At 37.3% G+C, this 72089-nt stretch overlaps 1 protein-coding gene across 1 annotated transcript; it reads left to right on the top strand.

Moving 5' to 3' along the window:
* The first annotated feature begins 16833 nt into the window (after positions 1-16833).
* Positions 16834-61500, top strand: LOC150089795 (uncharacterized). The gene is made up of 6 exons (XM_090368819.1): positions 16834-16934; positions 27382-27440; positions 43425-43550; positions 50762-50848; positions 60932-61016; positions 61423-61500. Exons 1-5 carry the CDS (start codon positions 16883-16885, stop codon positions 61013-61015), a joined length of 408 nt encoding a protein of 135 aa, XP_090224945.1. The 5' UTR covers positions 16834-16882; the 3' UTR covers position 61016; positions 61423-61500.
* The last annotated feature ends 10589 nt before the right edge of the window (positions 61501-72089 follow it).

The following is a 72089-nucleotide window of genomic DNA, read 5'->3' as shown; positions in this document are numbered from 1 at the left end:
AACCAAGTTCTTTTGTACTGCTTCGATTTTGTCACATTATGTTTCCGGATACAGGTTCCAGACAGGAGGATTTGAAGTACCGTTGTTTTGTAGAGTAGAGTTGCATTTCTGCAATCTTTAAACATGGATGTGTTTCTCTTGATAAGTGTAAGAATGTATTTGGTAATAACTTGTTACACAATATATTAGATTGAACCGAGAATACGGTGTTCAGTTATGGAAATCATCACTGAAAAATATATCACGCATCTGAAAAAGGATCCGAGAGGGCAAATGCGCCTGGAAAAAGGGCACCCTTACTACGAGAAAATTTAAATGTGTAGGTAATAGTGCATAGCAACTAAGCACCTTAGAAGGGATCAAATTGAATCGTATTAGGTTGTGTGATGATAAAATGAAAGAAGATGAAATTTTCGCATTATCAATTGATAAAAGAAAATTCAGTCGAAAGAGCCATAGATTAGATGGTAGAAAGCGATCCTTTTTCAGCCGTTGAATATTTAATCCTTGAAATAAGTTTGCACTAGTTCTCTTTTTATTTAGTCAATTTTTTTTTTTTTGAAAAACACACACATATTTTAAATTACATATATTGTATACACTATATCTTATTATTTTTTTTTTCTTTCTAGCAAATGTATTTAATTCTAACTTTGCCAGTACTCCTCCTTTGTGTAAGTAACTTCACCTCCTTTCGCTCAATGCTGCCAATAAACTCATTGTACGATGTACTGGACTATATGATAAATGTGGCATCCTCAGTTTATTAAATTCCAGTTCACAATAAGCTAAAACCAGCCCATGCATTCCTATGAAAAGGCATATAATCTTTAAATGTTTAATAACTGTTCATCCAGTTCCATTCTGTAGTTTGCCTACAACAAAATATTGGACCTAGATGCTTTCTGAAAGGAGAATGGTGTCATTTCATAGGTAAAAAATTGGAATAAATTTACATTTTCTTTGATTGAAGAAGTCCTATAAATATCTGCTATTTTTTCGCTTTTGGTTGAGAGTTTTGGAATGAGTTCTCTAACTGCTCCTTCATGAATTTCGTCAGGATCAAGACTTCTGGTGTTAGCAAGACCTTCCGTTATCCTGGAGAGAGCTGTTTTAATTTTTTTTTTTAATTAGTTTGCCTCTCAGGATGTGGGGCACTCAAATTTCCTGACTAGATTGCATCAGCTCTTAGGCCACCTGCGTAGCCATCCTATTTAATTTTTGGAATTACAATAGATATATCTGTGTACGACACCCGATAAAATCTATGCCATGAGTGTACCACCGCTTATTACCTGGCACATTTTTCTCTACGAAGCGCGATCACCGCACCCTTTACTCTCAGAAAAACTGCCTACCCTCCCCTACACTTTACCAGCCAAAAATCTTGTATTTAACCTATCAGAATCTTTTATCTCGTTTTTTTTTTTTTTTTTTTTTTCACAACTCAACTTAGGTAACAATAATCCTACCGTGAAGAAAATCTTGGGTTTGGTCGCATTTGCTGGCTTTCAGCGCTTTTTGTTGCTATTTTTCTTTGATCGCGAATTGGTGATGATTCAGCCACGTACAGCACTTCTTTCAAGGTGTCTCGTCTTTCAAGGTACAGTAAGTTGTTCGAGGTGAGTGTTTCAAGCTTCTGACATCAGAGCTGTTTTCTCACGGTCACTCCCAATCTACATAATAACCGGTCCTTATTTATTATTTCTATAATACATAAATTTTAATTTATACTGTTTTACTATGCACATTATTATCTAATTATTCATTATAAAGTTTTATTTATTCTATATTATTATAAAGCTGTGTAAATATTATTATAAAGCTGTGTCAGTACCTCTATATATATTGAAATCGAGAGCTCAAACAAGAGGAGAGACCCAAGCGGTAGTGATTTTTTTTTGCTAATCGAGAAACTTTTGCCTTCCTAGCACCGTATTGTCAATGCTTTATTAATATTATTACTATCAGACTTGTAAACAGCATGAGAGCTCTTTGTCAAAGTTCCTTCTCTGTCAGGAGTAATAATATTTTCTCATCAATGCCTGAATTTTGAAAGAGTTTTATTCTACAAAAGTTTTGTATAGAATTATGCGGTTGTAACTTGTCTTTGTTGCAATACCCGCGAATAATAATATGATTTAAATTACAATATTTGAATTTGTTCAAATTTAATTTGTTAAATCAAATATTTGAATTTGTGAAATTAAAGGCTAGAATTTGTTATTTAGAATATGTTCTCTGATATCATAAATTCAAAATTTGATCATTCTAGATTCTCTACAGAAGCAACATAAAACCGAATCGAACCATTTTTTTTTTATTTCCATTGCAGTTTTAACAGAAGACCAGCTTATAAACTATCTTCATTGCTTTAATGAAAAGTTCTACAATTATTTACTTAAAATATAATGTTAGAATACCCATTTTTTTTTGGATTAATCCTGCCTAAAATTTATAATATCTACATCGATCAACATACTTAACTTCCTACAGAAATTTGGATCTATGGTTAAGGCCCGAAAAGTTTCCAAATTTCAGTATCGGATGATACCAGTATCCATGGTAATATTTTTGAAACGAATATTGTATTGAATTCAGGCAGAAATGAAGGTTACTTCTACCGTCCAGATCCAATTACTGATAATCATTGAGCAACACGCCTTATAACCCATTCAGATACCTTAATTAATTTATAAATTCATTGATAAAAATCATAAAATTTATGACTGTAGCTACATGAATTCTCAAAATCTTGGGAACAAACAACAACAACAAACAACAAAATTTTAAAATACAAATAAAAATTAAACGAACTGCTCGTAATGAATAATTAATGTGGATCAGTGACCTGTACCATTATTTGGAGTTTGAAACACCTGAAATTCGATTGCAACAACCAACGTGGCCTCTTTGTAATAATAAATGTAGATAAAGTTTCGAAACACGCACTTTGTGAGTGTACTTGTTTATACTCCGTTGAGAAACAACCTTTGAAAGGTGAAAAATCTGCTCCAGAATTAGAATAATCATTATTATTATTATTATTATTATTATTATTATTATTATTATTATTATTATTATCTGTTTATTTCTCTTCCGAGACACCCATAGACAGCACGTGGCTAGAGGGTGTGGTTACATTATATCAGTATTTACAAGCATATTTACATGAACTTATTTACAATATTTGGAGATGAAAACACACAGAGTATGTGGTTAATGGATTAATTGCGAATGGTTGTTAAATGCTAAATATTATTATATAAATTAGTATTCTTATTATATTTGTACCTGCCGGTACACATTACCAAATATTTCTGTCCTATACATTTTGTCTGTACATAGTTTCTCTGGATGTATATTTAAATTATTAAAATAATTCACAGTATTTGCTGGAAAAAATCTCCCCAGAGAGTCCAATTGGGTCAGTTGGCACTTGACACTTGGTTCTTCTCTGTTTATTCTCAGTCGTATCATCCGAGGGCGAGTGATCACGTTTCCCACTTTCGACGCATCTGTTCTCTCCGTTAGTAGCTTTGCTAGAGTTAAGATGTTTCTGGTTGTGATGATATACGTCCAGGGTGTGATGTCCAGATTCGGCAGACAAGACCGCTCTTGAGATGGTAAACGGTTTCCCGGCGATTGTGGGGGTGGGGGTGTCTTCTTATATATATTATTTATTTTTATTTATTGCTTATATTATTACTATAGTGTATTTATTATTATTCATATTTATTTATATTCTTAAAATTCCCCACTTTGCATCTGACTTGTTATCTCACAGAAGAATTCCGGTTCTGAGGGAGTTCCTATATTAGATCACTCCTCCTATGGATTTTTTTTTTGCTGTGTGTTCAGAAATGACCAAACACTATTTGCATTAAGTGAAATACAATCAGTTTATTATACATATTTACAAATAAAAGATAAGACAAATCATTACACATTATTCACTTCATATATAGGTACAGGGCATGGATCACGTTCCTGGTCATTAGGCTCTCCCATCCATCATCCTCTTCTTACTATAGGCCCACTAACATCTCGTACAATCAGTTTAATTTAACCCTTTCTTAATTAAAATTGACATTTATTATTTATTTATTTATATCTTCCTTTTTCATACCTATCTAGCACAATCCTACATTCTTCTTCATGGTTGAAACAATTCTTCTTCTGGAATTATGTCCACTTTACAAACTATTCTATTCTATTCTCTCCCCAGCACTTTAAAGTTACATGTTAATGAAATATACATGGGATTATTTATTTCTTCATTCCCTCAGGTAAACTTCAGCATATAGCGACTAATTTCTCTACTTCAGTAACGTTATATAAATAACATATAACTGTACCTGCTCTGTAGGCTAACCCGTCCAAAATTATTACTTTTACTCCATTAATTGATCGGTAAATAGACCACAACTGTAAACCATCCTTCATTAAACTATTTCTATGATATTTCCTTACTTATCTATACAACATGCATTTAATTAACTGTATGTTTCCCTAAGTCTCACTTAATATTTATCTATCTTCCCTGCAGTCCTTTGCAATTACATAGAGGTAAATTCGTTGTTTAACCACTTACTTCTGGGGATTTGGATCTTACCGCTAATACAACGTGTAGCCTGTGACTTTCTGCTCTGCATCGGGTCCTCCATTGGTTTGGGAACGTTCATCTGGAATGCTAAACTTTGCCAGGGACACTTTTCGCTTTGCCGATCATCCTGGTGTCGCATCCTTCTTTGCTGTGCCAGATCATTCAGTAGGAGTTGCTTCCCATCACTTTATTTCTACAGGACGGTACGGTGTTCTTCTGTTAGTATTATCTCGCTGCCCTCCTTTCAATTATATTTCTCGGTGGACGCTTTAGGACTTCTATGTTCCATCTCGAGAAAGTTTCCCTTCCCATAACTTATCTACACTTTGTTAAAGCTATCAGAATTTAGTGAACTCACCATAACTGGTTCTACTGGTGGATCGCTTCCGGGGACTGTTTCCTGGGTCTATCTTTCCAAAAAATATCACCCTCGAAGAAAACTTTATCATCTTCCGAAAAAAGCTTTATCACATTCCGAAAAACTTTATCATCTCCGAAAAAACTTTATCACATATCTAAAACATCACTTTATCGCTCCCCTAAAACATCACTCCTAACTCGCGCGCTCTTGCCTTTTTATTTCCCAAATTTTTGTAACGCCCCTTCCTTTCTCCGAACAATCATTTCTATCTGACCATCATCGTCTCCATTCTCATTTGCCTATGACCCATGACACGATGGTCGAGTGCCTTCCGGTGTAGAAAGAACTTCCGTTTCTAGAGAATTCTCGATCCTTCTAGAAATGACCAGAAATTTCTGGAGCTCGGGACCCATCCGGAAAACATCTGCGTCCATTTTCTTGATTCGTCTCGCCTTATTATAAAATGACCACACCTGTCTGTTTGCAGTAAACAAAAACACTTACACCTGTTACCCTATTGTAATCTCTGGAGCACTCCGTCCCTTTTGCCATGCCATGCCATCAATTAACCCCCCACTGTTCCATCTCGGAATCTTCACTTGCTGCTTCAGGTAGTGGGCGCTGATCGTATATCTGTTTCTAATGTTTATCTTCAAGGTATATTTGCTTGTACATTAAATTTAACCTTCTCTTAAATTAATTCCATTAGCGCGAGACCCATTATCTTAGACAATATTCGTGATTTTAAGTGTTTTCTTGTAAGGTCTATAGTATCGCTCTATCTAGTGTTCTATTATAAATTATATAGACATTTAATTTAATTTGTAAGACTTTGTGTCTTACACGATCTTGTTTAGCCATCTCAGGAGGCATCAGATAATGTGGTGATATGCCATTGCCTACCACATGGCCGATTTTGAAAGGGGCCAGCTTTAAATTGCTCTTACTCTGATGCTGATCCTCAAATCTTATTGAAGGCTGCATGGATTGAACAGGAAAATATTAAGTAAAATATATTTTTTTGGCGCCTCCGTAGCCAGGTGGGAAGGAGCAGCAGTGCGTAGCACACGCTTCTTGATTAGACCGGGGTTCGAGCCCGTCACCACCAAATAGGGAGGATGCGGAAAGGTCAGGGAATGACCACCGCATATCCCGGAGCAATATGGCCTTAGTTGCTAATGCTCCTAAAAACCAAATAACAACAACAACAACAACCATCTCAGGAGCCAGTATTCTAGTCCTAAGAAGGCCTTGCGTACAACGGAATCAATGCGTACAACGGAATTGGTGTAACGCATTTAAGGATGTATTGAATTATGAGATGAGGGCTTCGGAGACCGGCGAGTTCTTGTCTAGTGCTCCAGATCTGAACATATTAGGAAAAAGACATGCGCAGCTCCAGAGTGCTGCGCATTTTTTTTTTCCTAATATGTTCGAAGTGAGGTGTGAAGTTTAATCCTTCATCCCACTTAAGGCCAAGATCAGCATGTGCGGGGGATTTTTGGACTCTGGTATTATTCACTAGAATCGTAATTTCATTTTTCTTATTTTTGTTGGTGAAGGTCATTTAGGCAGTTTTCTTTTCATTAAGTTTCAGGCCAATGTAGTGCAGATATTCTTTTAGTTTCCTGATTGCCTCGTTTGCTTCCTCTGATAGATGGGGTGCAGTTTCTTGTTCTTTAGACATTACAAAAAATTTCAAATCGTCAGCATATGTAATAAATTGTTCAGAGTTTTCAGCTAAAAATGGGGCTAGTGCTATTGCGAAGAAGGTGGCGGACAATACGCCCCCTTGAGGTACTCCCCTGGAGATACAGTAAGTTGCTGTTTGTTTCCCATTTATTGCGATAATTTGTCTTTCTTGAAGGGTGTTAGACAGAATGCTTAAAGTGCTTCCTGAAATGAGGAAATACTCCTTGAAGATTACTGTTATAGCTGGGATTGAGATGTTGTCGACGGCTGCTGCTACATCCAGGAAAACGATGTCCAACTGTTGTTTATTATTTAAAGCTAGCTGTATTCGTAGTAGAGTCTCCATTAAATTTGTAATAGTCGACCTTCGAGGAAGCACAGAATGTAAGTATTCTGGCCTGTCCCCAAAGCAGTGCTGATTGACGGTGTTCAGGATTGCTTTCTCAAATATTTTTTGCAGAGAGCATCCGATTGCGATGGGCCTGAAATCTTTACTGGTTTTAGGATTGTTTATTTTTGGAACTGGTTTTACGTAATATCTCTTCCATTTTTCCGGGATAACCCCCTCACTTAGTATTTGCTGGAAGAGGTGGTGGAGCAGGTCGATTATGTAAGCACTACATATTTTTATCATGAATAGCGGGAACTGGTCCGGCCCGATCGTTGCTTTATTGGGGAGAGAGTTAATATCTTCCTTTAAGTTTTCCCTGCTGATATTAATTTCACGTAATATGTTTCTAGCTCTAGTTCGGCTAGTGCCAGTGGCATCCATCAGTTTTTCAATCATTTTCTGCATCTCGCGGATGTTTTCCTCACAATTTTTCTGCTTTTCATTTAAAGGCTTTCCGAATGTGACTTCTGTCCACTCTCTAAACAGCTGGTTTTTCATTTCTTTTTTGTTGTTTTTCTTGCTAACTATTCTCTTTCCTTTTTTTAATTTTTCCTTCATAACCTCAAAGAATTCTTGTCTTTTCAGTCGAATGAACTTTGCCCTTTTGCATTTATACGTTGTCCGATCAGTCGGGTGCCCAGTTCTTTTCCTCTTTCGGCAGAGCTTTTGCTTCTTTTTAAACATAACTTTAACTTCTGGTGTAAACCAACAGTTCACTCTGTCTGAGATTTTTAATACTTTCGCTGCTCCTAGACGGGCGATATGCAAGAGTAACCGCGAAATCTCGTCTATGGTTTCTTCAGTGGACATCTTATGTAGACTTTGAAAGTTGTATCGCGCTAAGCATTTCAAGATGACCTCGCATTTAATATATTTTGTGGAAAATATGAACTTCGATTCATTACCCTGATGTGTGCCGCAGTTCTGATCGGCAGTCTGTCTTCGAAGAGCACCCTCCATTGAAGGCGCAGAGTGGTCGGAGGAAAACTGTAAGGAGTTGTCTATTAAGTTAACATCTTGCGCGTTAAAATAAATTAAATCCAAGCGCTGTAATCCTCTTGTCGCAGGTGTTGTTAATTGTTTCATTCCGAGTGCTTCTACTGTGGCGTCTAGCTCTGCTTTTGCGTCTTTATTCCTCGGTAACGGTAAGACTCTGCAAGGTGTGGAGTTTATTGGATATGCTGCGAACATTTTGTAGAAAAAGGGAGACTTTTGTATCCCCTTTGAAGTCTGGCGAGGTGTTCGTTAATTGCTATTGTTTTGCTAGGGTGTTCACTGCACTAGTAGTGGGCCTTGTCGATTGTTCTCTGTATCTTTTAATTTGTCTTTCAATTATTCTTTAATATAACGATAATTTACTTTGTCGGTCTTACAAACGCTGCACGTCAGTTCCGTTGAATCCGGTGGTTGTTTTTCCATGCTGAAGTGTAAACTGTATGAGTCTGTAACAGTCAACTGAATTCTTTAATCCTCCAGGGAGGGTTAGCTGTTGTAGGAAAGCTCTTTCTGACAGTAGCTCTAGGCGATAGTGCCTAATTCTTTAGCGCAGCAGGGTGTGTGACCTTGAGGGATACTTGCAGGGGAACGAAGATGGAATAGCAAGTGATAAACATGCAGAAAATCATTAATAAAACTTTACCTGAGCATTAATTTCTTCTTCTGTTGAAATATTCAGATGGAGGGAGTCCTATGCTTTCTATCAGTATTAATCATATCTAGTAAATGACTAATAGGTAAGTAAAAATAGACAAATAGACGGAGCACAAATATTACACTGCTGTCATCTCCGCCACCTAGCGGATCAAAATTATTTGTAGCTGAAACACGACAAATTTGATTGCAACAACCAACGTGGCCTGTTCGTAATAATAAATGAAGATTTATTAATTTGAAACACGCACTCCATGAGGGAACCTGTTTATGCTCCGTTGAGAAACATCCTTTGAAAGGTGAAAAATCTGCTCCAGAATTAGAATAACTTTACACACACTCAGGCAAGTTCGATGCAGTCACCCAACTTGGCGTACAGTGACAAAAAGACAGGTGAGCTTATGACTCATAAAATGTGTATGGAGATCGAGATGTGACCGAGAAAGTAAATTATCGTTTTATTAAAGAGTTATTCATTTCGTGCTGATTTTTGAACAAGGCTGTGCTTATTCCCACCTAAATAGTGCCATCATACGTACGAGATATTCTGTTAAATTTAATTTACAATCATTTTTCGTTTATATGCCTTCACTACAGTAAACGTCGATAGCTGCAAAGTATTACCTAAATTGAATATAAAATGGGAATGTGCCAGTCACCAATACGGACTACAGCAACAAATGAAGGAAGGGGAGGGGAGGGGAAATATTGAGATAAAGAGTGATGCAGAATGAATGTGCTCGCTTCTAAATTAATTTAGAAAATGCCCTTAATTCAAATTTAACAGCGCCCCCTTGATGACACTTTTCTAAAAATTTCCTTATTCGAACCTTTCCTTTCTCCTTACAAGCTCAAGCTCACCCTAATATTTTCTCATAATTCTTCAGTTTAAATACAGCACAGTTAATTTTAACATTACTGTTATTTTTTTTATAATATGCCTTGTGTACATGAATGATCTTAAACTGAAATGGATTACTCTCTCTATTTATCAAAAAAATAACTAAATAAACCACTTTACTTATTTTGACTTGTTGCTTTTTACTTGAATCACTTTAATCAACCTTTTTAAAAAGGATTTCACAAATGTAAGGATTTATAGTAACAGAGTGGTAAATTTAAAAACTAAATAAAAAGTGTTAATATTTCGAGCTTTTACCAACGCAAATTGATAAAGTTTGGGATTCATTACTTAGTAAAAGACAAAAATTCAGAGCATATCCGTTCTCTACGTATCGTAATTTTTTAAATGATTAAACTGTATTCCCCAATATGTTTTATGATATTATATTATTTATATAAACTAGATGCAACTAGACATAATATTTTAAGAGTTTAGGATTCTATATCTATGTAATATCGGTGCAGATACACCACAGACAATTATTTGTCTGTGGTGTATTTTCAAATAAACATTCTCAAATAAAAACTCGACAGTAATCTGAAAGGCGTTATTTCATCTCTGTCTCATATTGTGCTCATCCTTCACAACGAGTTACCATGCATTGCACTAATAGTGAAGCGTTAGTAGTATTGGGAGTAGGTTTGAACCGAATGCTTTTCAGTACACGCGTTTGATTTGATCATAGACTGATGGGGGTTAGGAACAAAGTTGGTTTACAATTTCCCGTGTTAGTTTGTTTTGTAATTTCAGACTATGTTTTTTTTGTTTTAAGGTAGGGCACCTGCCATGGATGTCAAGTTGGCGAGTAAACACGTTTCCTCGTGAATCTGCGGGTTCCCCATTAGCTCCGATTTAGATCATTGCCACCATAATATTACTATTATAACTAACCCTTGCCACCGTAATATAACTATTACGTTGGCAAGGGTTAGATGCAGTCTTTGAATGTATCGATTGTGACGTCATAATGAATTTTTGTGAATAATTTTAACGTTAATTTTGTAGTGTTGCATTGTGGGTCTCAATTCGGAAAGTCAATTTGGGAGTGGTTATGTTCCTGGTGGGAGGTGGTCGTCTTAAAAGTCAGAATTAATTCACTTATTGTCTGTAGCTTAATTCTAAATAAACAACATTGAAACCGGCCAATGGGCGCAATCGAATTCAATTTAACCTCTATATAGGTATTCGATAAAACTATGCTATTGTAAATTTTATGTTTCTGGGTTTTATTTTATTTTATTTTATTTTTTTTAAGGAAAAGAAGCGTTGACAGAATAAAACTTTAACTGCTAAAGAAGATAAACTTGACTGTTTAAAGAGATTAGTCTGATTTGTAAAACTTTGGAAATTTTAAATATCAGAAAACACTGGGACAAAATGAACTTATATTCTGTCGACTGCTCTCGCGTGCAAACTTTGCATGCTTACTGCTCGCATGTAATTTCAAGCACAATCCGCACCATTGAAATCATAGAAAAAAGGACAAAATTGTTCTTACTACGAAAGAAATTCTTTGTGACATTACTAAATCTCATTACGATTAAAACACAAAAGTGGACAGTTCGACCCATCTGGTTCTTTCTCTCTCTCTCTCTCTCTCTCTCTCTCTCTCATTTTGCGATTTTATTTGTTAACAGAAGACGCTAAAGTGAAAATTACCAGTGTTATGTTAGACATTTTGGTTCTCACCACAAGAATAAAATTTAGAATTGCACATTCACAGGTTACAGGAGGTGTCCTGGACTCTTAATCTCTATAGTCAGGAAGGAGTTGAGGATCGCCAATATTTGTGCAAACGTTTTTTTCTTTTTTTAATTTGCTTTAATGCTTGTTGTTGTGTTTAAACTGGAAAAAACTTTCAAAATTGAAACATCAAATTCTATTTTTTTTTCTACTTTTGAAAGCCGATATGTTTCTTAACAACACAAGAGCGTATGAAATGCAGACTGCAAAAGAGCAGTATTGGAAGTAGCTTTGATTGAACTGAATGCTTCTCAGTACACGCGTTTGACTTGACCATAGCCTGAGGGGGTTAGGAAAAGAGTTGTTTTATGATATCTGGTTTTAGTTTGTTGTTCTTTCGGTACAAGATCGGGTGAGTAGCCTGGATGGGGAAGTATTTCACAAGCGGCAGCTTGTGTTGCTGCAGTTTCCGAAGTGTGAACTGGGGCATTGTCTTGAAGCATTCTCACACCTTTGGCTACAAATATGTTTGGGCAACATGCCATCCCTACATGTTTTGATTTTCTCTGGTTTTTTTGAGTAAGGTGGCATAATAGGTACATGTAATTGTTCTATCTTTAGGCAGGTAATCAGCCATTATTAGCTTTTCTCATCTCAAAACACTGTCAGCAAGACCGCTGACGCTTCGACACCCTTGCCTTCATGAGAAGTGAGAAACGATAATGTCGCCATTCCATGGACTGTTTTTACTTCCACGGTCAAAATGGTGTATCCAACTTTCATCCTGAGTGATTAGACTAGAGAGTCTTCCTCATTTTTTTGGCACCGGGCTAACAACTGTTGTCGTTCATCCTTCTGAAATCCAGTAAATAATCGAGGAATCCATCTTCCACTCAATTTTCGTAAATGGAGTTGGTCATCAAGGGCGTTTTCAACAGAGCCCACACTTACCTTCACCTCCTGGGACATTGCACACACAGATATCCGGCGATCATGTATGATTAACGACTCCACTTTTCCGATCGTGCTGTCATCAATGGCTGAATGGGGACGACCTGGATTGGGCTCAGATTCTACCGATGTCCGATCACACCTAAACTCTGTGCCAGTGCTTCACAGTGCCATATAATTGGGCTTCATCTATGTGCAGCAGTCATCTCTACTTGGATTTCTTTAGGAGATTTCCCCTTCAAGAACAGATACCTGATTACAGCTCTGGCTTCATCTTCGTCCATGATACTGCTACGGCTCGCATTCAGCTTTGTAAGAGAAAAACAAATTAAGACACAGGGCTGAAATTTTACACCTTTAGTACAGAGATATCTCTGATGCTACACACAAAATATCATGACTATGATATGTGGAAGTTAGGCGAGGGCGATTCTTTATTGTACCACCCTCGTATATATCACTTCTGATCGACAAGCGCAACAGCACCACCCAGCGGAACAAAAAATAAACACAGTCAATTGGTGAATAGAACGTTTTCTCTCCAAACACACATGCCCGTTTCAAGATGAGAAGTCTTCCCCTTCTTGAGACGATACAGAGCATTAGCTGGTGTGTATTTCAGATTTTCCCCCCGCGCATCCCAACACACACACAGAGTGACTGAAGGGATTCCCGCTTTCTAACCGAACCGAACAAAGCGCACTTCTGCTATGCAGAAGGTCGGCTGATGTCGGTTTCTTAGGGGGGGGCCCCGTCCAGGTGTCCTTTGTTCGGTTCGGTTAGCAAGCGGGAGACCCTCTCTCAAACTCAAACTAGAGTCAGGCTAAATTTATTTTGTGAATCTCTCCAAACTAGTTAATTTTAAAGTTTATTCTGTAATGCTTCTTATCCTTAAAACCGAATGGTAAGAATTCTTCAAACTTGTGTCTTTCAGCAGTCTGAATTCCATACACTCCTGTTTTGTTAAAAAACAAATTAAGATTAAATTTGCCGTTTCAATTTTGAAAGTTTATTTTTTTCAGTTTAAACACACCGACGAGCATTAAACTAAATTTAAAAAGAGGAAAACGCTTGTAGAGATATTGGCAATTCCTAACGCCTTCCCGTCTATAGAGATTAAGACTCCAGGACACCTCCTGTAACCTGTGAATGTGCAATTCTAACTTTTATTCTTGTGGTGAGAACTAAAAGGTCTAACATAACACTGTTAATTTTCACTTTACCATCTTCTGTTAACAACTAAAACCACAAAATTAGAGAGAGAGAGAGAGAGAGAGAGAGAGAGAGAGAGAGAGAGAGAGAGAGAACCTGGTAGGTTGAACTGTCCACTTAGGTGTTTTAATCATCAGGGAGGAATTTCTTTGTAATTGCTCCCTAAGTGGATGTTGTCCATCTGTCCTGCCAGGCCTGCTGCATGTAAGCGAGAAGAAGAGTCCAGCAGCAGAAGAACCGAAAAATGAATGAACCGCCAGCTTGAGAAGAAGGTAGAAGAATAAAGAATAAAGATACGCCAATTGACCCTGTGCCATCGGATAATCGGAGCAAGATTATCCCGTTGATAAAGGGGGATAATCGGAGCACGAAATTTATTGGAAAGAAAAATGAAGAGCCTCCTCATGAGAGACAGGCGCCTCCGTAGTCAGGTGGGCAGGAGCAGCAGTGCGTAGAACACGCTTCTTGATTAGACCGGGATTCGAGCCCGTGACCACCAAACACGGAGGTTGCGGAACGGTCTGGGAATGACCACCGCATATCCCCGGAGCAATATGGCTTTAGTTGCTAATGCTCCTAAAAACCAAATAACAAAAACAACAACATGAGAGATAGCGTCCAGTGCAAGCACGAGACCAAAGATAAGTAAGAAATCACAATCGAGCCCCGCAACGTAGACAAGCAGCTCTCTGACGCTATGGATGACAAAGATGTACTCAACAGCAACCTGATCAACTCACCAGCAACCTGATCAACTTCAAACTTGTCGGGAATTTCCCAGTTTCTAGGCATCGGTTGAGGAGATTAAGTGTCAGGTTCGGTATATATTCCACGGCTTTCTTGACCATCTCTGGTTTTATGAGATCCGGGCCAGGGCATTTCCTGTTGCGCAGTTGCAAGGCAGTGCCCTGCAATTCTTCGACTGTGAAGGGCGGCTCTATTTCTTGGGTTCTATACGTTTGGTTTGCCTGGCACTAAGAATATTGGTGATCGATTTCTCCCACGTTTTAGTCAGGCTTCCATTGGGCATCCTCGTTACAGTGGATACTTCTCCCTTGGGGAGCTTGTTTGTGGTGATTTTATACACCACGCCCCAGGGGTTCTCGTTCCCTGTCTTGGAGACCAGGTTTTCCCAAGAGTTCTTGTTCTTTTTATTTTTTTCTGTATAGGTGTTTCGCACCTCTTTGTATTGTTGCCGTAGACATGGCCACCTACCTCTGTTGGTGGCCATGTTCTCCATGCGCTTTGGAATTCCTTCCGCTTTGTCTGGACCTGTTTTCTCAATCTTTGCAATTCTGGAGTCCACCAGGGAATGTCCCTGACTGAGGGGTTTTTCCTCTTCATCGCTGTCTCTGCTGCTTCAGTTATGATACTGGTGATTTTATCCTGAGAACCTGATATCTAACTACTTTTCTTTTCGCCTCTTAATGTAATACTTAATTTTTAGTGCCATACGGCTAATTATGCTAGAGGTCGCATTTGCTATTAGGTTTACTTCAATTAATTATTTCTCATCTAATTACATGTCAGAACTGCGAGGGCGCTGGCATCTACTAACATTAGAAATAAAATAACACGTGCTTTACAACGTGGTCTTTCTTATAGTTCATTTTCGTGGTAAGTGTTATTTTGCCGAACTAGTTTGTTATATTTAACGTACTGTTATACCACGATTTAAGCATGCAGGAATGAGCCTCTCCACCGTCCGCTTCTTTTCCATAATATACATTTTATATTATCCTATTTTGCTTCATTATACTTATGATATACCAGGATCTCTTTCTCTAAGGGATCTCTTTCTATAAGGGACGGGAAGTTACGCTCCGGTAATATCCGACGTAAAATTGCATTATAGCTTTTCCTTTACTTTTAACTATTTACTATCATATTCTACTTTTCTTACCTCATGAACTATTAGAGTAATTCGAGGGTGATTGAGGTACTATTGCTCTTCTTAAACCTTGAATCCGTTCTCCTTATTTTAGCGTTTGCTCCTTTTGTACTTATTAATATGATATTAATTGAAGGATATTGGTTCTCTTTTATTTCTCTTCTTTCTTAATATTTGCTTTTGCTAGTTTTTCTGTATGTGTCTTAGCTATCGGTCGGGATAAAGTCATCCAGCCTGTTAACAACTAAATTGTTTTCTAACTTTAATTCTACTCAACTATTTATCTCATAAATTACCTTTTGACCGTATTAAACAGGCAGATGATATCAGAAACTGATAGCTCGCTTAATTGTAGGGGGACATATTGAAAGGGTTAACTCTCGATAAAGTCCCTTTTAATGTGTCCCCTAACCTATAATTGACTTGATATATATTATTATTTTGTTTATTAATTATTTTATTTTATAATTTTGCTTTTACTTTTGACTAATGATAATCCTTTAATAGGTTTCGCCTGGTGGACCAGTTATGGCTATTATAGGGTTAAGTAGCTACCAGCTTATCTAATATGAAATATATTTATTCTAATGCTTACCTATTTTACTAATTGTACTTAAAAAAAAATATATATATACACATATGTATATATCCAATATTTCAAATAAAAGAAAATAAAACATAAGCCAGTAGTATGGCAAAAACTGTAGAGCGAAAATTAACATAAAAATAACACAAATAAACAATCGAACGAAAAGAATAGATATAAATAATAGCCCAGAAACACTTGTATAATTTCGGTCTTTAAATCCAAATTAACAAAAGCTATACAAAATTTACGATAATGCCAATTATTCATTAATTTAGCCCCCCCCCCCCCCCCCCCCGAGAGGTACCAGTTCCGAAAGACGTGAAATATCACCAAAAGAGGGTTAAAGGAACTACCAAACGATAATAAAATCAAAATAAATTAAAATAAAATAGACTGACCATCATGCCCCATATCGACAGAGGACCACGAGGCCAATAATGGTCATGGAATCGCTGCATTTCAATCGCTATACAAATCGTCGCCATGGTGAAAAGATCGAAGTACCAATTCACTCTCCCTCCTCCGATTATTTAATTATTTATTTATTTTTTCATTTCATTATAATATAACTTTATTTAATATAATTCAATGATAGTATATATATATGTATATATATGACAAAAAAACAACAGGATTTACAGCATTGAGAAGATACCATAAATGAATACCAATGAGATATTCTATTTTAACAAATATTTTAACTGTGACACACACACCTGATGCATGAATTAGAGAACAACAAGCGTTTCCAAATAGTTCAATGTTTCTGTCAGCAGCATCCAATAGTAGAAAAATATAGAGGCGCCTCCGTAGCCAAGTGAGCAGGAGCAGCAGTGGGTGTATTTTTATAAATAGTGAAGGGTAGACACTCGCAAATAAAGTTATTCCTGAAGCCAGAATGAATTCTAAGCTGACTTGCTTCTCCGTTCTCTTGTTAGCCTTCGTCGGTGGCATGCACTGCGATATGTACGAATTTGTCAGTCAAGCCTATTGTACATTTTGTCGTATGTATAGCTTAATTTTCTTTTGCTATAATAATAATAATAATAATAATAATAATAATAATAATAATAATATAAGCAGTCGTAACTCCCTTTTTATTCGGCCGAAACTTATGTTGTGTAGCCAGTGGTTGAATCTCTTCGATTAATAGTTATTTGAGTAAGTCAATAAAAAGTACAAAAAAACAAATTATGATATTAGGATCACTCGTAAATGATTTCATTTACCCATATGTTTATTTTTTCTGTAAATGGTGTGTATCATCTGGTCGATTTGTCTTTTATTTTATTTTATTTTTTAATTTATTGTATTAGACGGTCCCAGCCAGCTTTCCTGGCATCCCCGCCACTAATGACAGTACTGTACAGGTAAATACAGATTTACAGCACTAATTTCCGCTCCATTACAAGATATTGAAGTTCTGTGCTCCTTGTACGCGCACGCTGCAGTTCATATAAAATGAATTTGGAGTAGCTAATGAGAAAAAGGATCGGAGAAAAAAGGCTTTTTAATAAAACCGGAAAAGCTTAATTCGACACCCTGGAACTATTCTCAAAGTAAATTGCAGTCAGACCGTGGAAGTATTCTCATAAGTAAATTGTAATCAGAGATGAACACAGATCTGTGGCAAGTGCCTCATCGTCATAAGTGTTGAAATATGTTTATATAGACTTTGACGTTTCCTAAGGACGCATCGAGTACCCCGACTTAAAAGACCAATTATGATGAGATGCACAATCTGAAGCAATTCTCCTCGTCGAGTACTTAGACTTGAAAGACCACTCAAGGAAGCACCTATCCATCTCCAATACTCTGCCTTGAAAGAGCACTCAGTGATGAAATGTGGTATAACTAGGGATAAACTTGCCTATTCGTACTAGTCCTCTTGAATCATTAGTGACTGTCTACCAGCCGCCAAAGTTAGGGCCTGCGGTATCAGGAACTGCATCACGCAGCTGTTGTCCGCGGCACAAAGAACCGCCTTCCATTAACCTAAAACTCACTAAGTGAAGCAGCTCACCTTAGGATACAGACACCACAGAACCTTGCTGCCTTCCTGAACTTCTCGACGCAAGTATTCACGCGCAGGAAAGCCTCCTACAGAATAACGCAGGCTACGAATGGGGATCCCCAGACAGCAGCTTAAAAATTTTATTTTTAATTTATTTTATTTTATTTTTTTATTTTATTTATTTATTTTTTCACTTCCTCTGGAATATATATATATATATTTAATTACACCACGGATTTTTTTTTCTTTTCCACTTCCTCTGGAATGGGCCCCCAGAGGAACCTGGTCCACCTTTTGACAACATCAGGTGAGTCAGAGTTCCTTTTGAGACGGCACGTGTTTTATTGGGACTGGCCCACCTTCCCGTGGTGTGGACAAGTACCCAGAATTATCTTTCAAGGTGACTGATGCTTCTGGTTAGCCAAGAGGCCAGAACAGAACAAGAGAACACACACATAATACACACAAACCTCGGTCATTCACATTCTGGCCCATTTGTAGTGATAATGTTCTTCACAGAGATACGAGGCAGAGTAGAATAGACGTTCTAGGAGCCGCCCTTTACAAAACACATGTCCACATGTCACCTTAGGAAATCGTGTTGTAGGACCTGCTGACATCCTGGATTTACAATTTCGATATTATTATTATTATTATTATTATTATTATTATTATTATTATTATTATTTGTTTATTTCCATAAGGAAACCACCCCGGGACGGCAAAGTGCCAGGAGTGTGTTTTAATATGATTTAACCTCAAGCTGAACTCATGCAACAAGGATCATTCAAGAAAATGTTGTAGTAGCTTTTCAAGGCATGGTTGAAATTGTATTCAATACGAAGTTGCATGTTTCAAGTTTTATGAAGGAAACAGTCATAGCAGGTATCAGACTCTCAGATATTGAATGCTGCCTTGATGGCAAAGAGGCCAGTTTTTTTTTGGTTTTTTTTTCACAACACATGCACACACAACACTGAAGCTCATTTGTAAAAGTTCTACTTGTATACAGAATATACAGGTGGTGATGGACATTAGTCTGGGTACCACCCATAACATGTACAGGGTGGCCATAATTAAAGTATTCCTATTCAGAGTCCTCTGCAGCTCTAAGTAAGATGCAGAATGCCACCGAAATTAGGAAATAAACTATTCAAACCAAGGATTGATGGATCCCGTAAAAAATATTCCAAAATCTGCCGATTAGGACAATATGGTGCTGCACAAGAGGAAAGACATGACAAAGTGCCAACAAATAAATAGCCAAGATCGACCTTAACGAAATTACAAATTTTTATTTGTACTCTTTGCAAAAAAAAAAAAAAAAAAAGAAAAAACAGAAAGAAACTGAACTATACTGCAAGAGGAAATGGTTTCACATCTCCAAATTCACACATAGTTTACCCTCGATGGTCAATGATGTCGTTGATACTGTAATTCGTTTTCAATATGATTGCCATTGTTCTGGACGAGAAATTATATTCGATGCACAGTGTGCTTGACTGCAGAATGCAACATCTCTGGAGTAATGTTCCACACATGCTGCATTACGTTGTCCTTTAAGATAGCCAGGTTAGGGACACTTCCTCGATAGACACTGGCTTTGAGGTGACCACACAGCGAAAAATCACACGGTATAAGCTCAGGTGAGTGGTGTCCATAGAATGGGAAACAAATGACTATAATGACTCTTTCTGCAGTAAAGTGGTGCCGAAGAAGCTGCTGCACTGGTAGTGCGATATGAGGAGGAGCCCCATCTTGCATAAAAATTGACTCATCGTAGCACCCTCTTTGCTGCAGTTGAGGAATAATGAAACTGCTCAGCATATGATGATATCTTTGTGCTGTAACGGAACACATGGCTGCTCCTGCTAAGTGCAATTCCTCGAAAAAGTATGGCCCTATGATGAAATTTTTAGTCACACCACACCAGACGGTGATTTTCGGGGACTGCAATGGGATTTGCTGAATAGCATGGGGTGCGTTTGGGCCCATATTCTTCAGTTTTGAGTGTTTACAGTCCCATCTAGATAAAATATGGGCTTCATCTTCCCAAAGAATGGAATCCACTTCCATTTTGTCCAAAAACGTTAGAGCAAGTGCCATTCGTTTTTTAGGTTCATCTTTTTGCAGCTGCTGCTGGCGACTGATCTTGTATAGATAACCGTGGATTAATTCCCGAAGAATTTTCCACATAGTAGAATATGGCATATCCAATTGCCTCGCTACTCCTCGTGGGCTGCTACTACTTGTTTCAGCAGCTGTATCCAAGAATCGGTTGACGATATCCGTTGTAACTTCCTCTGCTACCTGAAGTGAAACAGGCTTCCTTCTTCTTCCAGGCTTAACAACGAAGGACTTAGTTTCCTCAAATTTGTTCATCATCCTTCTAACTGCCGCAGCTGATAAAGGACCTTTGCGTAAGTTCTTATAGCGTCTAAATTCATGCAGAGCTGCTGCTGCATTGCATCCATTAACGTAGAAGAGCTTCGCAATTAAACTGAGACGCATTGTTATCAGTAAACTTAACAGAATACGATTGCCATGTTCGCGTTGTGGATTTATAGCCCTCTAATGCTGGGAAACTAAATAAATTCAGATTCTGAATTTATTTAGTTTCAGACTAAATAAATTCAGAATCTGAATTTATTTAGTCTGAATTAAATTCAGACGCAAATTTTCTGCTCTCTTAGGTGCCTTATGTTTTAATTTGGATATAGAATTTAGTACAATTCAGTTTCTTTCTGTTTATTTTAGCAAAGAACACAAATAAAAATTTGGAATTTCATTAGGCTTTGTTTTAGTTATTTATTTATTGGTACTTTGTCATGTTCCTTCTCTTCTACAGAGCCATAGTATCCCCTATCGGCAGATTTTGGAAGTATTTTTTTTACGGGATCCTTCTCAACATGCCTTTAATAATTTACTTACTAATTTTGATGGCATTAAGTTTATTACTTAGAGATACAGAGAACTCTGAATAGGTATATTTTTTATGGCTCCCCTGTGTAAGTACACTATTAGATCTTAGAAATCGAATAACCCCAAAAATATAAATTTAAGGGCTAAAGGTAGCTTGTAAACAAGTTGGCTTTCACAGAGCGGGCACCACCTCAAGTGTGGCCGCTATGAGTTCTATTGCTGACTGAGTTCTCGGTGGCTGAAAAAAGATATTAACATACCATTAAACAGCACACATATGTTTCTTTTGTTACAATAAATTCGACCAAGTAAAGAGTGCGAAGTTAGACGATTTCGTTGTTTTTGAAGATATTTTACATTTTTTAACGGTTTTTTTCATTTTTCTAAAAAACGTGACTGGATAAAATCGTTTTAATTTCATATCATTTCGTAATCAGCACATAAAAAGTAACAAAATGCTTAGTTTTATCCATGTTAGCAAAACTTTGTTGACCAGTGTAATTTAAATAATCAAACTGAGTACATCACGTTCAGATTGAAAAAAAAAAAAAAAAATGAATGAGAAATAGTTATGGAAGTACATCATAATATGGTCTGATAATGTTGTTTCCTCTTCTGATTTTGCGTTCGAAATTTGCTGATTTAAAGCAAAAAGGAGAAAAATGCAATTAAATAGAAAGATAAACTATTTCGCCTTGACAGGATCCATACCGTTAGGAACTGCAAGATATCAGCATTAGAAAATTGCAAGGTACATTGCATTTTAGCAACCTTTGAAGTAGCCATAGTGGCCCTATGTGGCTGATTTAGTTGTCATAGTTTCCTTGTTTTTTTTTTTTTTTTTTCCAACTGGTGTTGCTTTATCGTTTCAGACGAAAAGGTTCCTCAAAAGAATAAATCCTTCTTTTAAATAGCATAGAGAATATGAAATTATTAAACAGAATGCAAAAATTACTTTCTGTATTTTTTTCTCCATTTTAGTTCACAGATCCAGAAAATTTTCAAAAATGTAGTAAAAGAGATAATATATATCTTGAGCCATTGCAAATAGCATAGAGAATAATCACCGTCTTCCCACAACGGGTGGAAAAGAAGTGTGTTCAAGTCCTGTCAATGATGCTAAAGTTTTATGGGCTCTTTTCACAACGTAGCTGAGTTAGTCTATTTTAGGAGAGTAACATGGATTTTTCACACGAACGTTGATTTATCCTCCAGAAATCCGGCAATCTGTAGACATATTATACTGATATCTCATAGCATTAGTTGCATTCCTCTTAACCCATACGTCAGCAAGTTTCAAGGTACAGTACTTTCTTTAGCGAAAAAATTAAAATATAAAAATATATTTTAAAAATATTATTATTTATTCTTTCAAGAGATTCTTCTGCAAACATTTATTTTAATCTTAACTCGGCACAGCGTAAACTGTGTAGTTTGGAGTGACTGTTTATTTAAGCATTTGGTTTTATGTAATTATGATTTTGCGTGATACAAGTACCTCAGGAACACAGGAAACTGAAAAAAATTATGTACTGCTGATAATTGAATGAAACGTCAACTGCTATTTTTAGGACCTCATTTGTGCATTTATTAACTGAAAGCAGTTTTCACCGAAAGGCAACAATCCAGCTCAGACATGAATATTCTCGTTAATCACTATTTTGTTTTTTGAGAACTGTTTGCCATGACCTTTGCATCTTGCAATAAATCGCACCATCCTGATATCTCGCAATAATGAAAAATTAAAAGCATATAACAGTATGCTGGCACTATTTGCATGTATTATTCACCTGCTATGACGGTTAGTATGAGAATTGGTAGAATTGCAGTCTTCTCATATCAGGGGGAAAAGACGCGAGTTCGAATCCCGTCAATGAGACTATGAATATCTTTTTCGCAACATGGCTGAGTTAGTCGGTCTCAGGCGAGGCTAAACTCGACCCTTTCCTCCACAGCAAACGGTAAGTCCACTACAGAACACACGCAATTTACAGATATGTTATATACGCCGAAATGTTGCCTAAGTTGCTGATGCATCTAAACCGTACAACCAATCGATACACTATAATTTGTGCTTCACTTATATCATGCAATTCTACCCGCTCTCAAACACGCTGTTGTTTAGAGTAAGCACAGCAGAATCAGGCAATTTTTGATGTAAATCACGAGGCACTGCGCACAAAGTACCCAAGACTAAAAGCAGGAAGATAGATGGGCCAAATTTGCTTTCAGCCATAGAGCAGGTGATTTTTGTCGAAAAAGTTCCATCACTTTTAGTAGAAGACGATAGCTTAAATAAATTTACATATAATATAAACACATACATAGTATTAATAATAATGAGTTGCAATGAAAAGTAACTGGAAAAATAGGACTGATAAGTTAAAATATAGGAATGGTTTATGGATCCGGGTTACTACTAGTACTATCAGAAATACCCAACCATAATGAAACGTAGAAAAGTTGATCAGAGTATGAGTGGAGAAATGCTGACCTGTCAGATGGAGTTACAATGGGAAAAATGAAATGAGTGCCACAGAAATATAAGCAGGTAACAAAAAAATAAAATCATCATCATCATCATCATCAGCCATTTTCAATCCACTGCAGGATGAAGGCCTCTCCAGCAACTTTCCAGTTCCTTCTGTTTTGAGCACTGGCCATCCATTTACTACTCAAAAACTCATGAATTTCATCTATCCATCTCCGCCTTTGTCTTCCAGGTTTTCTTCTAGCTCCTCTTGGATACCATTCTGTTATTTTCTTAGTCCATCTGTCATCATGTCTTCGAGCTATGTGTCCTGCCCAAGACCATTTTAGTTCTTTAGTTTTGATAAGAATGTCCTTTACTTGAGTTTGCTGCCTAATCCATGTGTTTCTCTTCTTATCTAACAGTCTGATTCCCAATATAATTCGTTCCATTCTTCGCTGTGTAGTTCTTAGCTTCTCTTCCATTCTTTTGGTGAGTGCCCAAGTTTCACTTCAATAAGTCATGGTGGGGAGTATACATTGGTTCATTATTTTACGTTTCAGACAAACTGGGATATTGCTCTTCAGTATGTCACTATATTTCCTGAATGCTATCCATCCAAAATTTATTCTTCTCTTGACTTCCAGCCATTTATCATTATTACAGCTAATAACTTGTCCCAGATAAGTATATGACTCCATCTTTTCAATTACTGTGCTCTTTCAATCATTATTTCCCTTTCCGTGGCATACTTGTTCATCATTACTTTTGTTTTAGCCATATTCATCTTTAGTCCAAAATCCTTACTAACTGTGCATAACTGATTAAGATTTTCCTCTAATTCTTTGGGATCGTGGCTTATGACCACAATGTCATCTGCAAATCGTAAATGGTTTAGGTACTCTCCATTCACATTGACTCCTTTCTGCGACCAGTCTAATCTTCTGAAAGCTTCCTCAAGGGCAGCAGTAAACAGCTTCGGAGATATTGTGTCTCCTTGTCGAACTCCTTTCTCAATTTTAAATTTCCTACTGTCTTTGTCTAGTCTAATAAAGGATGTAGCACTCTCATATATTTTCTTCAAAATCATAATATATGGAGTATCTATGCCTTGTCTTTCCAGTGCCCGAAACATTGCCTTATGCTGTATGGAGTCAAATGCCTTTTCATAATCCACAAATGCCAGGCATAATGGTGTTTTATATTCACTTGCTTTCTCCATTAGCTGTGATATTACGTGAAGGTGATCCATAGTTGAGAATCCTGTCCTAAAGCCAGCTTGCTCTTTCGGTTGATTCTCATCAAGTATTCTTTCTAATCTGTTAGTAATGACCCTTGTGAACAACTTGTAGATGTGGGATAACAAGCTAATTGGTCTATAATTTCCAATTTCCGATTTATCTCCTTTCTTATGCAGCAAAACTATGATTGCATTATTCCACTGCTTAGGCATCACACCTTTTCTAATGCACTTTGTGAAGAGCCTTGCCAGTTTTTGTGTTATGTCTCTTCCTCCCAATTTTAACAACTCTACAGTAACTTCATCTTCCCCCGGGGCTTTCCGATTCTTCATTTTCTTCAATGCATGTTCTACCTCATCAGGAAGAATATCGGGTATGTCGTATGTGTTGCTACTTTGCAATCCATCTTCCCCACTGCTGGTATCATTCCCTCGCTCCTTGTATAATTCTCTATAGTAGTCTTCTGCTATTTGAATTATGCCTTCTCTGCTGTTTATAAGTACACCTTCGCTATTCTTCAGTTTCAGTATCATTTGTCTTTCTGTATTACTGCTCATGGCTGCTGATTTAAATCCTTTGTTTTCCCTTAATGCTTGTTCTACTTTTCTTGTGTTAAATCTTCTTATGTCCTCTCTGAGTCTCTTTCTAATGGCTTTGCATAACTCAGTATACTCAATTTTCTCCCTGTCAGTGTTTTTCTTGCTCTTCATTTGTCGTCTTTGGTTCATCATGACAAGTGTTTCTTGACTAATTTTTTCTTCTTTGGATTTCTGTTTCCCTATAGGTTTCTTGGGCTTTATCACTTTCAGAAAGTTGTAATATTCCTCGTCTTTATCTTGGTCCTGAGCAGTCTGCAGAAGCTCAAACCTGTTCTTCAGTTCCAGTACATACTGCTTTTTCTCCTCCTCTGTTATTTCAAAGACCTTTGTATTATTTACTCGAGTTAGTTTTTTCCTTTCCTTTCCTACATCTATATCAAGTGTACATCTTACCATTCTGTGATCACTTCCAACATTTACCTTATTCAGGACGGTAACATCATTCACAATATATCTTCTGTTAGTGAGGATGAAGTCGATTTCATTAGTTGTTAATCCATTTGGACTCTTCCATGTCCACTTTCTGTTCACCCTTTTCTTGAAAAAAGTGTTCATTACTGACATTCCTTGAGATTCTGCAAATTCCACAAGTCTTTCACCTCTTTTATTTCTTTCACCAATTCCAAAATTTCCTATAGTTCCTCTTTCTGCGCTGTTTTGCCTTTTTCCAACCTTAGCATTGAAGTCCCCCATAATAATAGTGTAGTGGGTTTTCTGCTCATCTAGAAGACTCTCAATTTCAGTGTACATTTCTTCAACCTCTTCATCATCATGGCTCGATGTTGGTGCATAAATCATTATAATCTTTAGCTTGTACCTCTTAGAAATCTTGAGTATTAGTCTTGACACCCTTGGTGATGTACTTTTGAATTCCAAAATGTTGTTTTTAAAATCTTTATGGACCAGAAACCCAACTCCACCTTCACTCCTTTCACTGGAAAGGAGTGAAGGTGGAGTTGGGTTAAAAAAATAAAATAATATTCTACAAATAACACTTAATGCTTTAGATCCTATGATTTTAACTTCTTCATCAAGGGTCACCAGCCAAAAACAAAAAAAAAAAAAAAAAATGCAGAATGATTTATTGCTGTATTTACTTTGAGGTTCATGGTTCAAGCCCATGACTACTAAAAACGAGTAACGATTGTATTCATGATTTACTGTAAATTCCTCTGACCTGGTTGGTGGTCATGCCGGAATATAAAAAGAAATTTGTGTCTTCTCAGTCCTAATATCACAATTCTTGTGAAGTTTTATTCTTGGCTCATTCGTGAAAAATCTCTACTATCTTTATTTCTAATATATATAATTGTATTAATTAAAACGCGAACATAAATAATGGCCATAGCTGTGATAGTGTACCAGTATCAACAGAACGTTCGTTCACAATTATTCAGATATAAATAATATTCTGTACCATTATAAGAGTCTGCGCGCGTAGCACAGTGATATCGTCAATGTTCTCCCCACACCGGGTGGAAAAGGCCCGAGTTCGAATTTTGTCGAGTCTACAGTATTTCAGTGAACGATCGAACGATTTAAGGTTATCAGCGTAAGCCAAAAATTTAGGATTTTCTGATGAGAATGAGTCGAGTGTTGATTGAAATTGCTTCTGGTGTGGCTCTAGATGCTAGACAACACTTGGACTTAACACCGTTTATGTATCCTACGGGTCATAAATGAAAAATCCGTTATATCCTCTTAATGTGAATTATTCTTGCATAAAATAAACCATTTCTTTTTAAGGCGGTTTTTGATATGGTAAATAATATAAGCCTTCGGTGTATTTCTTATTCTTCTTGATCAATTACAAAAATAATAATTTCATGTCCTGTTTTCCAATTACGGTAGTTGAATTTAATTCTCCTTTCCACGTGAACTATGGTGGGCAACTTTACTTCGCAAATAAGATTATTTGTTGAAAAGTTTCTTTGGCTGATTGAAATTCATATTACGATGGCGTTTTATATGAGCAGATATTTGACTGCTGTGAATAGAAACTTATTGCGTAGTTCTTAGATCAATATTAAAGAGAATGAAAGAAATTAAATTTTATTTGAAATTTTATAAAGTGATTATTGTCAATTTTTCTGTACGAAGTTCAAAAAATAGTTTTAAGAACGATGTGTTTAATTACATTATAAAATTTGTATTGTACAGTAATTAATGAGGATGTTCTAATGCATTTCCTAATTTATTTTCTAGTGATGAGTGAAGAATATCAGAAAGATTTTCTTTTATGCGTAGACAAGGCCGATGCCAATGTAAGAATATTTGTTAATAACCTTTATTGAAATATTTTCTTACCGCTAAAATAATACTCCTGCTATTTCGGAGACAGTCTGAAACACTATTTATTACTACTATTTATTATTTATTTTTTTTTTCAAAAACAAAGTGAAGGAGGAGTAGGAGGATAGGGTAAGAGAAAGTAAGGCAGAAACCTAAATGATCTCGGATGAATAGATGAACTAGAATAAGTTACAACCCAAGGTGATCGATACTGAGACAGTGAATGGAATATTGTGCATTATTATTATTATTATTTATTTATTATTATTTTTTAAAATTATACTTATTATTCTATTTATTTTTGGCTTATTCAGAAAAAGTTCATTTCCTTACCTCATTTAGTGTTAATGATTCCAGTACCAGTAACTGTGAACAACATTTTTATGAGAATCACACCGGTGAAATACCACCACTTTGCTTATTGGAGGCTTGAAGTGGTGAAACCCATGTTTAGTCTCTAGAGCAAAGTTTCCGGCAGCCCCCCCCCCCCCCCCAATACTTCTCCTTCAACCCATGCATGGTACTAAGTACTATAGGTTTTGATACCTTTCGTGTTTGGGGTTTTCATAAAAAAAAAAAAAAAAAAAGTAAGCCATATTGGGATAGCAAATTACTAGAAAAATGTAGTATTTTTCATGAAAAGCACCAAATCCATTAAAGGATGTCTAAATAAATAAATAACTCTGGTAAAGACATGCGCATAAAGAAAAGAAACACAGTTGTTGACTATTAATACTATGAACACCAAAAAGAAAACGGCAAACAAAAATATATCTGTTAAATGGAAAACAGGGAAAATAAATCGGAGAATATGCAGAGAGAAATAAAACTTCTTTTAAAATAATTTTAGACAATTTCTCTTTAAAAATTTAAAAGAAGAAAACCATTTTCTTCTTTTAAACTTATTGTACAGAATACCGTTGACAAACTATTCGGAAGAAATACTTAAAAAAATCCCGAAAATTGAAAACCCGTGAGAGAAGGACACCAATAGAGACAGCTCGATACCTACAAAGACGTTTTTAGGTACAATTTTATTTTAAACATTTAATCTTTTTTTTTATATTTGGACATTCAAAAGTGCATCCGGTTGAGATGGGTGGACAGTGCACTGTTGAGTCAGTTTGAACTGATGTAAGCACTGGGAAAGCAGAAATAAGAGTAGGAGTGTGTTAATGGCCTAACTCGAATGAGTATAACGAACAATTGTACAGAGAAATAGAGTGGGCCAGAAAATCAGAGTGTCTTATAATGGGGGATTTTAACTTCCCAGATATTGACTGGAATTTGTAGGTTGATCACTCACACTATAGTAAGACTTTTTTTCAGATTTATTGGATGACTGTTTTCTGCAGCAGCATTTTCGAGGGGCAACTAGGGATGGTAATACTCTCCATCTGGTTATCAGCAGTGATTATACGTATATTAAGAATTTGCAGATAAAGGAACCACTAGCTGACAGTGATCACAGTGTACTGATGTGCCATTTATTTAAAGATTTAATTACCATCAGGGGGGTAAAGAAAGGTGTTTTGCTTCCGTAAAGGTGACTACAGTGGTCTCAGACAGTTTTCAAATTCTGTACAGTGAGACCAACTGATGATGTTACCAACAGAAAATTCTAAGTGGGAAGCATTCAAGTAATTATCGTTGAAGCTACTAAATGTTTCATACCAATTAAGAAATATTGTTCAAGGTTGAGGCCTAAATGGTTGTCAAATGAACTATGGAGACTCGTGATAGAGAAGAAAAATGCTTGGGATGCATACAAATTATCAAGCGACTCAGAAGCCTATAGCAGATATAAACTAGTCTGTAATCAGGTCACAAAGGAGGTTAGGCAGGCGAAGGCAGATTACGAGAAATCTTTGGCAAAGGACGCTAAGAAAAACAGCAAGGGTTTCTTTACTTATATGAACTCTAAAAGGAAGGGGATGAATCTGATTGGTCCACTTGACATCGATGGCTCGACTGTTGATGATCCTGCTCAGACAGCAAACAAACTGAATGAGTATTTTGCATCTACATTCACACATGAGGAATTATTAAGGTTTGAAAATGGCAGAAGGTTATCAAATTGTAGCAGGGTGCTTAATGATTTTGTAATAACTGAGAGCATTAGCATTAGTAGAGGCATTTGATGCAAGAAAGCAAGCTTATGCAGCAACAGCCAAAAAAAAAAAAAAAAAAAAAACCACTTCCACTTCACCCCTCTGTTCGTTCAAAATACCTGTCCAGCTGAGCCTTAAACTTATTTAGGCTATCAACCTCCACCACAAGGGATGGGGGTCTGTTCCACCAACCAACCACCCGCTGGCTAAAGGCAAATTTCCGCACGTCTATCCTACATCTGTCTTTCCTCAATTTGAATTTATGCCCTCTCAGGTGATTTTTCTGAGCTAGAGGAAGAATCCCGTCAGCATTGAGCATGCTTAAACCATTCAAGGCTTTATACACCTCTATCAGATCACCTCGCTGGTGCCTAGTCTCCAGACACTGTAATTTGCAAAACTTAAGCCTTTCTTCGTAAGAGCACCCCTTTGTTCCATTCACTAATCTTGTTGCCCTTCTCTGTACTCGTTCCAGCAGCTCTACATCCTTCCTGAAATGAGGCCTCCAGACCTGTATACAGTACTCTAGGTGTGGCCTGACCATTGCCTTATACAATGGAATAATCACCTCCTTATCCCTGCTGGAAAACGTCCTGTATATCATTGACAATACTCCATGAGCTACTCTTGCAGCCCGTCTGCACTGCTCAGAGAACTTCATATCTGCCTGCACAACCACCCCCAAGTCCTTTTCATTCTCTACCACTGTCAGTGTAGTACCACAGAGTTGATACGTTGCTCTGGGGTTGCTGTTTCCCATGTGTAGTACTTTACATTTGTCAATGTTAAACTTCATTTGCCACCTCTCAGCCCATCTGCTTAACCTTTCCAGATCCTGTTGCAGCAGCATAGTGTCAGTAGTGTCCTTGACAACATTGCCAACCTTTGTATCATCTGCAAACTTGGACATTAAGCTTGATATACCATCATCAATATCATTTATAAATACAGAAAACAATAATGGACCCAACACTGAGCCCTGAGGGACTCCACTAATAACATTAGTCCACGATGAGCAGTGTCCATTGATTACCACTCTCTGTCTTCTCCCCCTCAACCACCCCTTTATCCATAGCAGCAATTTGCCTCCAATGTCACACTGCTCCAATTTGTGTAGTAGTCTTCCATGTGCAACAGTATCAAAAGCCTTTCTAAGATCCAAGTATATCATATCAAAGTTATTCCCTGCATCCAGTTCTTTTGTGACTGCATCATAGTATCCAATCAAATTGGTCAGGCAAGACTTCCCTTTAACAAAACCATGCTGTGTCTGAGCTATAACTGAAGTCTTGTCTAAATGATCCTGCAGTGCTTCTTTAACCAGTGCCTCCATTAATTTTCCTGGAACAGAAGTTAAGCTCACAGGTCTATAATTACTTGTGTCAGCCTTTGATCCCCCTTTGTGAATTGGGGTCACATTTGCACATTTCCAATCTGTGGGTACCTCCCCTGAGTCCAAGGAAGCTCTCATAATTATGGCTAAGGGTTTGCTTACTTCCTTTGCTGCCTCCTTTAATATAACTGGATAGATCCCATCCACCCCGGGTGCCTTTCTTATGTTTATCTTCAACAGTTTCTCCTCCACTTTACTCCCAGTTATTTCAAGATTCTGTAGCTTACTGCTAGAGTTGAATACACCTCTGGCATTCCCCTCGCTGAATAACTCCTCATGTGTGAATGTCGATGCAAAATATTCATTTAGTTTGTTAGCTACCTGAGCAGGATCATCAACAGTTGACCCATCAATATCAAGTGGACCAATCTGATTCATCCCCTTCCTTCTAGAGTTTACATAAGTAAAGAACTCTTTGCTGTTTTTCTTTGCATCCCTTGCCAAAGATTTCTCGTAATCTGCCTTCGCCTGCCTAACCTCCTTTGTAACTTGGTTGCATATCAACCAATTGTATCTATCATAGGCTTCTGTGTCATGTGTTAATTTGTAAGTATCCCATGCATTTTTCTTCTCTGCCATATGCCTCATTAGTTCATCTGACATCCATTTTGGCCTAAACCTTGAACAATATTTCTTAGTTGGTATGTAAAGCCTAGTAGCTTCCAAGATAAGTTCTTTGAATGCTTCCCATTTTGAGTCTGCTGTTGGCAACATCATCAGTTGGTCCCACTGTATAGAATTTAAATACTGTCTCAGTCCATCGTAGTCGCCTTTACGGAAGCAATAACCCTTCCCTTTACCCCTAATGGTAGTTACCTCTTTGAGTAAATCCCACTTCAGCACACTGTGATCACTGCCACCTAGTGGTTCATTTATCTGCAGATTCTTAATGCATGAAGAATCACTGCTGATAATCAAATCAAGAGTATTACTCCCTCTGGTTGCCTCCCGAACATGCTGATGTAGAAAACAATCATCCAATAAATCCAGAAAAGCCCTGCTAGTGTGTGAGTAACCAGCCCCCAAATTCCAGTCAATATCTGGGAAATTAAAATTCCCCATTATAAGACTCTCTGATTTACTGGCCCACTCTATTTCCATGTACAGTTCCTTATTATACTCATCAGAGTCATTAGGCCTATAGCACACTCCTACTCTCAATTTTGATCTCCCAATGCTTATGTCACACCAAACTGACTCAACACTGCACTGTCCAGCGATGTCGACTGGCTTCACTTCCTTGGTTTTTATGTGTTTCTTAACTAATAGCATAACCCCTCCCCCCCTTCCTATCCTGTCTATCCTTTCTGTAGACGTTGTACTTCCCAAATTGCAGTTCTGCATCCCTTATATCTGTGTGACACCACGTCTCTGATATCCCAACAATATCTGCCTTTGATGTTTTGAGCAATACCTCAAATTCATCAAATTTATTTACTAAACTCCTAGCATTGGTGTACACGCAAAAAGTACACGCAAAAAGTGGAGCAAAGTGGAGAAGAAACAGTTGAAGATAAACATAAGAAGGGCACTTGAGATATATCCACTTATATGAAAGGAGGCGTCAAAGGAACTAAGCAAACCCTTAGCCATAATTATGAGAGCATCATTGGATTCAGGAGAGGTCCCCACGGACTGGAGATGTGCAAATGTATCCACAATTCTCAAAGGAGTATCGAAGGCTGACGCTAGTAATTACAGACCAGTTAGTTTAACTTCTGTCCCGGGTAAAATAATGGAGTCACTGGTTAAAGATGCATTGCACGTTCATCTAGCAAGACTGCAGCAATAATTCAAGCACAGCTTGTGTTTGTTAAGGTAACAATCTTGTCGGACAAATTTAATTGGATATTATGATGTGGTTACAAAGGAACGGGATGCAAATAATTTTCATATCATGTACTTGGAGTTCAGGAAAGCTTTTGACACTGTTGCGCATGGAAGACTATTGTACAAATTGGAGCAGAATGCTATTAAGGGTAAGTTGCTACAATGGATAAAAGGATGGTTAAGTGGGAGAAGACAGAGGGTGGTAATCAATGGCTGCTGCTCTTCTTGGACTACTGTTATTAGTGCAGTTTCGCAGGGTTCGGTGTTGGGACCACTGTTGTTTTGTATATTTATCAATGATATTGATGAAGGTATATCAGGCTTAATGTCGAAGTTTGCAGATGATACAAAGGATGGCAGGGTTGTTAATGACAGTAATGGCAGTGTGCTACTGCAACAGGATCTAGAAAATTTGGGAAGATGGGCTGAGAAGTGGCAACTGAAGTTTAACGTTTACGAATGAAAAGTGCTGCATATGGGAAGAATGAACCCCAGAGGAACGTGCCAACTGTGTGGTACTACACTTAAGTTGGTAGAAAGGGAAAAAGACCTGGGAATAATTGTGCAGTCAGATATGAAATTTTCTGAACAATGCTGACAGGCTTCAAGAGCAGGTCATGGGGTTTTCTCAATAATATACCGAAATTTTGTTAGCAGGAAAAAGGAAGTGATTGTCCTTCTGTATAAGCCAATGGTCAGGCCACACCTTGAGTACTGCGTAAAGATCTGGAGGCGTCATTTTAGGAACGATGTAGATTTGCTTGAACGTGTACAGAGAAGGGAAACAAGATTGGTGAGGGGGAATTAAGGGATCCTCTTATGAAGAGAGGCTTATGTTATGCAAATTACTGCGGCTGGAGAATAGTCAACTGCTAGCTGATCTGATTATGGTGTATAAGTCGTTGAACGGGTTTAACACGCTGAATTCTGATGGGATTCTTCCACTTGATTAGATTACGAACATAAGGGGCATAAATTCAAAATGAGGATAGCGGCTGTAGAATAGATGTGCTGAAATTTTCCTTTAGCCAGCGGATGGTTAATTGTTGGAACAGACTTCTATTTCTTGTTGTGGAAGTTCTTCAGATTGGGTTGATGTAAGAAGTGGGGATCCCCTAGGATCAGTATTAGGAACACTGCTGTTTTTAATTTTCATAAACGAGATCGATGAAGGGATAGGAGACATGATGTCTAAATTTGTAGATGATGTTAAAATTGGTAGAGTAGTTAATGATCACTGTCACGCTGAGTTTCTTCAGAGAGACCTATAAACTTCAGGAATGTTCAGAAAAATGGCAGCTATGCTTTAATCCAACAACGTGTAAGGTATTACACCTGGGAAACAGTAATCCCAAAATAACTTATTCACTTGGTAGAGTTCAACTAAACCCAGTACTGGACGAAATGGACTTGGGTGTTACGATACGGTCAGACATGAAATGCTCTGAGCATTGTAAACAGGTTGCAAGGAAGGCTCATGGTGTCCTTTCAATGATATATCGAACATTTGCAAGTAGAGATAGGGACTGGATAATCCCATTATATAAGGATTTTGTTAGACCAAACTTGGAATACTGTGTTCAAGTATGAAGACCGGTGCTAAAGAAAGACATCGAGCTTCTTGAAAGGGTTCAAAGACAGGTATCTCGCCTGGTGAGATCGGCAAAACGGCGTCCTTATGGAGAAAGACTTAGAATATGTAGGTTGCGGAGATTGGAAATTATACACCTTAGAGGAGATTTGACTGAGGTGTTTAAGGCTCTGAGATGAATCAGTAAAATGAATGAGGATGAAATTTTCAAGATTATAAATAATGCTAGAACTAGGGGACATAAATTCAATTTACGGGCGGAAATGTTTACATTGGACTGCAGGACACACGAAGCACTTCCTAATTCATTTCACAAATATACGTGGTCTCAATTCTAATCTCAACGATGTCCATTTCCACTTGTAGTCTGCCAAACCCCATGTACTTTTTCTGACAGAATGTCAGTTATCGGTTGATTCAACTACTGCTCATCTCAGATGCCCAAATTATTCGCTGTATGATTCTTTTCGCCTCAAAGGTGGTACTTGTGCATATGTCCGTTCCGATATTCTCTGTCAGAGACTTGGCAATTTGGAATCTTCTCTCTTTGATCTTCTCTGGTTTAAAATCTCTCTAGCTCATTGTGTCTAATTTATCTGTTGTCTCTACTCACCTAACTGCACTAATCACTTGGAATTCTTTGACTTCCTCTCTTTGCAACTTGACTTTCTCCAGTCCAACTTTCCTAACAGTGAGGTAATTTTCCTTAGTGATTTCAAGGTTCAGAACTCCGCTGGCTTCCGTTTTCTAGTCACACCGACCCAGCTGGTCGAGATGCTGAGGCTTTTGCAATTACTAATTATCTTGCACAGATTGTTCAATTACCTACAAGAATACCGGACAATCCAAATCATACAGCCAATACGCTTGATCTTTTTCTCACAAACAACCCTTCTAAATACACGGTTGAAGTGAGAGGTCCTTGAGGCACTTCAGATCAAAACTTGGTGATTGTCTCTTCTCCAATGGAACCTTTATCTCATGGCTATTCCCAACCTCGTGTTGTTTTGCATTACAAGAATGCAAAATGGGATGTCCTGCGAGACTTCTTTTCTACTTTTCCATGGTCGGATTACTGTTTCAAAAATTCTGATGTCAATGTTTGCTCAGATCGTGTCAGTGAAATTATTCTTAAAGGAATGGAATTCTTTATCCCACACTGCACTTTAAAATCTCGTCCTTTATCTAAACCTTGGTTTTCCAATAAATGTGCTAAGGCTGTTCAAAAGAAGAATGTAGCGTATCGTAATTGGCTTGTTTCTAATTCTTCAGTTTCATTTTCTGCCTACGCCAAAGCTCGCAACAATTGTTGATGGTTGGTTGATGTATTGTTTAATGGCACAAGGGCTGCTAAGGCCATATTGTGCCTGATTCTATTCGATAGTGCAATTTACAATTAAAATCTGTAAAATAATCCCGTCTGCTTTAAGAAATAAAAGAACTCAGCCAGATTTGCATTGTCTCCAATCAGATGGGGTAATGTCAAAGGTTCTTGCAGATGTGAAAGCGATTTGAAAATTTTGTTTCGATAATTATTATAATGATTGCAGTCTATTAGAATATGCTTCACTGTAAGTGCAGTCTGACAATATGTACAAATAGGCGGATCTTCCCCCATGAGCAGATAAATATGGGTTAGATGCGTGTGCCCAATACGCGTCCTAGCCAGGATCACCTCCTCTTGCCTATTTGATCGCATACTTGATGGCCACAACTTAGGTTCCTGTTTAAATTGAAGCAGTTTATTTCCACACTGAGCCTGCCAGATTTGCAACCATTGCTCTTCACACACGTTTTTTATGACTGATTTGTAATCTGCATATGGCACTTGGTAGTTAGGAGATCTTGCAGTGATTGGATGTTTAGCGGCTTGATCTGCATATTCATTTCCTTTGATGCCTACATGACCCGGTATCCAACAGAAACGGACTGATTGGTTTGCAGCTCGTAACGCAATTATCTGTGATCTAATTTGCTTCAAGATGGGGTGGATTGGTTTGGATGGATTTTTCAATGATTTTATTGCACTCAGAGAATCAGAGTAGATCATAATTTGCTTACTAGACAGATTAATAACATGATCCAGAGATATTTTAATTGCCCACAGTTCAGCAGAGTAGATGCTGCATTCCTTTGGAAGGGACACAGAAGTAGAAAAGATAGAAGAAACTGCTGCTGCGCCCACTGTCGTACTTGTTTTCGAGCCATCGGTATATATTTGAAGATACCGAGAATTTTCTGCTACATGTGCAGCATGGAGTTTCCTGATGGTGAGGTCTGCTGCTTGCTTTTTCCCCCATTGTTGGAATGAGAAGTCACAAACTGGTGTATAATCAGACCACGGAGGGTCGTGATTGCTCATTTCCTGAAAGACATTACCCATGTCTAGATTCCAACTTTGTGTTAACTGTAGCAACCTTATCCCAATAGGCTTGTTTTCTGTAGGTTTGTTTTGATAAAATGTGGTCCACTGGGGCTCAAATAAGTATGGCCAGATAGGATGAAAAGGAAGACTCCGTATTTTTGCTGCATAGTTCAGGATCAACATTTTCCTCCGAAGATGGAGTGGAGGTTCGTGTGCATCTATATATAGACTCTGTACAGGGGATGTTCTGAATGCTCCTGAAACAGTTCTTAGGGCACTGTGATGGATAGTGTCTAGCTGAGTTAGTGCACTCTTCCTGGCAGAGTCATAGATTGGAGCTCCGTAATCCAAGCGAGATCGGATTAGTACCCGATATAGCCGAAGCAGAGTGTATCGGTCAGCACCCCACGTCAATGAAGATAGTACTCGGAGGATATTTAATTTTTTCAAGCAAATGGTTCTCAGATATGTGATGTGTTGTAAGAAGTTTAATTTATTGTCCAGGATTAGACCAAGAAATCTGATACTATTGGAAAGAGGTATGGTGGTATTTTTAAGATGTAGCTCAGGCTCAGGGTGGATCTTACGTTTTTTACAGAAATGAATACAGTTTGATTTTTGTGCTGATAAGCGGTAGCCATTGCGAGACATCCACAGCTCGATTTTGTTAATTGAGATTTGAAGCTGTCTCTCAATAGAATTCATAGTTTTTCCTTGGCACGAAATCATGAGGTCATCTGCATAGTGATATAATTCTACTGTGCTTGGAATATCATGGATGATTTTGTTTATTCTTATTAAAAATAGAGTTGGACTCAAGATAGACCCTTGAGGGACCCCTTCCTCCTGTATATGAATTCTAGAAAGAGTATTTAGATGACTAACCTGAAAGGTTCTCCCCTGGAGAAAGCTCTGAATAAACAGAGGAAGCCTCCCTCGTAGACCAAAGGTGTAAAGGTCACGCAGAATACCGAAACGCCATGTTGTATCAAAGGCCTTTTCTAAATCAAAACTTACCATAACGAGGTGGTCATTTCTGACAAAAGCGTTTCTGATGTTCGATTCTGCTTTGGTCATCATATCTAATGCAGATCTATTTTGCCGAAAACCGTACTGATTTTTATGTAAGATGTTATGTGACTCAAGAAACCAGGTGAGGCGCTTCAGAACCATTTTCTCCAGTGTTTTCCCCAAACAACTAGTTAAGGAAATTGGACGATAATTTCCTGGATTAGAGAGGTCTTTCCCTGGTTTAGGGATGGCTAATACAAGTGAATGTTTCCAAGAGCTAGGATAAATATGTTCTTCAAAAATTCTGTTGAAAAATATTAAAAGAATTTGCAAAGCAGTATCATTCAAGTGTTTTAGCATAATATAAAATATACCATCAGGGCCAGCTGCACTATTGGGTGCTCTGTTAAGAGCATCCGTTAACTCGGATATAGTAAAAGGCTGATTATATGGAAGAGACAGACCGGTGTTGAAATTTAACTTATACCTTTCTGCTACCACTTTAATTTGTTGGAATGAAGCATCATATGAATTTGCTGCTGAGATTTTTGCAAAGGCTTCAGCCAAAGCATTTGCTATGTCTTTGGAGGAAGACAGTTCCTGTCCATTACAGATCAATATTGGAGAGGATGACAATGGATATTTGCCATTCAGATTTTGGATTTTCCTCCAGATTAATCTAGTATCGGTGTTTTTGGTGATAGTGGAAGCGAACTGTATCCAGGAATCTTTTTTGGCTTTCCTTCTTATTTGTCGTGCTTTAGCATTTAATTTCTTGTAATTTATAAGGTTTATAATAGTGGGATGCTTGCGGAAGATATTCCAAGCTTTGTTCTTTTCTTTTTTTGCTCTATTACATTCATCATTCCACCAGTAGTTTTTGCACCTGCGTGGATGAGTCGATGACTGAGGAACAGCTTTGTTTGCTGCTGATAGTATCCGTTTAGTAATATGCTCATTAGCTTCATCTATTGACTGGTTCAGAATGAAGCTTTTATCTAAAACTGTATTTAAGGAAAATTTTTCCCAGTTTGCCTTTGTAAATTTCCATCTTCTGCGAGTTTCCGGATAGGTGGTGGTAGTTTGGAATTTGCAAGTAATTGGAAGATGATCACTATTGTGGGGATTATCCAATACAGCCCAATGTATACTTGGGTACAGAGCCGGGGAACAGATAGATAGATCTATGGCTGAAGTATTTCCTGAAGGAAAATGAACATGAGTATGTGCACCGGTGTTCAGCAGAGTTAGATTTTGTTTGTCCAGTAATGCTTCTATTAGCTGCCCTCTTTTATCCATATGGAGACTTCCCCATAATGGGTGGTGTCCATTAAAATCACCCATCAGACAAAAAGGAGGTGGTATCTGGGCAAGGAGCTCATCAAAGTCTCTGAGTACATACGTTTGGTTCGGCGGAAGATAAATAGAAATAAGAGATAAAGATATTCCAATTTCTATTCTTACAGCAACAACTTCTAAATTGGTTTTTAAAGGGATTTGTCTAGACGGAATAGTAACCGATACCAAAGCCGCAACACCTCCATGGGCTGCAGTTGCTGCATTCCTGTCACGCCTGTACAAAACATATTTCTTTATTGAGGGTGTCACTTGTGGAGTTAAAAATGTTTCCTGTAAACAAATGCCTGCTGGATTTAAATCTCGGATTAGGTCATAAAGTTCATCTATATTAGTACGTAGTCCTCGACAGTTCCATTGTAAAATGCACTTCATTATTTAGTTTTAGTGGTAGGATGATCCGGTTGCCTTTTAGAGGCAGTAGGCTTATTGCGATCTATTTTAATTTTATCTTTTTTCGGAAAGGTAGGCCGTCCAGTGTCCATATCTTCTTCGGCATGAATTTCTAATATAGGTTCTTGTTCAGTTTTGTCATCTGTATCCATTTCTGCAGTATTAATTTGGGTTTTAGTAGAAGATTCGGCTTGTGTCATCCTGGTCTCACTTTGGGACTTAATGCCACTAGTAGTTGGGATGGAGATTGGAGTATTGCAAGTCTGGTCTCTGTTGTTTTGCTTCAAGGATGGCTGAGGAACTGAAAGCTGAGCTCTGGCCCATTCAGCAAGTGATATGTTCGGTGGGACTGAATCATTGGTTTGCGTAGCAATTGAACGGTATTTCTTTGTAACATCTGCATATGTACGTGCAGGAGTATCTTTCAGTATTTGTCGTCGCGCTTCCTGATATGTCACTTTATTTTCAACTTTAAATTTCTGTATTTTTTTCCCAACTTTCCATAACTCACAATTTCTAGAATATGCAGGATGTTCTTCCCTGCAGTTAGGGCAAACTGGAGATGTAGCAGTACAGTCTGTTTGAGTGTGATCCTGGGATCCACATTTTGGGCATATTGTGTTACCTCGACATGTTGCCTGAGAGTGTCCGAACTTTTGACATTTATAACACCGTATTGGATTTGGTATATACGGGCGGATATGGCAATTTAAATAACCAGCTTTTACAGTATTTGGTAAGTTTGGAGTATTGAATGTGAGAATTACACTGCGGGTTGGAATGAGATTGCCATCTCTACGAGTCAAAATTCTCTTCGCTTGTATGACCTTTTGATCTTTAAGTTCTTGTACAAGCTCCTCTTCTGTTACATTCAATAGATCCCACTCGGAGATAACACCTTTGGAACTATTTAGGGTTGAGTGGGGAGATATTTTAACAGGGATACCACCAAATGTTGTCATCTTTAACAATAATTCTGAGTGTTTCGACTGTGTAGTTTCCACAAGCAAATCCCCTGACTGCAGCCTTTTGACCATTTTAGGTGATCCAGCAGCATTTTCTAGAAATCTCTGTATAATAAATGGAGAGAGTTTACTCACTGGTTGACTAGTTAAGGAATGGATAATCAGGAAACTTGGATACTCAGTTTGATGATTATCTATTTTTAAGCGCTTATGTTGCGCACTACCTTCTTCAGAGTTATACCAATCTTTGGTATTTGAGCTTGAAGGCTCTAAGGCTGGATAATTTTCTTTATCCATGTCGGCTCCTTTTCGCCCTGGGGGATTAGCTTTTCCACCCAGGTTACCGGCCCCGCCACGGGGAGGCAGGAGCAGTGCCGCTTGTGGCCAAGCGTAGGAGTTAGTACAGTTAGTATATACAATAAATAAAGAAAAAGGTACTTTCCTTTTTCTGGCTCTCTTTCTATACTTTTAAAAAGTAGAGCTAAATAAACAGAAAGTCTTATGAATGAAATGAAACAAGGAAAAACTCAGTCGCTTTAGAAAGTCGCAGTACTATTTAGCACAGAAAATCGCTTGGCCTCAAGAAACGCTTGGCACCCGGGGCCGCAACAATTGTAAAGCAGTTATTAACCAGTCCAATCTAGAGTTTCAACAGGCTAAGAGTAGAAACTTGTTTCTTGCCCTAATGGCAGCCGAGCATTCTGGTATCTTACCAAAGCTATTGGCCGCAAATTTTGCCCATCTCTGCTCCCACCCCTTTCCAAAACAGATGGTTCTGTTGTCACTTCAGCCAAGGATAAAGCTGACCTGATAGGAACCCATTTTTGTTTCAACTCATGCATTAACGATCTTGGTAAAAGACATCCCACTATTCCCAACACGCTCCATTCAATGCCCCCTGTGGTCTTCCATCAAAAGGATTTCAGAAGTATTCTGACGAATCTTAATGCTAAGAAAGGTCCAGGTCGCTATGGTATTTCAGCACTTTTTCTCAAACCTGTGCTCCTGAACTTTCTCCTATTCTTTGCCGCCTTTTTTCAATTTCTTATTCCAAAGGTGTTTTTCCTTCTTCTTGGAAATTTGCTCATATCCAGCCAGTTGCTAAAAAAGTGTGACAAATCCCTCCCATCCAATTATCGTCCCATTGCAATTACTTCTACTCTTTCTAAAGTAATGGAGAAATCAATTAACCGCCAAATTTTAAACTACCTAGAAACCTTCCGTCTGATCAACGATCGCCAGTATGGATTCCGTCAGTATCGATCCACTGGTGATATTCTGGCTTATGTTACCCATTTATGGACTAATTCAATGGAAAGGTTCGGTGAAACACAAGTAGTTGCTCTTAACATCTCAAGGGCTTTCGATAGTGTTTGGCACAAAGGTCTTCTAAACAAGCTTCCATCTTATAGTTTGCCAACTGTTTTTAGTAATTGGTTATCCAGTTTTCTCTCTGATCCCTCACTGAGGGTGATGGTAAATGGCTCTCTGTCTTCTAATTTCTCTACTAATTCCGGTGTCCCACAAGGTTCAGTTCTTTCCTTCACTCTTTTCCTCTTGTATATTAATGACCTTCTTCCATTGACTAGAAATCCTATCCATAATTTTGCAGATGATAGCACATTGCATTCCACTTTCCATTTTGAGAAACCTTGTCCTGCTCGATCAGCTTCAATTTCTCGAAAATCTGCTACCAATTCCTGAAATTCCGATCTTCAGGTAATTCTCCAGTGGGGCAAAGAAAACTTAGTTGATTTCAACCCTTCTAAAACTCAGTCTTGTCTTTTATCTCGCAAAAAGGATTCTTCTGCTCCTATGCTTAACTTTAGAGACACTCCACTCCGATTTCTAGGCAAAATGATATATCTCTTTAGGGGATTACTCTGACTTCTAATCTCTCTTGGCACAAGCGCATTACAAATATTGCTTCCTCTGCATCTAAAAAACTTGGTTTTCTCTTTCGCTCTCGGCGTTACTTTTCTTCCAAACAGCTGGTCACTCTGTATAAATCGCAAATCCGCCCTGCCATGGAATATTGTTCCCACATCTGGGGTTGGGCCCCCGACACCTCTCTCAGGCTTCTTGATTCCATTCAGAAGAGGGGCATTTAGGTTAATTAACGACTCATCTCTCCACTCGCTTTCTCATAGACGTACTGTTTCTGCTGCATGCCTCTGCTACAGATACTTCCATGGGCACTGTTCTTCCGAATTGACTTCTATAATTCCCGCTCTCTCTTTCAAAATAGTCCGAAACCAGTTTCAAAACAGTTTCAAAACACGTGTCGCCACCAGCCAACATCCATTTACTGTCCAACTTCAAACTCACAGAACCAACTTTTCATCTTCCACGTTTATTCATTCAACTGCCGTTTTCTGGAACAACCTTCCTTCATTCCTATTTCCTGAAAATTACAGTCTGCAGAAGTTCAAGTCCAATGTCAACAAATATCTTCTTTCGTCTTCTCAACCTCCAAACCAAGCACGGTACTAAGTACTATAGGTTCTAACACCTGTCGTGTTTGATGTTTAGATTAAAAAAAAAAAAAAAAAAAAAAAAAAAAAAAAGGAAGTTTTCTTTTATACAGCGAGTTTTAAAATACTGGAATAGGTTTGTATTCCCCCACACATTCAGCCTCTACCACCCTACATGGGTGGTAGAGGCTGAATGTGTGGGGAAATTCAAAGGTCATCTGGATAGTACCTGCGGGTGAGGGAAGCGGATAGGATGATAGGTTTAATCACCTTTCATACGCTTTTCATATGAGGTCATACGCTTGCTTTCTTTCATCAGATGCCACGATTACGATTACTATTTGTTTCATACTTTTTTCGTGCGATGTTAGCTTGACGAAAATATTACTCATTTTCATAATAACGAATTTAGGATAGCAAAATCTTTTTATGTTTTCTGATATGGAAAATTAATTTTCTATTTAAAGGTAGTCACAGACTTTAAAAAGTGCATACAAAAGAGTGAACCGGGCAGTTACCCAACCTCAGAGGAAACTATTGAATTCTTATGTGAAGATAGATGGGAAGGTTGTAAATGCAACGCTCTATCTAAGGTATGAACTTCACTTAAAAGCAAAACATAATTGACACTATTTATTAATTTGCATTAATTACATGATTAATTCAGGAACATCTTCAGTGTTCTGTAAATATTCCGACAACCTCTGCTTTTAAAGTTGTATTGTAACCTCTATTTTTGATGTGTTAACTTATATTGTATTTGAACTGCTAATTTAATTCATTCAGATTTTTTAGCATGTGTCTTTTTCGTTTTATTTATTTATTTTTTTTAGTTAAACAATTTTGCCAAATTTTGTTTTAACCCGTAACCAAGGTGCGTGACGGGCTATTCCAAGGATGTCTAACCTTTTCCCGTACAGGGGCCATTTCAAAGTTAGATTTGGTTCGCGGGCGACATGAAGTGTAAAAAAAGTTTCTATTTTCATGTTACTATTTTTTTATTACCAGGCTATATATAAAACATGCAAATTTCCAACAATTTCATAGCAAAATTTTTTAAAAGATTTTACAATTGTAAAAATATGACTTACTTCTTTTTTTTTTAATAGCTTATTTTTACTTTTAAATGCTTACTTCAGAAAATTTACAACCTGAAAAGGATCACTTCGTTACAATAGTAAGGTCAATAAATAAATAGTGTGTAAATCTGAAAATATTAAAAATTTTGGTGATTACAATTCATAATATTTACTGAACAAAACGTAAGATTTAAAAAAAAAATGTTCAAAATTTTATTGAAAATTTGCGACGCCCATTCACAATACGGAATGAAGGTGATCATCTGTTATTCTGTATATTTCAAAAAAAAAAATAAATTATTTGATTTCATGCTTGAAAAAAAATTGATCCAAACGAAGTAGCCATTTTAATGACATTTTTTTTCAGCCCTCCATTGCAGACCACTGCTTCAATCACTGACTACAAATTTCAAACTCAAGGACACCCTTATAAAAATCCAGAAAGCCCGCAATGACAGGACACAGATTGATGTCATTATTGTTTTTTTTTTATATATATTAAAACGGCCTATGACAAAATAAAAATAACAGCTCTGGTCACCATTTTCCAGCATTATTTGAACATTACAGGAAATTCTCTCAGCATAATTAAATTAATCCTGTAGCACAAACATCTCAGCATCCTAGCTTCTGGACAAAACGCACTACTAACATGAGTATCCCACAGGAAGAGGGGGGGGCGGAAGTCCTGTCATCAACTTTATTTACCGTAATTGTAGAGTTTAAATCGAGAAAGGAGTTCGACAAGGAGACACAATATCTCCGAAGCTGTTTACTGCTGCCCTTGAGGAAGCTTTCAGAAGATTAGACTGGTCGCAGAAAGGAGTCAATGTGAATGGAGAGTACCTAAACCATCTACGATTTGCAGATGACATTTTGGTCATAAGCCACGATCCCAAAGAATTAGAGAAAAATCTTAATCAGTTATGCACAGTTAGTAAGGATTTTGGACTAAAGATGAATATGGCTAAAACAAAAGTAATGATGAACAAGTATGCCACGGAAAGGGAAATAATGATTGAAGGAGCAGTAATTGAAAAGGTGGAGTCATATACTTATCTGGGACAAGTTATTAGCTGTAATAATGATAAATGGCTGGAAGTCAAGAGAAGAATAAATTTTGGATGGATAGCATTCAGGAAATATAGTCACATACTGAAGAGCAATATCCCAGTTTGTCTGAAACGTAAAATAATGAATCAATGCATACTCCCCACCATGACTTATGGAAGTGAAACTTGGGCACTCACCAAAAGAATGGAAGAGAAGCTAAGAACTACACAGCGAAGAATGGAACGAATTATATTGGGAATCAGAGTGTTAGATAAGAACAGAAACACATGGATTAGACAGCAAACTCAAGTAAAGGACATTCTTATCAAAACTAAAGAACTAAAATGGTCTTGGGCAGGACACATAGCTCGAAGACCTATGTGTCCTCCCCAAGGACACATAGGTCTTCGAGATGATGACAGATGGACTAAGAAAATAACAGAATGGTACCCAAGAGGAGCTAGAAGAAAACCTGGAAGACAAAGGCGGAGATGGATAGATGAAATTCATGAGTTTTTGAGTAGTAAATGGATGGCCAGTGCTCAAAACAGAAGGAACTGGAAAGTTGCTGGAGAGCCTTCATCCTGCATGGATTGAAAATGGCTGATGATGATGATGATGATGATGAATTGTAGAGTCTTTCCTGGCATACCAGACTAATTTCCAATCATGATCTGAAATTGTACATTACATCTAACAAAAATCATGTGCTTACCACTAATCTGCAGGAAAATTTAAAAAAATCAATCAAATTGAACAATGTCTGAAATCGATTGGTTTACAGATTGACCAAGAAAAGACAGCCCAAATGGCATTCACGTGAAAGAAGTCACACACTGATATCAACGTTGCAATTAATGGATCATTGATTAAAAAAATTAAAACGCACAAGGATCAGGGGTTAGTATAAGTTGAGGGTCTGACATTCCAAGCACATCTCCTGAACACAAAAATATGTTCTGCTATATGGGAAATTCGCCAGGAACTTATGGGGATACACCATGCTGAATTGGTCAAGAAATACGTCCTTCGATGTCTCTACCCCATTCCTCTTTATGCAACAACTATTTGGTCATCGGCCCCTGAAACACACTTCAACAAGTTCCTGAGATTAGAATACTGACTCCTAAAATGACTTAATTGGCGGACTGGCAACTAGTACTCCATTTCTAGGGCAACAAGGACACAATTTCTAGGGCAACTAGTAAACAATGGAAACAACAAATTGTTGCAGCTAAACTTGACGCCACTGATACCAATGACTTAATAAAAACTCCCCGAATTGCCAGAAGAAGAAGAAGAAGTCTAGTCGACAGAGGGCGCCCGCTACGTATCAGTTTCAGCAATCTCAAAGGACTGAGACGCATGTTCCCAGGAAACACGTTTGACTTGATTAACAGTCTAACCATCGATATGGATAAATTCTGCCAGTAGCATATCTAGAGACGTCAGAAGCTAATGACACTTACACAAATATACAGTTTTGGACTGCTTCAAACAAGAAAATATCTTTTTCTACATATATTTCACGTTTTTGTCCAGCACGTTTGATCAAATATTATCTTGCTTAATTTGGGATACTACGGTATTCCACAATTTTCAAATATGTAATTAAATAATTATGTAAATACTGTTACTTTCATGTTAAGCACAAATCTTCTAGATCATAGAAAAAAAGACATAATAATAATAGTAATTTTCATTTATTAGAGGAAAAGCTTCAGATGAGAGAACCTTGTAGAATGCAATCAGTTTATTTTCGCAGTCCATATATTTATTTTTGAACCATGTTTTGGTTTGAAGATTAATAATTTCAAGTTGCAACTGGGATTGTCATTTTCAGCCATAATAGTAGTAAATAAATAATCAAACAAGATTTTGTATTTTTTAAGATAGTATTAAGTCAGAAAATCAAATTTCAAACTCTTAAAAAAGTAATTGTAATAACGACAGGCAAGAATTCTTCGAAAATATGTCTCCGTTTTAGCTCGGTACAAGAATAAAAGTGAACTAAATTGTCTTGCTCAATTTGGGATTTAAATAATAACAATTTATCCTGAAATTATTTGTATATCATCAAAGAAATCAGTGGCCAATTTTACTTTTTATTGTAGTTTAAAATTAAGAGCATTTAAATAACTAGAAATGTCTTTAAGAATCGCAAGATCAAACAAGCACTCCATATTTATAGTTGCTTTATTGGTTTGGTTTCCTCTTTTCGCTCATAAATATATCAAACTCATGATGAAGTTTAAAGAAACGAGTTATAGCACTTTGCCATCTCACTGCACTATGTAAAATTAAATCTTCGTATTCAGCTTCGATTTCAGAAAGAAACTGTTGAAACATACGGTGATTAAGACCATGCGCTGTTATACAATTTACGGTTGAAATAACAACATACGTAACTTTTTGGACAATGAATACTTTCCCAGAGCTTATAAATGCACAATGCCTTGAATTACAATAGGATGTTCAGCTCCGATATATATTATTTTCTTGGCTATGCTACCCATAATACTAATGTTTTTACCAGTCATGTTTTTTGTACGGTTAGTTGTGAATTCTGCCAGGTTTTTAATATTTAATCCTAACTTTTCAAAGATCGGCAAAAATCTTCAAATCTATTTTCACCTGTAGTTGTTCCATGCATACACTGTAGATCAGATAAGTCTTCAACTATACAAAATTATTATTAATTCCGCTTATGAAAATATGAAATTGAGCCGTGTCATTTACATCAATACTGTCATCCAGTGTCACACCAAACTATTTCATTTATTTTATGTTTTCCAAAAGTAGCTCAAACAAATTCTTTCGAACAGCATTAATATTAGCTTTATGCATTAATTGAGGTATATGATGCAAGAGCTCAATTAATAGGGATATAATAAAAAATTAATCATATTCCATCAGTCCATTCAATCAAATGTTTGTCTAGTTCTGCCTTGAATTTATTTAAACTATCAAACTTCACAACAGCAATGGAAATCTGTTCCAGCAATCAACTTCCTCTGGCTAACGGCAAATTTCCGTACACCCATTCTACAACTGTATTTTCCTCAAATTGAATCTATGCCCCACACCTCCAGTTGGTAATCTAAGCAAAGGGAAGAATCCAATCAGCAATAAGCCGCCACAAAAACCATTCAAGGCCTTATGCACCCCGATAAGATCACCTCGCAGGTGGTCTTATCGGAATGTATTAACTCGTTCTAACAACTCTAAATCCTTCTTAAAATTAGACATACAGGTCTGTACTGTACGCAGTACTCAAGGGCTGTCTTGACCATTGCCTTATTCAAAGTGATAATTACGTGCTTATTCCTCCTGGGGATACTGCTACCCATATTCAGTACTTTTATGTGTCAAAGTTAAACATTACTTTCCATTTCTCAGACAATCTGCACAACATTTCTAGATCTTGTGAGTAGCATACTGTCTTTACTGTCATTAATAAACCTTGTAACCTTTGTTTCAAATGCAAATTTGCACATTAAGATTGATATACCTTCATCAATATCACTGATAATTACATGAAATAATAATGGGCCTAGCACTGGACCCCAGAGGACTCCACTAATAACATTAGTCCACGAAGAGCAGTGTCCATTGATTTGATTACCACTCTTTGTCTTCTCCCACTCAACGTTCCCTTTATCCATTGTAGCAACTTGTCCTTAACGCCATACTGTTACAATTTGTAAAACTGCCATGTCTTCAATGTCCAACAGTATCATAAAAAAAAAGCTTTCCTACAATCCAAGCAAATGATATCCAAATTATTTTTGCATCCAGTGCATTTGTGACAACACCATAGAATCCAGTCAAACTGGTAAGACAAGACCTTCCATTAACAAACCAATGCTATGTCTGAACTATCACTGCAGTCTTGTCTAGATGATCCTGTAATGCTTCTTTAACCACTGGTGACTCCATTTTTTTTCCCGTAACCGAAGTTAAACTTACAGGTCTATAATTGCTTGTGTCACCCTTTTATTTCCTTTCTGAATCGCGGACACATTTGTGCATCTCCTGTCGATGGAGTTCTCCTTTGAATCCAAGAATGCCATAATTGATTAACAACTAAAATTAATAAGCTAATTAGATTTACTTAACTAATTGAGAATTTTACACTAATCTAATAGATAGCCAGATACAGTGATATGCATTACGCTATCTAGTTTTACGTTATGCCTTACGGTATCAAGTTAGAGATGTATATTAAACTATTTCGTATCTACTTCAACCACGGGGTCAAGTTTTAAACAGTACAAGAGTCTACGATTACAAAGTGAAACCTATAAAATGTCTATATAATTACAAAATAAAGTAAGGAGCGTGATTGTGATTATAAAGCTACGTCTTGAAATAAAATAATAATAATAATATTATTATTAATATTTTTCTATATGGTGCGCTAATTTTTTACACAACTTATAACAAACGAAGTTTAATAAATTCACCATCACTGAACGATTTTCTTTAAAAAAACGATCAAATATACAACTTGAAAACTCGCATTTATAACAGATAAATTTCATGACACGTTTTCAGTGTCTTCGGTTTTCTTAATTCGTTTTGTAACTTCGAACACTTTTCCTTTCCCAACACTCCTTTATATTGATCATAAGATTTATGCCTGGAATCATAGTGTGGTTTTAAATTATATTCTTTAAAATCTGACACAGGCTCCTTACAAACCAGACACACTGCTTTTTCGGACTCAATGAAGAAATAGTCGTTAGTCCACCTTTGATTAAAATACGACACTTCAAATCGGCTTTACATTTTTTCGAAATATGTTCTTTCGGACAATTTTTAGTTCATTCTTTAATTCAATACAAAATAATAATAATTCAATACAATGAACAAGTTATATCTAAAAAGTCGAATTCCAAAATATGAAAATTTTGTTGCGTACCCAACTGTATTTAGCGGACATAATTGGACTGCAGTGGTCTTCTTGTACACGTTTGATACAGTCGAGCTCGAAGCTTCATGCCTGTACAAGCAGTGGTGCAACTCTCTCAAAGGCTATTTTAGTTCACTTTCCGCATGGGCCGTATAATAATTATTATTCGAGCCCGGATCCAGCCCGCGTGCCGTAAATTGGACACTACTGCTTTATTATGTAAGATTGGGCTTAAATGCACCGGAAAAAAGTTAAAGAGATGAATGAAGAGTACGATAATGAGTGCCTCGGTAGGACGGCCTTGTTCCGATGTGACTAAACATTTCCATATGACTAGCATTATGCAGGGATCGATCACCGGCATAGGCGCAGAGGTTCTGCTTCAAACCCCTATTTCACCAGGCTTAGCCCAGTGTGATTTCTTGTTGTTTCCGCGTCTTAAGAAATCTTTGAAAGACAAGCGTTTCAGTAATACCCAACACTGCTCGCAGAGCCATAACGAAAGCAGGACTCAAGGTTTCGAAATATGGGTAGAATGGACATTAAATGCGTGGGTACGAGGTTGGCGAAGTGTGTAAAGTTGAAAGCTGGATTTGTACTTCTCGTATTTCGAGAAGTAGAAATCCAGAGAAGATTCAAGCGATGATAATTAAGATGAGATCTTGCACCAACCCGCGAATTAAATGTTCACCCCATCGGATATTTGTAAAGCAGTATCGGTGACGTTTCTATTAATTAAACGTTCTTTCTTTAATAGAAACAGAAGCAAGTATGGGATTGCTTCTCGAAGAAACGAAACTTGGATGATCCAGAAAACTTCGAGAATTTATTTGAAGCAGAAAAGGTAGTTTTTTAATGTTTATTTAAAATATAATTATGATGCAATTTTTTTTTAACAATCAAAACTATCAGTTTTTTCTTTAGTGAAAATTATAAAAACAAATAAATCAATAAAAAAATGGCAATTTTGATTTTTCATAGCCATTGTTTGTGTATGGTCTTACAAGGATTATGCTCTCTTTCAGAGAAAATTTTTAAAATACAGTTAAGACGATGTAATTACGTGAAAAAAAAAATATTGTACTTAATATTTCCTGTTCAATCCATGCAGCCTTGAATAAGATTTGAGGATCAACATCAGAGTAAAAGCAATTTAAAGCCGGCCCCTTTCAAAATCGGCCAATTGGTAGGCAAGGGCATATCACCACATTATCTGATGCCACAGACACTATAGCAAAACCAACGATGCCGTTCGTATAGCACACGATCGATGCAGTTGAAGGAATTTGTCGGTGGCTACACCAGCTCCTCAGGGATTTATGTGACTGGAAGAAGAAGATATATATATTTAAATATGTGCAGGATGTATCTCAACTTTATGAGTTAATTACGGAAAATTCAGAAGTTTTAATATTTACAATGCATTCTCAACCGGTACAATTAACCGGTATAATAACTGAATTTTTAACTCCAGTGATTCCCTTATTAACCAGAAATTTACTTTATTTTCATATACACATTAAAGTGTATAGTTGCACTTCCTTACTCTCACGGTTCAGTATTTGTATTACTTGCATATTCTGTCTATGAAAAATAAGAGCATTATCAGATTGGAAATTGTACTTGCATTGAGACTGTATTTTTTTTTATTTTTTTTTTTATGGAACCCCCAAACGCGAAAAGTATCAAAACCTATAGTACTTAGTACCGTGCATGGGTTGAAAGAGAAGTATGATGGGAATGCCGGAAACTTTGCTCTAGAGACTAAACATGGGTTTCACCACTTCAAGCCTCCAAAAAGCAAAATGGTGGTATTGCACCGGTCGACGACAGTCGTCTATCACCTATAAATATGACGAGATAATAAGAATCAAATGAAAATATAAGAAAGAGAAATACTATATACCAGAACAGTGTGAAAATTATGACTGCCTCTGTATGAAGATGTCATGAGCGAGTAACTGAGTGTGCCTGGGATGGAAGATTTCAGTCTTCTCCTAATTGATTGAAGCAATTGGGAAAAAAAAAAAAAAAAAAAACTTACTACTGGAAGGCAAATTTTAAATGAACTAGATGAGTGTTCTCTTTTTCATCATGTTAAAGAAAATGCTTGGGAAACACAAAATATATCTTTGATCTGATCGTCCCCATGACCTTGATAGTATCTTTGGATTGCTAGCCCTCGAACCGTAGTGGGAAGACATGAGGGGATGCTAAAATGAATGATGACGAGCTAGATTTCGGTTGTTAAAAATATGGCTTAAGGTTTTAATTTCATAAAAGGGGCCTCTGATAATCTTCTATTATGAAATGCTGGCAAAACACCTGCTCTTTATCAATTAGGTTGTTGTTGTTTGGTTTTTAGGAGCATTAGCAACTAAGGCCATATTGCTCCGGGAATATGCGGTGGTCATTCCATAACCTTTCCGCATCTTCCGTATTTGGTGGTGACGGGCTCGAACCCCGGTCTAATCAAGGAGCGTGTGCTACGCACTGCTTCTCCTTTCCACCTGGCTATGGAGGCGCCTCTTAAATAGGTAGGACATTGGGTTGTAAATACAAGGGGATTATAGAATAACTTTAAAAACATCGTGAATGAATATATACAAGCTTGACCCAAAAAATTGTATATAATCGAACCTCACAAAATTCATGCAACATACCTGCATACTAATGTTGCTTTTACATGTCAAAGACGTTTGCTTCTGTTTCAGTGCAATGTTATTTATAGGGAATGCTGTTTATACGTTTCTTGGCAAACTGTTGGATAGACAGTATTTTGTGTGGGCACCCGTTACGTAAGGGAAATCAATATTTGGACCTTGAATGTTAGGATGGCTCGTCCAATATCTCTTAGTAAGTTCTCTAAGCACATTCTTGTGATTAGAAGTGAGATTAAAACCTGATTAAAAGTGAGACCTGAGGAGACACACTCCGTAGAAAAGCAGGCACAAGAAGGATCTTCTTGGAAACGAAGAAGATCCTTCATGCGTCTGCACGAATTAGACAGCTGGTAGCATCTAATGTACGATTGCCGGCTCTATGACAACCTCCACAGCATATTAATATCAAAGATAATCTATTCTCCAGGAGGATAATCTATTCTCCTCTGCCTAAGAGCTCGTCACAAGTAGACGAACACTAATTGCGATGTAGCACCAGTGATCTTTTGCCCCTTTACAACTCACAAGGTCGACAATGCTAGCCAGGTTGGTAAAGTGCCTGCCTGGTAACCCACAGGTCGCGGATTCGAATACCGCCTCGGGTTTGGATCGGAGTAAAATGCAAAAACTTTTGGAGGTGCATTATGGCCACAAAAGCCAATGCACAAACAACTAACAAAAAAAAAAAAAAAAAAAACTCACAAAACGGAAACAGCCTAACAAGCAAAATGACAACGTTGCAGACATCACTACGGCCACCCCAAATGGTGGAACCCCAACTTCAAGTGACAGCAAACACAGACTTCTCAGACTTGATATGAAAAATGATAAAGACCATTAACGGTTTAACACTAGACTCATCAGGATTTGATATTAACCACCGATGAAGACAAGATGAGGCCTGCTGCCAAGTGTCATTAGGCGACCTGCACCACGTTCCCATTTTTGGTGCCTTTACTCCCTGTCCCCTGGCGAAGGGAGGGGGGTCTCTGTTCGCCCTCTCTCTTCCTAGTGCAGCCAGCCTCCCACGAACATTTCTGGCTATGTCTTTCGTATTGTCCCCATATTTCTGCCTGTCCCTACAGTCTTCCCCTAATACTGTAACTGAACCGACAGATTAGGCCCCAATTTTAAATTTTTTTTTTTTTTTTTTTTTTTTAAGGCCCTTGCCACTGAAATCTTCGGAAACTAGATGGTAGGGCCAGCCAGAGTAGCAAAATAAACTATCTACTGGCGGTTGTACCTTACCTGCCTCCTCGTGGCTAATTGAGGACAACGGTGGGTCACATTAAGGGCCCAACGGCTGAATGGTCAGAGAAACAACAGAACATAACACTAAACGACATAACCATATCCCACACACTTTTAAATATCTGGCCTCCACAGAGTACACAACGAGGAAATGGGGGAACCCCTGGTGCCATTAGATAGTTAAGACACTTTGCACTTTATACTGTAATTCTTAAATACTCGGTTTTATTGGACTGTATTCATTAAAATATATCATATAAGAAATTTATTGATTCTGTTTAAGAATGGTGAACATAGGTATTTCCTGTATATAATATTGTTAAGCACATATTACCTTATTTGGGTGATTTAGTTGGTTGTGTGATTACATGGTTATCCCTAATACTGGGAGTATTGGCAGAGTTTGCCATAATTTCTATATATATATATTTTTTTCCTCAGGTTGGGCAGTCTGGGGATAAAATTTTGTCCATCGGTATTGCACTTCCTCCGACGGACGTGGTCCTTAGTGCGGAAAGGCACTAGATAGTAAAACCAGGCCCGGCTTCACGTTCCGACATGCCCGTGGTGTAGACGGACACTTGGGCAGGTGATCCTGTGCCTGGTGACAAAATGGCCAGAAACAACTAAACAACACAACAACAGACACACAGCACAAACATAACATTACACACATTTCTGGCCTTTTGCAGAGCTCTGTATTCATCACAGGGTACAAAGGCTGAGTTGAACTTTTGTTCACGTCCTACATAAGGTACAATACATGTTTACATCTACATAAGAAGAGAGTTGCGTTTTTTCGCTTTGTATTGCCTTTATATTATGTGCACCCGAGTATGTGCTATTTTTAATTGCCTTTCGTCTAGCCCCTTCATTGAAAAATATATGCACGGAATCATAAATAACTGGTGAGTGTTTTGGTAGTGTTGTAGAATAGAGAGGAGGTTTTCCTGTGGTAAAGAAATCTTTATTCTGGCTATTGTCAAATTATGTATAATGGTTTCAATATGGCTGCACTGCTCAATCGTTCATATGCTTGTGCTTATAATTCTATGGGAAAATAACATTGCAACCATTGTTCCTTCTTCCTTTAACTAAAATTGGCGCCAAATTTTGTCGGGAAAACTAGAAGAAGACGGTCATATTGGAGACAGCTCTACCTAGTGTATATAGTTCACATAAATCTTGCTATTTTGATCAAAACGGGTAATATTAGGAGTATCTTCACTGGCGTAGTTTTTCAAGTGGATAATGCTATTTGTGTATGAATTTCATATACTTTTGTATGGAAAACGTTGCAAGCGTGTGTTGTATTTATTCTCAGTAACATTAGCATTAGAATCAGTAGCAAAGCAGACCAGAACCTTTATGCAGCAACAGCCAAAAAAAAAAAACAACGCTCCATTTCATCCCTCCGTTCTTTTCAAATACATGTCCAGCTCAGCCTTAAATTTATTTAAGCTACCAACTTCCACAACAAGGGATGGAAGTCTGTTTCAGCAACCAACTACCCACTGGCTAAAGGCAAACTTCGGCACATCTATCCTACAACTGTCTTTCCTCAATTTGAATTCATGCCCTCTCAGGTGATTATCCTGAGCAAGAGGAAGAATCCCATCAGCATTGAGAATGCTCAAACCATTCAGGACTTTATACAACTTAATGAGATCACCTCGTAGGAACGTAGTCCCCAGACGCTGTAATTTACAAAACTTAAGCGTGTCTTAGTAACAGCAGCCTTTTTACATTCATTAATCTTGTTCCCCTTCTTTGTATTCGTTCCAACAGCTCTACATCATTCTTTAAATGAGATCTTCAGACCTGTATATAATACTAAAGGCGTGGCCTGACCATTATTTTATACAAGGGGATAATCACGTCCTTATCACTGCTAGATATATTCCTGTATATCATTGACAAGACACCATGAGCTACACTTGAAGACCGTCTGCACTGCTTAGAAAATTTCATATCTGCCTGAAAAATTACCCCCAAGTCCTTTTCATTCTGTACCACTGTCAGTGTAGTACCAAAGAGTTGATACGTTACTCAGGGGTTACTGTTTCCCATATATAGTACTTTACATTTATCAATGTCAACTTCATTTGCTACCCCTCAACCCATCTGCTAAACTTTTCTAGATCCTGTTCCAGCAGCGTACTCTTATTAGTGTCCTTAACAGCCCTGCCAACCTTCGTATCGTCTGAAAACTTTGACAGTAAGCTTGATATGTTATCATCAATATTATTTATAAATACAAAAAACAACAATGGATCCTGAGGGACACCACTTATAACTGTAGTCTATGATGAACAGTGTCCATTGATTACCACTCTCACTATGTATAAAGGGATGGTCCCACTGAACCATCCCTTTATCCATAGCAGCAATTTATCTCCAATGCCACACTGCTCCAATTTATTCAGCAATCTTCAATGTGCAACAGTATCAAAGCCTTTCTTAGATCCAAATATATTATTTCAAATTTATCCCTGCATCCAGTTCCTTTGGGACCACATCATAGTATCCAATTAAATAGGTCAGGGAAGACCTTCCCTTAACAAAACCATGCTGTGTCCGAGCTATAACTGAAGTCTTGTGAACATGATCCTGTAGTTCTTCTTAACTAGTGCCTCCATTAATTTTCCTGGAACAGAAGATAAACTCACATGTCTATAATTACTTGTGTCAGCCTTAAATCTTTCTTTGTGAATTGTGGTCACATTTGCATATCTCCAGTCCATGGGTACGTTCCCTGAGTCCAAGAAAGCTCTCGAAATTATGGCTAAGGGTTTATTTACTTCCTTGTCTGCCTCCTTTAATTTAACCGGATATATTCCATCTACTCCGGGTGTCTCTTTTAATTTCAAGAACATCAAGAACATCATCCAGCTACAAAGCCCCAAAAGAATATACCCAGGACCTCCTCACTCGAAGAACGTTCCCGCATCCACCATAGGAGTATCCACAAATAGTCCTCCGCTACTAGGACAAGGACCTTAAGAGCCACTGGAAAGCTGAAGGAGTAAAAACACTCTTCTAAAGATCGGACTTGACCTTGTTATTGTTACTGACTATACCAACCTAAACTGACAACCAGGCTCGAACAACCAGAAAAAGATATGGCGGGAAGGAACGCCCCCTAAATGACTGCACAGACCTGACTGGAAATGTGGAATAGTAACATCTTACCAAAATACGGGTTGAGACTCTCATCTCACGATTGACTAAACCAAACTGAAGAGACCAGTTTGGTCTCTTCAGTTTGGTTTAGTCTCTTCAGTTTGGAAGAGACCTGATGGGACAATTGTCCCATGTACGACTGTACCAGTGTGACGTCTGATGACAGTGTCATCTACCACACAGGACAACCTAAAATGACTACCCGAGTCAGATGACCACAAAAGAGACATGACAAAACGAATGTCCCACATATGACAACATGGGGTTGACTTCCCTCGACAGCGTCTTCTACCGGACGGGACCCTCTCTCATGGGCGTCCCCCTAATATGGACCTTCCAGCAGGACACCACGACCATGACGTGCACAGTTATGCAGTGGCCATTGGCTCCAAACCACAATCCTTTGTGTGGTCCTATCCTTCTTCCTCTACCGACGACCTACCGTCTCGTTGCCTCCCCCTCTTTCTTTGCTGGTGTAGCCTGGACGTGCCCCACTGATCACCTGTGCTTGTATTCTCTCTTGTCCCCATATTTCTGTCTTTCCCGCAGTCTTCAATCTGCCCCCTTACCCTACTCATAAGTCATTCGTACTCCCCGAAAATCTAAATGGAACTACGTAAAACTGAACTGCACTCATTAACATTTTGGCTTTTCCAATTACGGCGTCTCCCCAAGAATATATATTTATAGGTCTCAGCCACAGAAATCTTAGGAAATTAGGTGGCAAGCCCTGCCAGATTAAAACTTTAACTACTGGGTGCTTATTCTGCCTCCACAGGGCATAGTGTGGGCAATATTGGGTCTCAATTAGGGGCCCAATGGCTAAATAGCCAGATGAATAACGATATATAACATTACATATAAAAAGTCCATACACTTTTAAATCTCTGGCCTGAACAGTGTTCTGTTTCACACCACAAGGTATACTGCGCAGAGATGGGGGATGGTGTATGTATAAAGGTGTACACTTATACATACTCCCTTTTGTATCGAAAAGAAAAATCAAAAATATTTCAGTATTGATTTCTGAGCCCAAACGTTTTCTGAAAGAGCTGCTCATAGGATTTCCTTTAACCATTGAATCTGTGTTTCTTTCTAAGTGGACATAGTGTCATTGTTACGTGGTGCCATTGGTATCGCACAAAACTGCACTTAATGGCATTGTGAAGATGCAGGATTCTGGAAGGCCAAAGGAGAGTGAATTATGTCGGGTACCGTAAGTTATGTGTTGCTTGTGTTGTTCATCTGGCCTGTTAGTCATTGGGAGGTGCGATCACCTCAGAGCACCCGAGCTATGGGTGTGCATGCACCCATAGCTGATAAAAGACTTTGCCCCTATATCCAAATGTTCGTATCACTAGGTGCAACTTGAACGCCCCAAACCCCTCAAGTTGGGAAATTATGAATTTCCTCTCTTATTTACAAACATAGTGACCAGACACTCTGAAATGCTTAAAACTTTTCCAACAGTTCAGTCATTTGTCAAGATGCAAATAATAGACAATATTCCAGAATAATCGCCATATCTTCGAAATTACGTTCGTTTTTCGAGAATGAAGAATTTCTTCTCATACTATTGGGTAAATTTACTTAAATTCGTATCACTAGGTGCAACTTGAACGCCCCAAACCCCTCAAGTTGGGAAATTATGAATTTCCTCTCTTATTTACAAACATAGTGACCAGACACTCTGAAATGTTTAAAACTTTTCCAACAGTTCAGTCATTTGTCAAGATGCAAATAATAGACAATATTCCAGAATAATGGCCATATCTTCGAAATTACGTTCGTTTTTCGAGAATGAAGAATTTCTTCTCATACTATTGGGTAAATTTGCTTAAATTCTATATCAGTGATCTAAGTTATTTTCAACATGTACAAGGTAATGAAATAAATCGAATTTAATGCGACTTTTGATAAATAACGTCAGAAAAAATGCTATTTTTTAAGACTATTTCTGTACTTAAACTCAATTATATGTTCAGTATTATTTTGTAACATACATTAGACTAATTTTAAGTTATCCTTAAGATTTGAATATTTTCTGTGGAAATCTGATAAGGATTGACTAAACTTTTCTGGAATATAAATTTGAAATAAATTTCTTTCCTCGTCATAAAGTTCTGCTATCAGGTGAATACCACAATCTTTTTTTTTTAATTCTGAATTTTTTTATATTCAGAATTAAAAAAAAAATCTATTCAAAAATCAGCTATATTTTTATAAGAGCGATTTCTAGATTTATATTAAGAATATCTGCCACGTACTACTTAATTTTTTTTGTCAATACAATTTTAGCTAACATGTATAATACTAACGTCTTTTACTGTTCGTTTATGAACGATTTAAAACTTGTTTAGCGTCTAGTCAAATAAAACTTCAATCATTTTATGCTCGTAGTGTTCATTTACGAAGGTATTACTCAAATAACGATTGTTCCGTTATCCAATAATTGCAATGTTCCTTCATTTTCAGACACAATTAAACAGTATATGTGGTAATTTTCATTTTGTAGCCTCCAGTGCAATAAAATTACAATTGTTTTTCATAATTCATTTCATATTCTTGATATCTTCTTTCTGAAATTTGAAATTAACAGGATTCTAAATTCAAATCATCGAAAATCATATTATTTTCTTTTTGAACCATTGTCAAGTACAGTAGAAATTAAAAGAGAGAGGAATATCCTGGAAAATAGCCAACTCTCTAGATGGCCTGCAACTTTCATCACTTCAGAAGTTGTTCACACTTTTCTTGATGTGGTGATGAGTGATAATTCAGAATATTATCGGTATCTCGGAGGTGCTATATAACTGTATGTATCACATAATAACAGGGGCTCTCGTTTTGAGACAGGTGTCATCATGATGGCTCCCAAAATTATTCACAGTGGATCAAAAAGGGAAATGAGTTATCAAGTGAAAATTAGTATAGTTTCAAGCGGATCCAGCAAATACCTTGGACGGTTTGTCACCACGAATGAGACATGGATCCATCATTTTCAGCCAGACAGAAAGAAGAAGTGGAAATCCAGTACTTTTTCCTCAAAATAAAGCCAAGTTGATTCCTTTTGCTGGCAAGGTGACGGCATCGGTTTATGAGATGCAGATGGAGTGTTGCTAGCTAGTTACCTTCAGAAAGGCATACACTTACAGAGGCACATCACGCAGTCCTTGTGAGACATTCGTGTGAAAACTGATAACTGATTAATTTTATTGCTGCATTGGATGCATTCCTGTAAGTTAAAAAGGAAACGTTCTTCGCATCTCAGCCTGACTGAACGCAATGCAGCATCGGTGGCAAAAGGGTATTGACTTAGAAGGTGCCTCTGTTGAAAAGTAACTTGTTAAAACAGTCCTCAAACAAACAAACATTTCACATTCAGGAACGAACTTTTCAAATGCCCTTTGTATATAAATAGGAAAGGCCATTCCTGGAGAAAAAAACACCCAAGTCTTTCATATGGTAACAATATTTAATGAGGGAGGTATTACTGATAGAGGATACCATTCGGTGAAATGAAGGAGATGATCTGGTGTTTCACAGAAATGGCTACGTACAGTCTCCATTTTCTTAACGTCAGCTACAGAATAATCATTGTTTCCCACGAACCCTCCAAACCTTTATATAGAGAGCAGCGATTTTTGTGGTAAAAAAAAATTGGAATTTCCAAAAAAGGAAAAAAAATAGCAGCGTTATGAATAAAACGAATCACCATATATTTTTATCGTATTTTCTGCATCCTAATATGCAAATCAAAGAATTCAATAATTGCAATATTAAATATCTGTTCAATTTTACATTTCCTATTTATTTCTATATATTCACAGAAGTGTGGACTTGACTTCACTCCCATATTGTGTTTCGAGGAAAAGCCCTCCCTGAACGAGACGCAGGCTACAGGAATTAACTGAAGTAAGTAGACATCTGAAGTAGCTATGGTTGACTGAAACCCATTTTCATATTAACTCTCAATTCAGTTCCTGTTCACCGGTGAATGATCGAAGGCACCTTGCCCTTTTTGAATAAAAGATATTACGCCTAAGATTATAATCAATGAAAGTGTGTGAGAATATTATTATTTTTTTATTTTTGTTATTATATGTATATATATGTATATATATATATATATATATATATATATATATATATATATATATAGTTTTTTTTTGAGAGAAAGAGAAGTTCCTCATCTTGGCTTAATTTAAATCTTACTTAATTCTATTGTGGAAAAACAACATGATGGAATCGAAGTATCACATAAGCTGCATTTTCCCGTTCATGACATGCAATTTTAATTCATGTTTTTATTATTTTTCAGTCATTTATGGGACGAAGGCTTTTGCACTCTAAGGGATACTTCAAGGATTTTTTGGAAGAGGCTGAAAAAAAATTCAATATATGAAATAAACAAAATTTAACCTTGCTGTTGCTTTCTTTGTTAATTTTACTGGTGTTCGGAGAAAATGTTTTAATTTTTTAACTAATAAATCTTGTAAATAATAAATAAATAAATAAATAAATAAATAAACTAATTAATAAATAAATTTCCCACTAATAAATTCTTGAATTCAGAAGCAGAATGATAAAGCTGAAATTGTAGAATCCATTACCTAATTTCAATTTTACATATTTTCTAGTGTATACTACAAAATGGTAAACCGTTTCTTTTAATTGGATGACTTACTATACTGGTTCCAAAACATCCAAGTGACCATCTGATTTTCCTCCTTATCCATTAGTTGCATTCTGTTGAAAATCTTTGAAACCTATTTGTCCCTACAATTTTCGACCACTGCTTGAGCAATAGACCGCCACGTTACCACACATCACTGGAACAAAAATCTACCATAATAAACCTTGATACATTATTTCCGTTTCATCTTACCACCTACAGCAGTTCTTAAACAGACATCACCATGATTGACATAAAATAATTTTTACATAATGTATCAATTCAAGCACTGCTTCAAATATTTAAAAAAAAATAATTCCAGACAATCGACTCATTAATTTCTGTTCTGCAGAAATTTCCTTAAGGAAAGGATACCATGATATCGGATTTTTTTTTTTAGTTGTTGGCGAATCAGCTTCTGTGGCCATTATGCGTCTCCCAAAGCTTTTGCATTTTTACTCTAATCCAATCCAGGGGCGGGATTCGAACTCGCGATCTTTGGGTTGGCAGGCAGGCACTTTACCCACCTGGCTAGCACAGTCGGCCATCATAATCATCATATAGGATGGCAACTACCAGATTATAACTACTAAAAGGAGGTATAAAATGGTAAAAAGATGATAAAGAGGTATAAAAGAGGTATATCATATGGCAGGCTGTTTTCAACCACCTCTTTGCAGTCGTTCCTAGAACTATGTCTGGTAAATTGAAGTTTTGTATCTGCGCTGGTAGCACTGTGGACCGTCACCGTCCTCCCAACACCGGGTGGAAAAGGCGCAATGAACTTTAATGGGCTTTTTTCACTCCGTGGCTGAGTTAATCGGTCTCAGGCGAAGGTCTCCTATAAGAAACAGGGTTTTTTTATTTTTTCCGTCCAGACAAATCGACCGTAGACCACACGCAATTAACATAAGACACAACACGGCACATGAATTTAAACGTTAGGGTGGCCTAATATTATCATTCTTTTTTTTGTTTGGAAGTTGCTTGTCACCTCTAATAATTCCAAAACCGACGAAGAAATGAATGAAAATACTGCTTCATAAATCAACCTATTTTTAAATTATTGAGAGATTTCGGGATTATTATTAAACAAACCAAAAGCAGTCATTTGAAATATCCATCACAAAAATTCATATTAAAAAAAAAAGATGAAATTTTTCATTGATAAAATGCCAAACAAATTAAAACATTTGATCACATAAGGATTTTGGTCTTTCTTGGGATGATAACCTTTATTTCGGGAGTAGTTCGTTTACTAAAAAAGAAAACCTATGAAGCTTTCTGGGCAGTCTACAAAGATTTATTTTTAGATTTTTAAGGCGCAATAGCAACAAGGCCTTAATCAGCTTAACTGTAGTCATGTTAAATGCGTAGTTTTATTTGTATAAATGCTGTTCAAGTTGACACTGGGTTCTGGAGATATATCCCTTTGAGAAAAGTAAGAATTTTGGCCACGTGTGGCGTATTTGTTAGGTCAGCAACACTAAAAGAATTATTCGTCGCGGAAAATGAGGTAAACATAATTTGTGGCTCACTGTTGTATTGGGTGCAATCAATGAGTACATATTGGAGAGTAAGAGGGGTTTTTCAATATGTGACTCCTGTAGTTAGGTGCCTGTAAGCACAAGATGATCTGTGAGGTTTGTGAACCCTATTCGTAGTCGGGCTATTACGATTTATTCATGTTTGGTCTCGCGTATAACTGATTTCCACGGTTTGAGATCTTTATTCATAGAGAGTTGCTTAATTACCTCCTTGTCTTTGCCAGATGAGTTGCCCCAGTTCAAGACATCGCTTCTTTATAATTAACTTGTAATCTGAGACCGGTATGCTAAAGGATTGATCTATAGGTTATCTATAACCTTCACTCAGTAAAGTCCAGTGAGGCTGCGATATTACTAGATAATTGTGTCAGTAACCTAGACAGATTCTGTTTTCCTTGAAGGTAGCACTTCTGGATAGCTAATACTAAACGCTGTTTTATCTGAATTGTAGGAAGGCATATCGGAGGTATGGGCGTTTTTGAAAGATTGTTATTTTTAAGACTGAACCAAGTCATGCATAAAAATGGTTTGACCCTGCCTTTTCAGTATGGTTTCAAGAGAGAGCATTCTACAGACGATACCATTAATGATCTCATGAATTTCACCAACCAGGCAGAGGACAAGTATGTGTTAGCCATCTTTATAGATTTTACTGGAACTTTTGACATGGTGTGACACGAGAGTATTCTGTCTGCATTGAGGGGTATGCAATGTCCAGATTTCTTGTATAGAACGAACGATACAGAGTTATTTGTATGGTAGTAAAATTATACTTAAACTAAGCATCTACAATTTAATAGGAATCTTTCGAGAGGGTCTCCTCAGGGGTCTGTATTGGGCCCACTTTTTTTTTGGAAATTAGAACTTAATTTATGGCTAGAACAATCAGCTGATAATCTGCGTAAGATTGCTTATGCAGATGATTTGGTTTTGTGTTACTGGTAAATCCAGGTCAGTGCTTGAAATAAGAATGGCACAGGTACTAGAAAGTCTAGTGTTATGGGCTGAGCTGCATAAACTCTTGATATCTACAACTAAAACTGTTATGATGTTTCTTAGGGGGAAACTAAATTATGCGCGACCGCCAAAACCTTTAATTAAGGGGAGGCAGATTCTTCTAGTATCTGAGGTGAAAGATCTAGGTATAAGAATTGATGATAGATTATCGTTTTCTCCTCATTTAAATTACTTACACGAAAAAGTTAAAAATTTAGTGCAGCAATAATTCGATTAACTAGATCAGATTCAGGGTTGAAAAGGAGAGTTCTAAATTTATACTACAAGTATTCTTGCCCATAGTTGAGTACTGCGCATCAGCATGGTACTTCATAATTACTAACGTTAAATTTAAACAGAACGTTTTACGATTCAGCGCTCAATGCTTTATGTTATTTCTAGTTTATGCAGAACAGTCTCAACGAATTCTATGCAGCTTTTGGCCGGGCATTTCCCTGTACACTTGTACATTGTGTATCGGGTCCTTTGTTTTTACGTAAAAAAGAGGCATAGTTGTTTCTTTCATGAATATTACATCTGATGTCAATATAGAGATAGCTAAAGCTAAGAAAAATGTTCTAACACAGTTGATTGGTATGTGGAAACAGAGATGGGATCTTAGTGTAACTGGGGAGGTCACTAGATTGTTCATTCCAACAGTTACATTTACTTATGATAGTAACCAAAAATTGTTTTTTCCTTCCATGGTAACATCGTTTATTTTAACTAGCCATGGGTCATTAAATTTTAAACTACGTTAATTTCGTCTAGTCAGCTCGCCTGTATATACCTGCGGTCAACCTGAGACTTGGAGTCATTTATTATATAATTGTAGATTGTATGTTAAACGTAGAGAAAGGCTAAAAGTGAAGAACTAAAAGTGATTTAGTTAGAGGCTGTGAAAGTGATCTTAATGCTAACCAGGCTAAATTTCAAGCAATGCAAGAGTTTTCTGTAACTGTTTTTCAATGGAAAAGACATTGGAATAATTTAATGCTTACTAATTAAGACTTTGTTATATATACTTTGATTACCTGTTTTTTTTTCTACTTTGTTTACATCGTGTATATATATCCAATATTTTAAATAAAATAAAATGAAACATAAGCCAGTAGTATGGCAAAAACTGTAGAGCGAAAATTAACATAAAAATAACCCAAATAAACAAACGAACAAATAAAGAAAAAAAGGATGGATATAAATAGTAGCCCTGAAACCCTTGTATAATTTCGAACTTTAAATCCAATTAACAAAATCTATACAAAATTTAGGATAATGCCAATTACATATTAATTTAGCGGTACCCCCCCCCCCCCCCCCGAGAGGTTCCAGTTTATCACCAAAAGTTAATTTAATGTTAATTTTCGCTCTACAGTTTTTGCCATACTACTGGCTTATGTTTTATTTTATTTAATTTAAAATATTGGATGTATTTCAGCTTCATATGGAGGAATTGCATGTCGCTGCCTCTAATGAATGCTTAATTGTTTATTTATTTATTTATTTATTCACTTTATTATAATAACTTATGTTAATAATTAATATAATTCAATGATAGTATATATATATATATATATATATATATATATATGTTTTTATGAAAGTCGTCTGTTTTCATAGTATGGTTTGTTGTTGATCTCTCAATGTTCACTAAATATTAAGTAGCCTTTTAACACCCTCATCCACCTATAAGTAGCCTCTTAACACCCTCATCCACCTAAATCTCTCTAATTTTTCATTATGACATAAGCTGGTCAGGGTTGTGTTTTGTGTCAATCTGCTACCTCAATATAATGGAAGCCGCCTATGCACATGAATGAAAAACAAAATAGTGATTTCATGCAATATATTAATATATAAAAATAAAATAAAAGGCTACAAAACCATGTTTTTACAAGCCGATTAATCTTCCTTTTTAAAACCTCTAGTGGATTCTGAAACACTGCCTTGCCGATTGATAATAAGTTCAGTGACTTTACGCGATTCGAAAATGATCGAACGGCTGATCGAGCCGGGATATAAACAAGAATCTATCTCTCTCTCTCTCTCTCTCTCTCTTGTGGGGGGCGGGGTAACGTTTATTACTTATGGGGTTATTTTTTTTGTATATCTTCCTTTTGTATTAATATTTTAATTTTTTATTACTTATATCCCCTTTTTTATATGTATATCCCCGTAGTCCAATCCTCCCACTTAGCATCTGACTTGTTTGTTCTCAGAAGATTACCTGACTCGTAGGGGACCTTAATTATTTTAAGTATTTCTCCACAGGATTGGCTGAGTTTCGGAATGACAGACTCCCACACATGAATATAAAATAAAACAATGTTTATTAACATATCATACAAAAACTAGCAATAGCAGTTATTCAAACTATATTTAGCTGGTGACTTGTTATTTCATTAACCTTTATATGTGTAAATATCTTGTTCAAGCTCAATTGTTTCATCATCAGATATTCTACTCTAATACACATTATTATTCATTATGTCATGGTGTCTCTTCATGTTCTTTACAGGGACTTCAATAGGTCGTGTCATACACCTTACATAGATTCTTCCCACTCTTCTTCTGAACAGTCTGTATAATAAACCAACAACTACCAGCCAATGAACTGGCTCACAAAAACCTTCAGAGTTCGTGTCTCAATTTGTAAAAAAAAATTGCATTTATTCAATTAGACACCCTTTCTGCAATCAGGTCAACAGGAAATATTAATCAATTCAATTTAACATTACCCTTCTGAACAGTTAATCCTCTATACCTTTATATATCACTTATTAATTAGCCCCTACTTAAATCAGAAATACTCTCCACAAATCAACTCATAATAAATTGAAATTTCAACCTTTAACTTCATATATAATATAAAAACCTTTCCCAACTTTAAACAATTCTCAGTTATCTATTAAACCCTCTCCTTCCATCAAGCATTTATATGAGGGGCTTCATTTCAAATTTAGGCTACGTCTGTTTTAAATACATTACACCTTTATACATATATTCATTGCTTAAATCTCCCTCCTTAACTATATATATACTTATTTCTCCTAAAGTCCTCTCCTTAATAAATTAGGTACACCTATTTCGGTAAACTCTATAGCACTTACATGTTTGGCCTGGAACTTTCCTCTCTGCTCGGCTTCCTTTCATATCGGTCATTCAGGTACTGGAATGCGGGGGCGCTCATTTGGGGATCTCGGTGATTTATGGTGTCTCCCTACCGGATACTGCGTGGCTGGAATCAATCAGGGTCGTATATTCTTTACCGGTCAGCATTTCTTCTTCCGTGGATAGAGGAGTTGTCTAGTAGGTCAATGGTTCGACCACTCGTTAGACTGGCTTTGCCTATATAATTTTCAGGATGTGATTCTTCCTTGCTACGGCTTCCATGCTTACAGGTGAACATTCCTACGGGCTGTCGGGATATGCAGAATTTCTATCACTGCTTCCATCTACCTCAGGTCTGCAGCTATCACCCAAACTAGACTGCTGCTCTGCTTTGTATCGTTCTCCAACTCCTTCAAATCATCCTCCAGACCGCTCCGAAAACTTGTTCCGAATCTCACGAAAACTTCTTCCGAATGCCCCGAAACTTCTTCCGAATGCCACGAAAGCTTCCCCCTGAATGCCACGAAAACTTCTTCCTAATCTCCCTCTCAAAATTCCCTCCACTTTCTTCCTGGCCAATAGGAGATCTGCGCATCCCTTTTCCTGTGCTCTCATTTGTCTCCTCTCATCTACCGTGGGCGGGTCTTCTTCCCAACTTCCGTGGCCTAGAATATACGAGAACCATCTAGAACGAGAGGCGGAAGTTCAGGTTAACTGAGAAACGTCACAGCTCTTCCCGTGACCTCACGCGCGCACACCTGGTGACGTCGCCCACCTCTACTAGCGTTCCACTGTGAAATTTCTAAGAGAGCCAACTTAAGTGCTCTTGGCCCTTACTATGGTGCATCTGCCTCTGTCTTAATGGGGATTTGTCACGGTTATTTACTTTTACTGACTCGTCAAAGAATTTCCATACAAACAAACTACAACTAAACAGGGAGTGACTGGAAGGTATTTTTGAATTCCAGAGCTTCTTAACCCATGTTGTTTTTATCAGAAAACCACTATTCGTATTACAGTTAAATTCTCATAATATTTAACAATTTTTATTAATTAATGTAAGGACGGGTCCTTACATAGCATTCCTCTTCCCCTAAAAAAATTTATATTCCATATATAAATTTTTTTTTTCTTTTCTGTCCTCAGACGGATATGACCTTATCCCAGATCCACTTTATCGACAGCCAATCTCCTCAAATTGCCTTTCTATATTTTCTAATTACACTTATATACCAGACATTACTTAAACTTATATTAAGCTTCATTAACTACTCCCATCCCATATTTTCATCGAATACTGCTCCTAGATACATTTGCTGCATCCTGTTTATTTCCTTCAGTTTGTGTGCCTTCTCCTCACTGGAAGCTTCAGTTCTGTAATTTCCTAATCCTTCGATTCCTTTAATTTCTGTTGCTCCATTTAATTTGCGATCCTTCTCATCACAGCCATTCTCTCCCCCTTCACGTGTTTTCTCTCCCGAATGTAAACCGACCCTTTCTCTCGTTTCCAAAATTCCTACGTGTAACACCCTCCCATTCTCTTGGCACCTTCCCTCATTATTCCTATTTGTTTTGGTGTTCTTATTTAATTCCCATTTGTTTTGTGTAACCAGAACTTTATTATCTGTGCTTGCCTTACACCCTTCTAATTCTTTCCCACTAGCTTCCTTCGAAGTTTCCCCTTTCTCTGGCTCATACTGGGCTCTGCCGCCTGCCTTTCGCCTCCTGTCTACCTTTGGACTCGCCTGGGTATTACTGCCGAAGGTAATGCGGCCATTTCTCACATCTATCTTGGCTCTTAATTTCCTTAGAAGGTCCGTGCCTAGTATTGCGTCGTGTCGACGACTGTTTATTCTGTTTGCCACAAAATACGAATGGGCCACCAAGTTATCACATCCCTGTATTCTTACCTTGTCTCTGACAATATAATCGGTGTGAATTCCTTCAGCACCTACCCCCTCCACAAGAAAATCGCGGCAACATCTTATATCTCCCTTACTCGGCCTTTTGCAGTATTTAATGAGGTAGTCCCACATTAAAATAGACCTCGAGGCTCCTGTGTCCACCAGAAACTTACCTGGTACCCCTCCTAAGCTGCCTCTCACATATAATAGGTCGTTTCTACTGCCATTATCACTTACCGCACCTAAAGATATGGTTTTTCCTTTGGCGGTGTTTGAGTGTAATGATGGCCTCCCGCAGCGGGCATGTCTAAAAGATCCATGTCTCTTGACTACGGCATTGTTGATGCGCTCTTGTTCATTCCGATACCCCCCTTGTTTTGCGCAATGCCTTTCCTCCCTGTGCTTGTCCATGTTTCTGGGGTTTTTTACGTGTGGGTACCTGTCTCGTTCCCAATACTCTTCTCTTTCCCAGCTTTCTTTAGCACCCTGTTTCACTTTGCAGTAGCGGGTCCAATGGTCTGAGTTCTGGCACTTATAACACCATTTTCGACCGCCGTCCTTGTCTCCTCCCTCGTATGTTCGTGAAACTGTACCCAATCTTTGTTTCACTTCCGTTTGTTGCTGATTTTCTCTAGCATCATTGCTTAAAGAGAGCCTTTCCATCATCCACTCCATCTTTCTTTCGATGCTATTTAAATGTTTAGCTAACCCTTCGATTTCGCTTCTCCCAAAATTTTCGCAGTCCTCGCCGCGTTTCCTACCCTTTCTTGGCATTTTTTTATTTTATATCTATTAATCTCTAGCTATCAACTTTAACTAATCAATATGTCTGCCGATTAATCTTTCTACAATTCTTTAACTATATTAGATAATCCAATTCAATTTACCATTAACATTTACCTGCTTGATCAATAATCAATTAGTAAAATTTCAACACCCAATAATTATAAAACTTATTAAGTTTTTTTTACCTATCTATCCTTGAAGTTTCCCTGTCCGGTCTCACTAATTAATTCAATTGTACATAAATAATAATTTCCCGTTCAATGCTAAATCAATACTTGTCTCTAAAATCCACCGTTATTTACCTGTTCCATCTAAAATTCATTCAACAATAATCAACTCAGTAATACATATATAATTCTAACTTACGCTTTCTGGCTCGCCAGCTAAATTTTTTCTATCAGTTTCAGCAACTGGATTGCATGTATATATACGTGTATATATATTTTCCTGTCGTTCTGAACTCAGCCTTCCATTGTGCAGAATTATCCTGGCTGGCTCGCCAATTGTGGGGGGCGGGGTAACGTTTATTACTTATGGGGTTATTTTTTTTGTATATCTTCCTTTTGTATTAATATTTTAATTTTTTATTACTTATATCCCCTTTTTTATATGTATATCCCCGTAGTCCAATCCTCCCACTTAGCATCTGACTTGTTTGTTCTCAGAAGATTACCTGACTCGTAGGGGACCTTAATTATTTTAAGTATTTCTCCACAGGATTGGCTGAGTTTCGGAATGACAGACTCCCACACATGAATATAAAATAAAACAATGTTTATTAACATATCATACAAAAACTAGCAATAGCAGTTATTCAAACTATATTTAGCTGGTGACTTGTTATTTCATTAACCTTTATATGTGTAAATATCTTGTTCAAGCTCAATTGTTTCATCATCAGATATTCTACTCTAATACACATTATTATTCATTATGTCATGGTGTCTCTTCATGTTCTTTACAGGGACTTCAATAGGTCGTGTCATACACCTTACATAGATTCTTCCCACTCTTCTTCTGAACAGTCTGTATAATAAACCAACAACTACCAGCCAATGAACTGGCTCACAAAAACCTTCAGAGTTCGTGTCTCAATTTGTAAAAAAAAATTGCATTTATTCAATTAGACACCCTTTCTGCAATCAGGTCAACAGGAAATATTAATCAATTCAATTTAACATTACCCTTCTGAACAGTTAATCCTCTATACCTTTATATATCACTTATTAATTAGCCCCTACTTAAATCAGAAATACTCTCCACAAATCAACTCATAATAAATTGAAATTTCAACCTTTAACTTCATATATAATATAAAAACCTTTCCCAACTTTAAACAATTCTCAGTTATCTATTAAACCCTCTCCTTCCATCAAGCATTTATATGAGGGGCTTCATTTCAAATTTAGGCTACGTCTGTTTTAAATACATTACACCTTTATACATATATTCATTGCTTAAATCTCCCTCCTTAACTATATATATACTTATTTCTCCTAAAGTCCTCTCCTTAATAAATTAGGTACACCTATTTCGGTAAACTCTATAGCACTTACATGTTTGGCCTGGAACTTTCCTCTCTGCTCGGCTTCCTTTCATATCGGTCATTCAGGTACTGGAATGCGGGGGCGCTCATTTGGGGATCTCGGTGATTTATGGTGTCTCCCTACCGGATACTGCGTGGCTGGAATCAATCAGGGTCGTATATTCTTTACCGGTCAGCATTTCTTCTTCCGTGGATAGAGGAGTTGTCTAGTAGGTCAATGGTTCGACCACTCGTTAGACTGGCTTTGCCTATATAATTTTCAGGATGTGATTCTTCCTTGCTACGGCTTCCATGCTTACAGGTGAACATTCCTACGGGCTGTCGGGATATGCAGAATTTCTATCACTGCTTCCATCTACCTCAGGTCTGCAGCTATCACCCAAACTAGACTGCTGCTCTGCTTTGTATCGTTCTCCAACTCCT

Source organism: Mastigoproctus giganteus, chromosome 2, assembly GCF_048544385.1.
Source record: "Mastigoproctus giganteus isolate SK-2022 chromosome 2, ASM4854438v1, whole genome shotgun sequence".
In the NCBI taxonomy this organism is placed as follows: domain Eukaryota; kingdom Metazoa; phylum Arthropoda; class Arachnida; order Uropygi; family Thelyphonidae; genus Mastigoproctus; species Mastigoproctus giganteus.
The sequence above is the reverse complement of the archived record's forward strand: the minus strand, read 5'-3'. Positions and strand labels throughout refer to the sequence as shown.

Excerpts from the sequence above, each read along its gene's own strand:
- LOC150089795 (XM_090368819.1), top strand. The coding sequence starts at position 16,883 with ATGCACTGCGATATGTACGAATTTGTCAGTCAAGCCTATTGTACATTT. Across the intron at positions 16,935-27,381 it reads AGCCTATTGTACATTTTGTC|TGATGAGTGAAGAATATCAG; the intron begins GTATGTATAGCT and ends TTTATTTTCTAG. Across the intron at positions 27,441-43,424 it reads TAGACAAGGCCGATGCCAAT|GTAGTCACAGACTTTAAAAA; the intron begins GTAAGAATATTT and ends TTCTATTTAAAG.